The 61,991-nt window shown below is 38.5% G+C and overlaps 2 protein-coding genes and 1 long non-coding RNA gene across 3 annotated transcripts; 1 reads left to right on the forward strand and 2 right to left on the reverse strand.

The window, feature by feature from the left end:
• Positions 1-7,706: 7,706 nt before the first annotated feature.
• On the reverse strand, positions 7,707-21,239 carry LOC139712874 (uncharacterized). Its single transcript, XM_071624654.1, has 8 exons — positions 21,234-21,239; positions 20,510-20,572; positions 16,016-16,180; positions 14,101-14,157; positions 12,348-12,402; positions 11,254-11,408; positions 10,034-10,155; positions 7,707-7,725 (listed from the first exon to the last, which is right to left on the reverse strand). Exons 1-8 carry the CDS (start codon positions 21,237-21,239, stop codon positions 7,707-7,709), a joined length of 642 nt encoding a protein of 213 aa, XP_071480755.1.
• A 1,603-nt stretch (positions 21,240-22,842) lies between these two features.
• LOC139712861 (uncharacterized) lies at positions 22,843-27,711 on the reverse strand. Its single transcript, XR_011709602.1, has 3 exons — positions 27,648-27,711; positions 24,119-24,299; positions 22,843-22,963 (listed from the first exon to the last, which is right to left on the reverse strand). It is a non-coding gene; the product is annotated as an uncharacterized lncRNA (long non-coding RNA).
• A 6,668-nt stretch (positions 27,712-34,379) lies between these two features.
• On the forward strand, positions 34,380-57,608 carry LOC139712880 (cornifelin-like). Its single transcript, XM_071624660.1, has 5 exons — positions 34,380-34,513; positions 50,481-50,541; positions 52,602-52,692; positions 54,741-54,880; positions 56,098-57,608. The coding sequence occupies exons 2-5, from the start codon at positions 50,491-50,493 to the stop codon at positions 56,203-56,205; spliced, it is 390 nt and encodes a 129-aa protein (XP_071480761.1). The 5' UTR covers positions 34,380-34,513; positions 50,481-50,490; the 3' UTR covers positions 56,206-57,608.
• The last annotated feature ends 4,383 nt before the right edge of the window (positions 57,609-61,991 follow it).

The following is a 61,991-nucleotide window of genomic DNA, read 5'->3' on the forward strand; positions in this document are numbered from 1 at the left end:
ATCAAATAAACTTTTGATACCCCTAAGAATTGCATGTTCTTCGACATCTCATAGAGTGGTTTCTGAATATCTCTCAAAACGTTAAAAGCTAAATCCTCACCCCGACCATAACTGTACACACCCTTTAACGTTACAAAAGAATTTGTAATACCATTTTCAGCTGATTCACAGTACATGTATAATGGATGGGACACTGTGGAGCTACTGCATGGGGCTCTGTGCAGGATGAAATAACTAGCCGTGGTGTGTTGAATATCTCTGATAGGTACTTCTTCCAGTGCAAAAGAAATTACCCGTGTTTGGGGCTATACTGTGCGTGGCCCCGTACAGGATAAAATAACTGGCTTTGGTATTTTGGATATCTCTGATGGGTACTACTTCCATTACAAAAGAAATTAGCTGTGACCCTTTTCAGCTTAATGAAACTAATGTGTGTGTGTGTGTGTGTGTGTGTGTGTTGTGTGTGTGTTGTGTGTGTGTATGTGTGTGTATGTGGAGAGGGGGGGGGGCACTTTGGGGCTACTGTCTGGCGCCCCGTACAGGATAAAATAACTGGCTTTGGTGCTTTGGATATCTCTGATGGGTATACTTCCATTGCAAAAGAAATTAGCCGCGACCCATTTTGGCTGAATGAAACTAATGTGTGTGTGTGTGTGTGTTGTGGGGGGGGGGGGGGTGCACTTCGGGGCTACTGTCTGGGATCCCGTACAGGATAAAATAACTGGCTTTAGTGTTTTGGATATCTCTGATGAGTACTACTTCCGATTGCAAAAGAAAGTAGCCATGACCATTTTCAGCCGAATAAAATCAATGTGTGTGTGTGGGGGGGGGGGGGGGGAGGGAGCAATTTGGGGCTACTGACTGGGGCCCCGTGCAGGATAAAATAGCTGGCTTTGGTATTTTGGATATCTCTGATGGGTACTACTTCCATTGCAAAAGAAATTAGCCGTGACTCTTTTCAGCTGAATGAAACTAATGTGTGTGTGTGTGTGTGTGGGGGGGGGGGGGGAGCTCCTTTGGGGCTACTGTCCGGGGCCCCGTACTGGATAACATAGCTGACTTTGGTGTTTTTGATATCTCTGATGGGTACTCCTTCCATTGCAAATGAAATTAGCCGTGACTCTTCTCAGCTGCACGAATGAAATCAATGTTTGTGTGTGTTTGTAGGTATGGCCTATGGGGGGTGGGGCACTTTGGGGCCACTGTCTGGGGCCACTGTCTGGGGCCCGTACAGGATAAAGTAGCTGGTATTGGTGTTTTGGATATCTCTGATGGGAACTACTTCAATTGCAAAAGAAATTAGCCGTGACTCTTTTCAACTGAATAAAATCAATGTTTGTGTGTGTTTGTACGTAGGCCTATGGGGGGTGGGGCCCTTTGGGGCTACTGTCTGGGGCCCCGTACAGGATAAAATAGCTGGCATTGGTGTTTTGGATATCTCTGATGGGAACTACTTCCATTGCAAAAGAAATTAGCCGTGACCCTTTTCAGCTGAATAACACCATATTTGTGGGGCCCTTTGGGGCTACTGTCTGGGGCCCCGTACAGGATAAAATAGCTGGCATTGCTGTTTTCATGATAAGTACACCCAAAGGAACAATATCCACCAACTTTTGTCCGTGACCCCCTTCGGCTGAATAAATCCATTTTTCGGGGTCCCTTTTTGTGGTCCCTAGGCTTACGGTACAGGATGTGACTTGCCAGCAATTCATTTTATTGACACTTGGACACATCCTTATATGATGAGACCATTAAAAAGTGTGACCCTTTTCAGCTGAATAAATCTTCTGGGCCCCCGGTCTAAGTCCGACCTCCATCCCTCGCTCATCCCGGCACGCTTCCAAGCAGCGAGGAAGAAAAATACTTCACGCACAATCAAAACTTCTACAAGATTCATGCCTTTAATCCCATATATCCTGCAGAATCATGTTAAGAATTTCATGCCATTTAGCGAAGGCTAGCATAAATTCCACTACAGTTGCCGTGCAGGGATATCTATGTAGCTACTACCACTGGGAAAGCAACCTCTACTTAAACTCATGTCATATATTAAAAAAAAAAAAAAAGTTCTCCCATATCCGACCAAATCGCTTATCCGGACGGGCGCCGGTTTCGACATGGCTGGATATTGATAGAGGTCGTACTTTAGGCCTATATATGTTACGTTCACACCATGTTTTCGCCAGCCCCCGTTTACCCGAAACGTAGTGGTACAGCTGTAGATGGGATATTCTTCTGTTTTCTCGTCTCTACATATTCTAGTCTTGTCCGTTCCAGTCCTTGCTCTGGGGAACATAATTATGGCTATAGGAATGACGTCGTTCTTATGGCGTCTGACAAACCTAGACTACATGATATTTTCCGTCGCGCCCCACTATGGACCGCCTCTAAGTTCTGTTACGGCCTGGTAAGTCTTGTCACGTTTTGCTGCGTTCACACCGTTTATTACGGACAACAAGGTTTCTCATTAGCAGTGTGATTACCGCGTCAAATTTTTTGACAGTTCAAAAATCAGTCAGGGCATCTACGGCAATCACGGCCTGTCGCGTTTGTACATCACGCCCCATCGCGTGGTCTCGTATCCATCCTGTTTTGCCCAATGTGGTCTGAAACGTGACCGCCGTGGCCACCGGGAAAATGGCGTAAAAGCAGCATATAGATTATGGAGTTACCGGAAGACAATAATGGTAATATTGGCTGTTGAGCAAATTCTACAAAGTCCAAAAGAATGTTAGTAAGGTTTCACCTTTTTCGAGTCTTTTGAAGTCAGATACATTTTCTACAGAAGGATTATAAGTTGAAAATTGTAAATCTCTACTTAGTGAAAGATGCTTTGCCGAAACGTATTACATAATATTGTTGCAGCCAATGCGGATTTCTCAAAGATCATTATCGAAAGCTGTAAAAGTTTGAGGGAAATCGGACTCTTTGTTGAACAGTTTTGATTTCTTCAATTTTTAAAGTAGATTTCATGTGTCTTTGACTTGAATTTTTCATGTGAATCGACTTCTACAACAATATTCAATGTTATAGTTATTATATTATTATGGCAACCTATAAATATGAGCCTGCACGACAGAACTGACTTGAGTTGCGTGATTTTTTTCCCCTTTTTTTTCCCCCAGTAGACGAGGAATTAATACATACATTTCACTGGACAAAATATGCCCAGAATCAGGACTTCTGTAATCACTTAGAATATTTAGACATAAAGAGATATCAACGAGCTTTAGATGTCCGCCACCCGGATGCTCAGAGGAAAAAAAAAAATGTTCTGAGCATGCCTAAAATCACTTATTAAAATCGACATATTAATATCTCGCGTCGACTGAGCTTTCACTTCGCGTCCTGAGCCATTTTTGCGTCCGCTCAATCTACGACGCAAAGCGCTATTTGATGCACTGGTCAATATGGGGGCGCCATTTTATTTTTTTTTTATCTTTTTTTTTTTAATCTTTTTTTTTTTTTTACAGGTTACGTCCTCGCGTAATCTAAAAGCTACAGTACTTTGCAACACGACGCAGGGAGAGAGGAGAACGTCCAACGCAATCAATTGTCGTCTAAACGTCCGCGTCGCAAATATTTAGTTCCCTGTTAAAGTTTTCAGGAAACCTCATGCAGAGTCTGGGAGACCTGACTGCTCTAAAACACAGAACACAGAAGAGTTTAAAGGGATGGGATAGTTTTGGTTGAGATGTAGCGTCAGGTTTCCAACTTCTTGGGGAGATAATGGGGAAACCTCAAAGTTTATTCGATGAAAAATAGTTTTGAAATGACTGAGTGAATCCAGAACAAAACGTTCATAGTAAATGGTGGGACCAGTCTTTCATTAGGACCATTTTGTTTTACTCTGTTTTTGGATATCGGGGCCATTTCAAAACCGATTTTCATCAAGTAAACTTTGAAGTACTCTAAGAACTGTATTGCTCTTTAAAATTTTTAAGTGGTTTCATAATTATCTTGCAAAAATTAAGAGCTGAATCCCCATCTCAACAAAAACTATGCCATTCCTTTAACCCTAACTAGGCCGGGGGGGGGGGGGGGGGGGGGGGGGCCTTAGCAAATGTAAGAGAAAAAAATTGTGCAATCAGAAAAAATTTCTTAAGTATTTTATTTTTTTTAATTTCTTATGTATTTCCTTGTTTTTTTTACTTAATTTTTTTCATTGTTTTTTCGATGAAATTTGTCCGCGACATTGTTCCGAATAAGAAAATATGTTATCAATTGATTTTAATCAATAAAACCCCAAAATAATCATGCTTTTATGAAATTTGCCTGTAAACACAGTTTGCATAGAAATTGTACACAAATTCACGTTTTTGAGCAATTTTTGGTCTGACATGCACTTGCATATTTATGCGCAACTTCGGAACCGCGCACCCGGGCATCGCAAATTTGGTGTCAAAAGATGCGGGAGACTTGAAAGAAAAAAGTTGTGAAATGTCGCGGCGATAGCTTTTAGCGATTGCAATACATCGCGCCGAACGTGGGGGGGGGCTCCTCGAGATTAAAATCAATTGATAACATATTTTCTTGTTCGGAACAATGTCGCGGACAAATTTCATCGAAAAAACAATGAAAAACATAAAGTAAAAAAAACAGAGAAATACATAAGAAATACAAAAAAATAAGATACTTAAGAAATTTTTTCTGATTGCACAATTTTTTTCTCTTACATTTGCTAAGGACACTAAAAAGAATATTTACACAAAAAATGTGCCTGTTTTGAGCTTTATTTAGTGATTCAAACCAAATTGTCTGATTTCATGCATCATTATGCATATATTAGCATAATTTAGTGTAAATGACAATCAAAAAAAAAAATTAACTTCATGGTACTTTAGATTACATCATAGGCAATGTGTGTGCCAATTTAAGTTGCTATCGCGCGGTCGACGGCCGAGATCCGGAGGCCCCCCCCCCCCCGCTCTATCATCTCCCTCAATAGCCCGGCCTAGTTAGGGTTAATGGAAAGATTATGCAAAAACATACAATTCCAAATACAGTGATGGTACCGAGTTTCATGTCTGCTTACATCGTAAACAAATGCGTTTTAAAAGCAGACTTGTATCGATTTATATCAGTGATTTGTCTTAAATTCTGGGGTAGATTAATGAATGTAGCAACATAGAACACATCAGCAAAAATTTGAGAAAATCAGACAATCTGTTCTAAAGTTATACATTTTTTAGTTTCTTTGCAGTTACTGTTGGATGAGAAGACTAAAACAGTTTGTGATGTCACATGCGTAGAACAATTATAAAGAAAATAAAAAGAGAATTCCACAAAAACTTCATTTTCTTCTACAAAAATAGAAGTACTCATTCCTCGATTTGTTATGGATGTACATGTATACATGTATATGTAAATTAAGGGTAAGATTATTTCCCCTACGTCCTGTAAGAGGCAAGTGAAGTGCTCTTCATCAGCAAAAGTCTGAGGAAAATCACATAATCTGTTAAAAAGTAATGAATTGTCAAAGTGAGAATATCTGACCAGGGGCGGATCCAGGAATTCTGTAAAGGGGGGCGTGACTGATATTTCTGGTGCCACTTCCGGGTTTCATTTCATTGTTTTTCTTTTTATTTCTTTTGTTTTTTTACGAAAAATAAAGGGGGGGGGGGCGTGCGCCGGTTGTGCCCCCCTCTGGATCCGCCACTGCTGACAATTTCAGATGAAATCACTGCAGTATAACTGTATATAAAAGAAAATATAAATATAATTCCTCCAAATTTCACTTCTTTTTTTTAAAATAAAATGAACACATTCCATCAACTGTCTACTGACACATGATATTGGGTAAACTTGTTCCCCTGCTTCCTGAGAGAGGCAAGTGCTTTTTCATTTGTCTTTTCTATTCATTTCTCAGTTTTGTTGTAATAGTATCGCTGCATTCGCTCAATCCACACATACACTTGGGCGAACTTGTCCTGCAACAAACGCCAAATGGCCCGAATTCACGAAGGTGGTACAAATGAAGCCATGGTATAAAACATGGACAAAAACCATGGAGCGCCAAGTGTCGCATGGAGTATGTCGTTACGAAATCAGTCATTTTGTTGATGAAATGATTACGCATTTTTTAACAAAATGACAACATTTTGTAACTAAACGAACATTTCGATAACGAAAACGGTCATTTTGTCGACGAAATGACCACTTTTATAATGATATATTCCATGCGACACTTGGCGCTCCATGGTTTTTGTCCATGGTTTCAACCATGGTTTCATTTGTACCACCTTCAAGAATTCAGGCCAATGAGACCGAATGAGACAAAGGGAGACAAAATACGACAAAGACGGAAAAAAAAATATACAGGGTGGCCCAAAAAGAACGGAACACCTAAGATCTTTAATTACAGCAATATTGTTGCAAATATGTCATTACTTTGCATACTATTGGAAAGGCCATTCTTTTTCCAATAGAATGACACCAAATTCTTTAATTTTGGTTAGTGCGTTATGATTTTAGGACCATTTTTGTGAACCCTTGCAATTTTCAAAATGTGATCATTTTGCACTCTCAGAGATACCGAAATCAGCGATAATTCGGCTTGCCATAGATCCAGTAGCGTTCACAATGTGTAGAACGTGGTTGTCATTGTCCGTTACCATTGTGAATTAGACGACCTGACGACAATAACACCGTCCGCCCAACATTCCGCACATTGTGAACGCTACTGGTTCTATGACAAGCCGAATTCTCGCTGGCTTCGGTATCTCTGAGAGTGCAAAATCATCACATTTTGAAAATTGCAAGGGTTGACAAAAATGGTTCTAAAATCGTAACGCATTAACCAAAATTAAAGAACTTGGTGTCATTATATGGGAAAAGGTATGGCCTTTCCAATAGTACGCAAAATAGTGACCTATTAGCAACAGTATAGCTAAAATCAAAGATCTTAGGTGTTCCGTTCTTTTTGGGCCACCCTGTATAATGAAGAAGAGAAAACTCAAGCCATAGAATATAAAACAAAGAAAAAATTGAAGGAAAAATCACAAGTGGAAAAAGAAGGGGGAGGTTTGAAGATTGAAGGCATTACAATGCTTGATGCTTGTCTTTAATGTGTGCTCTATGAAATTTTACAGAGATGGAGACCTCGTGCACCACTCCAACTGAGATGGGTGAGGTGAAACACTCTTGATTTTCCTGACTCACCCGCCTGATGATACTTTGGGGATAGCAGGTTTTCCCCCCGAGGCTGATTTCTTCATCTGAGGTACTCTTCTCCTTCTTCTGTATAGAGAAAAAACAGTTTTGAAAAGAATCCTAGTCACATTTTCTGGGCTACACGCTGTGAGTTTACCCACAAAGTACTGAAAGCCATATTCAAGTCCTTTCTACCGCTTGCTGTTGTTGTTGCTGTTTTATTTACACTGTTAATGTGTCACAATGTTTCATGAGAGCCTTTGGTTGATCATGTGATTATTTTATTGTTTCAGTTGCATTCAAAGAAAAAGCACAAGCAAACTTACCCTATCCTGGCAAAATTGATAATGGAAGATAACGGTTTGCAAATGAGTGCTTTGATATTTAGGAGTCAAAAGGGGCCTGAGCTTTCGATCCTAGCAGAATCTTCGTCAGAGGCAAAATAACAAACAGGCAGGGAAAGCAATCACATAATAGGACTGAATCACACAACAAGAACAGACAGGGACAGGCTGGGTACACAGAACAAAGAAAACAAAGGAGAGGGTGGGAGGTCACTGGCAAGGAGCCCAACTGGTAAGGGGAGGGGGATTAGAGCAGGAGAGCAGACAGACAAAAGGCAGAGGAGAGTGGACAGACAAAAGGCAGAGGAGGGTTAGTAAGGATCATGAGGATCAAGGGGGCAACCAATGAAGGAAAAGGATGAATGGGGAGGCAACATCAAAGAAGATAAGGAACAGCAGAGGGATAAAGAAAGGGAAAGAGTGAAAAAAGCAACAGCAAGGGGAAGGGGGGGGGGGGGGCTGAGCAAACAGTGAACCCTGAAAGGTGTACCAGGAGGAGGCAACAAAATGAAAGTAATCAAACATATCAAGTGTATAATTATGTGACCGTGTACCACAAAACGAACAAAAAGTCGCATCTCTTGATTTCACATGAGGACTCAAGAAAGGTGAAACGGGTCAACCAAGTCAATTTTGAGTTTTCCATATTTTCTGAAAGAGCTATTCTTCTTCTACATTATTCTTGAGTTTGGGATCATAAAATGAATGGGAAAGTGCATTTTCAGTAGTTTTTCTACAACCCTTTTTTGTAGAGTAGTGAGATCAGGTATGTCTTACAGGCCCCTTTTCATTTCTTGATAACCCTTTGCAAACTCTTCACTTTCAAGTCTGATAACTTTTGAAAGGAGAACACTCCTGCTTTGAAACTTGGCATTAATCATGGACATAATGTTTTAATAGAGCGTGCTCAATTTCAATTTAATCTGATAATTCCTTCATTGTTGCTGCTCCAGTGGTGTACATCCTGTTTTTCGTCCCATTCATCGCACAGCTAGCACGGTTTGGTAAAGATAACGCTTGAATAGACAGATAGACACTGTACTTCAGAGCCTCTTTTCTCGGTTCGCACTTTTCCAGAGTGAGCGCTTTCTTTCCAATATTTAGATAGGTTAGGAGTGTCCATTTTAATTGAGTTATACATCATTTTAAAGCTTAGAGTCTGCCCTTTTAGAATCTGTCCTTAACTAAAAATCCATGTCTGGCAACTTTTTGTTTGTTTTGTGGTGCAGGGTCACATATACACACAAACAGTAATGATAATAATGACAATGAAATAAGAGTAATGAAAAAATATTGAAAAAAAAAATATCAAAATAAAGCACATGTGAAAATTGAGGGAAAGAAAATTGTATACATTAAATCGTCTGTTGAGAATGAGAAGGGCGCTAAGTTGTCTCGAACACTATGGGTTTAGTGGCAACTTAACGCCCTTATCATTCTCAATCGACGATATGTAGATAAGCAGGCAAGGCATAATAAGCACAAGTATGTATAAACAGACAAAATCAAGTGTGTGTATGTGTAGGTGGAAAAAGGCTGTATAATATAGACTGGGACTGGAGGAAGGAATCAATTGGGAATAAAAGGGTCTGCAAATGGAAAAAGCGCAAAGAAAGAACAAAATGAAATGAAAAAAATGAAAAAAAGAGAATAAAGATTCTGCTAGGATCGAAAGCTCAGGCCCCTTTTGACTCCATTTGACTCCATTGGCTCGCCTTTATTGGATGAGCAGTTTTCAGCAGCTTTTTTGCTGCTTTGATATTTAAACACACACTTGCTAAACAATCCACCACATACATGTATTATATCTATCATTTTATGACATAGAAATGAAGAGTTGATTGCAAAACGAAATAACTCCACAAATGTAAAATTTAGAGAACTGCGATTAATGCATCCCAGAAAAGTGAAAATAAGTAGGAAATATGGAAAAATTTTAATCATAACTTAGCAAATTCCTTGTTATATAACAATCAAGGTACTGTTGGAAAGATTTCCTTTTGATCTATCTGATGATGGGCTTGCTTCAAAATGTTTTTAAAAATTGTGCATATAATGATAATGATAATAATATGACTTTATATTGCACGAAATCCACTGTGTAAAATGACTGCCGCCAAGCAGCTCATTCCCCCCCCCCCACATTATTACATGTATACATGCATGCTGAAAACTTCCCAATTTCCTAATACGTGTAATAGAAGTCTTTTGTTTACATCACTAGCTTGCAGCTATGCTTATGCAAACCTCTACTAATGTGCAACTTGAACTCCCAAGTTCATTGACCCTATTTGCAAAAAGATAAAAAAATCCCTCAAAAATCCATAACAATTCCAGATCACTACCAAAACTGAATCATCTTTTCTTTGTGTCATTGTCAAGTTTTCCTGCAAGTTTTGTTCAAGTCTGTTCACTAACAACTTTTTGAGCTATTTCGCAAACAGATAAACCAACAGCGACAATCACGCAACCTCCTCCTCCTCCTCTGGCAGAGGTAAAAATAGAAAGTTAGGAGCAGGGGAGAGGAGACAACTTGCCTTGGGTTGTTGGACGATTCTTGATGAGGCTCTTCATCAAAAAGGTCCGATTCTTCTGGCTCCACCCTGCTCGAGGTAGCCTCAGCCTTCTTCTGCCGCTTTCTGCTCACAGCGTCTTTCTGCTGAGAAACACAATTTTTTGTTTTGCCACTTACATAAGATAACACAAAGTGATTGGAGAATTTGTACCCTGTGAAAAACATGCAACTTGACAGAAAGGCGCCAAACAAACAAAACCAGACAGGTAATACAAAAAAAGTGACAAACAATGCTAGAAAAATGGACAAAAATTAACTGCTATGTTTGACCCTCTACTGTCTTGGGTCACGCAATTGTGCTGTCTTTCTCTGAATATCTCTTCATTTGTTTGTTTTACTGTATAAACAATATATTTCTGAAGCATAATCTTTCGCACATTTCACCTTGAGACACAAGTTTTACATTGTTGCATTTGGGATCGGGAACCACAGGCATGATTATGATTAAGAGAAAAAGTAATGTCCCTCTTCCTGAGATAATTTGCCTTGGAGACTATACGTTACATTAACATTATGAGAGATAACATTTCCTAACTTCATTACCTACAAAACTTTGTGATGTCACAGTAGGTCAGTGGTTTAGCTATCTGGAAAGAAATAAGGAGAATTCCACAAAATGTTATCTTTTTATGATAAAATGCAGCCCCTTGACTTGATACTGATGTGTTATGTTAAGGGAAATATGGCTCACCCTTCCTTTTGAAAGAAGCAAGCCACATGCTCTTTCATTATGCTAGAAAGATGAAAATATGTTAAATTCTCTTTAATTTCTTCATATTGTTATGTTACTGTCACATCACTATTTTATCTAATGATGATGGCACACTGATTTATCACAATTTTTAAAAATTCATGTTTTAATCAATTGTCTAATTTTTTTTTCACCTCTCACGGATGTGTTGCGTATTTCGGCAAACACTCAATCCACACATTTGGATTTCATTCCCCTTCAAAACTTCATTAAAGAAAAAAAAAGAAAGAAAACTTTTAAACAGGTGGTCTGATAGTCCTCAACCTTCCCTGATGTTTACCACTCATACACCCGCAATCGTTGATTCCACACTTATATTAGGGGTGAATTCCTGCTTTTCATCTAATTATAAATCTTGCTAAATCGGACAAGGTACATAATAGGGAACCACTTTCCCTATTACGGTTCTGGCCCTACAAATATTAGCTCACCTCTCGTTCTTCATCCGTGTCCGCAGCATCGTCGTCATTGTCCCCGTCCACCTCCATCTCCTCCTCCTCCTCACCTTCCGGAATGACCGTGTCAGGGGACTGATTTGACCTCTGACCTTGGCCGTCATCATCCTCTGCCTCGATCTGTCGGTTACCTGACGGTCAAGACAGGAAATGGATGAAGAAACTGGACAAGAAGTGGTTTATAATCTCCATCGATTATTTCCTTATACATTGACTTTCTCAATGATCTTTTCTGATGAGCAGGTGTGTTCTTAAATCCTAAAACAGACTGGAATGGTTCTGGAAGGCCCCCATCCTACCCTCCCTTTCAAACTTTGTACCCCTGCATTAGAATGGGTCCAGTTTTCATATTCACCTTTTGTGATCTTTTTAACCTTTGATGTTTTCCACCCAGCAGATACTACATGTATAAATGAAAAACAACATGTCATCACTGTGTTTGTAACCTTTTACAGGAGTTTAGATTCTTTGATATATTAAGGTTTTCTTTTTCATCTGAAAAAAGTTCAGCTTTTTAATGGAAGTAAATTTAAGAAAGCTTTTACATTACAGCAATACATCCATTCGGATCAAAAACAAGTGAAATCCAAATGCACTGATTTGAAAAATGACAGTAAAATTGAACAGAGCTTGTATGACGACATGATGCATTGTTCTGCTGAATTACAGTACAGCTGTGCAGAGCATGCATTATGACATACCTTGTGTTTGCCAAATTATGCATATACAGTATGCCAGGTTAGAGTATGCTGGAAAAACAACACATCTCTACAACATATTTGACATATTTAAACAACAAAAAATAGCTTTATTACATTATTTCACCATGTAAAGAAGAAGACTGTTGTCCACTGCTTAAAGACAACATATCTTTGAAATTAATTCAACTGTAGAGAAACAGGGAACACATTAAAACTAATATTTAAAATCTTGGACATCTCGGAAATGCCACAACAGACATACTACATTTTTTTTTTTTTTTTGCCAAATCAATTCTGCATATCTGTTGGGGTCAATCCTTCTGATCAATCCACAGATAAAAGCTCTTGGGCAAAGCCTGATTCTCTTACCTTTTTGTTTCAGCTCTCTGATTTTGGCTTTCTTCCCATTCAAAATGGTTGCAAACTGCAGAAAGAGATCAGAGAGCAGACATATTCACATACCACTTCCTGAAGAGCCCTTCAGCAAGTACCATTGCAAGGAAATGGCTAAAAGCCAATATGATGATTACTTAATTGAAGACCTGAATATAATAACAACCCAAGTCCACTCTTTGGCCAAATTCAGTTTGACAAGGGAAATAACCGGAATCAAATTGTAGCTTATGCATGGACTCATCTTGTGTATAAATGATAAATCATAATTACCCCCGGAAGTGCCTGAAATGAATGAGTGAAATCTTGTATGAATGTAAGAATGACCCAACTCCAATTGTCATAATAATATATATTCTAATTTGTATATACAATGTTGCCTTCCAATCACAGTGAAATAGAATATTATTGGACAAATAAAAAAGATATAAGTTTTTTCAAGTTTACTTGAAATGGCCTTCCATGGACTTGGGTCGTTCTTATATTCAGATACTCACTTGTTTTCCACAGAAAGGGTAGTGTTTTTGTGTTTTTTTTTAACTCACATGTTTCTTTTTTATTATTACTATCACCTATTCTATTTGCATTCTAATTTCACATACCATTTTTCTTTTCTATCCTAAGACGTTTTGCTCTGATGCATTGAAGTCTACTTTGTCCAACTGATGTGATCCATGTTTCAGCTTGTATCCGTGGGAGAGATATTCCACTGACAAATCTGATTCCATGAACCCCCCACAGACACAAGAGAGAGCTTGAGAAGTTAAGACTTGTCAAAAAAAAAAACATCCTTGGAGAAACCGTTTGAAGCTTTTTGCACAAACTCCTGACAACATCTTGAGGGCATAATTATACCTATGGCTTGTGATACTGTACACTTGTTGTATACATCATGTAATTTGCAAGTATAATTTTTCGTAAAACGGGGCTTGGAAGACAATTTCACATAAAAAGGTTGAATTCATGGTCAGGACCACACTGGAGGAATCAGAAAGCAGTAGCATTTCTTCTTATGACGAGAAGCAATTTTAGGCCTTGGGGAAGATATACATCACATTTTGTGCGATAAGAGGCAATGTTTTTGAGATGTGTTAATCACTAAAATATCGGACAACTCTCAAAACTCCCCAAAATAGAATCACTTCAAAATTTACAGGGTACATTTTTAAAGGGTAAATTTTTTGACTGCGCTGCTCCTGACTTTTTACTTTAAAGTCTCACACATCTTTTGACACCATTTCTGCAAAAATTGGGCATACTGTTACGACACTGCACAATCTTTTATACATGCTTGTCTGACCAAAAATGGCTCAAAAACATGATTTTGTGTACAAAGTCTATGCAAGTGGAGTTTTCTCAACTTATTCATAAAGATGATTTTATTCATGCACCTTGGCGAAATCAATTGATTTTAGCATAAATTATGCTTGAAATAGGTTCTGACATACATTTTGCTAAAAAAATGATAAAACAAAAGGTCCAAAAAGAAAAAAAATACCTAAGAAATTCATAAAGCAATAAAATGCATTTATACGAAATTAATTTTTATACCAGATTTTTTTTCCAAGTACATTGTTAGGGTGGGGTTGACTCAACCCTCCCCCAGCCACAGAACAGCCAAAATAGCCTTGCCTGGTTAGGGTTTAAAAAAGGGGGGAAAAGGATTATTCTGGTCCCGTTGAAAATCATGTAGATGATGGTATCACAGTAATCATCCAAGGTTGCCTACCTTAGCATACAGGTCAGCCTCCATGTCTTCCTTCTGAACCACACATCTCTCTAGTCTCTGAAATAATATCCATGTGAAAAAGAACACTGAATACTTGATTGTGAAGCACAAATGATGAAGTACCAGGTATGCAAATGATTTCCTATCAAAACACATCACTACAATTTACCTCCATTAATCAATTTTGTTATATCTTATTTTATTATTATTATTATTATTATTTCTTTTTTTTTGCCTGCAGCACACAGCATTAAGTATGTCTTGAAAGAAAGATGTCATTCAAAGGGGGTGAAGGTTCAGGTGCGAGTTTCTTCAATTCGTCTCCCTCTTGGGTATTTGTTCCATGTTCATCATGTCACTGCCGGCAACCAGGGACAGCCTGGTGGTAGTGTCGCTGCCCGGAAAGCAGTAGATGACAGGATCGAGTCCCACTGGTTCCTTTTTTCTGACATGTTTGTTAATTTGCAGATCAGCAGTTGCAATCTTAACAAATTTAAATGGTAGAGGGAGACAAATTCAAGAAACTCACACCTAGAGTCTGTCTTGTTCAAAGACAACAAGAGCCACTAATGATTGGTAAAGGCATGCGAGCCAAATTTCGCACAAGGAGCATGCTATATTAAACACAAGTTTTCAGCCACACTGTGCTAGAAACATTTGCAGTATGCCACAAGGTTTCAACAAGGTTAATAGATTTTTCCCTACGTGGTATTTCCTTTTGATAGTGGAATAATGTCATAATTATCGTGGAGATAGATAACTGGCAAGGAATGGACAAATATGAATTAGCTCCACCACATAGTCAATATTTGCTGGTATTTAAATTAAAAAAAGGTGAAGAAATTAGGTGATCAAACTCTAGTGGAACCTTACTCAAAATCAGTTACAAAAGACATGAAAACACTTTGTATGATTATTCTGTCTGGTTGTTGGAAGTAAGTATATACATTGTCTGTGGCGGATTCAGAGGGGGGCGCATCGGGCCCGCATCCCCTCTTTATTTTTTGTTGTTAAAACAAAAGAAATAAAAAGAAAAAATGGGAGAGGGGCTCAGGCGCCCCCCTTTAATTTTGTAAAGGTGCCTCCCCTTTACGGAATTCCTGGATCTGCCCCTGATTGTAGCGTTCTATTTCCTATTAACAAGATGCCTGTGACATTTTATCAAATTGATACCATTGTATGGCATAAGAGGCAAACCTGGGGTTGTATTTCCTATTTAATTTCAGTGTGACCATAATTAAACAAGTTTTGTTAGAATTATTGTTAAAACCAAGTGAGAACCTTACACTGCTTCAAACATACCCACACACTCGGCATGAGTATTTCCACACATAAAATGTACTGAATCCATGTCAAACTAGAGAAGCACTCTGAGAGCATGGACCTCCGCCACGCAACTCATTTCCACCACTGATCTTGTTCTTCTGTACAGATCAGTGATTTCGACCTATGCATACACATGCTGAAAATCATCCAATTTCCCAATGATAGAAACCTTTTGTTATGCCATCAATACCAGCTGCGCGGCATGCCTTGCCTTGGACCAGAAACTAGAGCACGCACTCTAATGCGCGTATGAAAACCTAAAAAAATACGCAGCTTGAACTCCCAAGTTCATTGACCCTACCTGCCAAAATATCGAAAATCCTTCATAAAATCCATAAAAATTCCCGGATCACTACCAAAATTTAATCATCTGTTTCTTGTGTCATTCTCAACCTTTCCTGCAAGTTTTATCTGAACACGTTCACAACATTTTGAGGTATTTTGCACACGGACACACCAATAGCAACGAAAACTTAATCTCCTCCCTTGGCGGAGGTAATTACAAGTCGTTGCATAACAGTGCTGACTGAGACTAGATGGTAGCTAAGACAAGTGTCAAAAGGCAACCAAGCCAGAGAATACTGCCTACCTTTAGGGCCTGGGCTCGCTCGCTGGACAAACGCTCATTTTCCGTCTCCAGCCTACAGATGGCGCTCTTCAGGTCTGTGGCTGCCTCAATGGAATACAACAGAATATCTTTCACCGCATCCGGCGATGACGCCACGGGCTCCAAGGGCACAGAACCGAGTTGGAGCTGATGGTATATATGAAAGATGCAATCATGTATTGGTTAGTCATTTGTTCAAAGCTCCATGCTAAAATTCTAATATAAAATAAACAATTAAACAAACAGCTTTAAAGGGATGGTATAGTTTTGGTTGAAATTGAACATTCAGATTTCAACTTAATGCGAGATACATGTAGTTACAAACGGTTTATGACGTATTAAAGAACATTAAATTCCAAGAGGTAGTCAAAATTAATTTGATGAAAATCGGTTTTGAATTGGCCAGGATATCCAAAAACATAGTAAAACAAAGTAGTCCTAAAAAAGTGGGTCCCGACTTTTATTAGGGCCTTTTAGTTTCCGGATATCTTAGCCACTTCAAAACGGAAACCAATTGTTATCAAGTAATAAACTTTGAATTCCTCTTAGGATTGTATGCTCTTTCAAATTCCATAAAAGTTTTCTCATCATCTCACAAAAGAAGGTTGGAAACCTGAAACCAATTCTCAACCAAAACAATACCATCCCTTGAATGCTTCAAAATAGCTTTTAATTCTGAGTTAGGGATGAAAATAACTAACATGAAAATGCTAATCGGTAGAATGTTACGTACAGTTGTATGTAAAAATAACTATATTGTGAACGATAGTTTTATTACAAACCGCTTCTAGAATAAAGCATCTAAAATTATGCTTTATTGAGAAAATTAGTGATATTTCTTTGGAATATATATTTGTGGCTTTGGTGGAAAATTTTGTAGAGTAGTGTATTTTGCGTTACAATTGAACTACACATATTCATCATAGACACCCTTTACATTCTTGGGAATGTTCTCCTCTCTGTTCAACAAATGAAGAGTTTGTTCGCAAAAACCGATAAGTTCATTTTTGAAGATTTTGAAGTACGGTCTCTGTCATAAAGTACAAAATAATACCTTTTAAATGATATATTGGTCACTACATATACAGGTACATTTTTGGAGTTATAGTCAAAAGAAGCAAAAATGTTCTTATTATTCTCTTTATTTTTCTTGACCTTAAAATGGCAAATATCTCCATTTGGCAAATATGGATTTATCAGTTTTTGCAAACAAACTCTTCATTTGTACACACGCTGGAGAGTTTCTTCATCAATTGGCACGGATGTCTAAAAAACTCATTGTCAATGCATAGAGATTACCTAATGCCTCTAATCTCCATTGTATTGCCATGGCCTTTGTTTTGGACTGAGGTACATTGCTACACCTAAGAGAGCCTGCTTATCCAGTATTAAACTTGGTTAAGTTTGGCTGGATTGAAATGCTGATGAAAAAACATGGCAAGTTAAAGGTGCATAGTCCTGGTAGTGTAGAGTTGATGTTACTGCCGATCACCGTTAGCATTGATATGAAGATTACCGAAGTTGAGCTGTCATCAAGAGTAAAATGCGTAAGAGTTGCTATTAAGTAACGTTGCCTTCGTTGTCTTCTCTGCTACGTCTTCTCTCGCGCAGTCTGTAGTGATGCCAGGGTGCGTGCATATGTGCTTGTTATTATGACATCACAAAAGAAGTTTGCTAAAGCTGTCACCCCCCTCAGCCGAATCATGAGCCGAACTGTGATCGGACCACTGACAACAGTGAATCAGACTTCTTCGGACACGGGGAAGTGGGCCAAAGCGTAAGCGCCAAAGAGGAGTCGACAGCAGAAGTCTCTATAGGAAACTTGCGCAGTGCGCCCGCGTATGCATTTGACTAAAACACCGGGACCATGCACCTTTAAAGGCCGTGTCACACTATTCCGGGCAAGCTACGCGGGCTTGTGGCGAGGAGGTAGTTTCCAGCACGTAGAAGATTTTCAGCGGGCGAACAAGAATGTTTGCAATTTTCATTCATGCCTTGTCATACCGTACAAGGGAACTTCTGCGGCTTGACTTGCGGGGAAACAAATTTACTCCCCGGAGCTCTCCGCAGTTGGTCCGCACCTGACAGTATCTAGCGCATAGTTGCCCGGAGGTGCTCACGCAAGTCCGATTTAACCGCAGCCAAGTTTTGAGGATGACCAAAACTCTTTCCGGGTGAGTCGCGGGAATGCCCGTAGAGGTCCACGCAGAACGCCAGTAGAAGACCCTTAGCGGCAGTACTTCCCAGGCAATTCCCACGCAGGTACTTCGCAGTCCCGTATGCAGCCAAGATAATGAAATTCTGTGAGATTTCAGCCATTCCATTAGAGGAATTCCTTCACTGAGTTGTCAGCCCCCACGCGACTGGTACAAAGGTCACACAGTATACTCGCAAGTATAACGCGTCCAGCAAGTAAGACACATGCACTGACTTGCACAAGTCCTTTTCCGCCCTCAGGAATGTCCGGTATGCTAGACAAGAGACCCGCGGGTCTAGCGCTCACCTGAGTATCGCAAGTTCACCTTTCACGCAGTCACTAATCTAAATTATTCACAGCTCTACCAAAATTTGACCAGGCATTCTCAAGTAGAAGATGAAAATGTACAATAAGGGCCCAATTTTTTTAAGATTCCTTAATTTGGGGGGATTGGGGCCCCCTGGGGCCCTCTGGGTGGGGCATGGTGCCCATTTTGATAAATTGAGATCCTGACCCCCTAGGGATGCTACCTGCCAAGTTTGACAAAAATCCATCATGAGGTTTTCAGGAAGAAGATGAAAATGTACAATTCAGGCCCCCATTTGGACCCTTCCAACCACCACCCCCCCCCCCCCCCCCTACCCAAGAGGGGCACCCCTGGATCTCCTATGAACAAACTTGAAACTACAGTCATTAATGTGCTCACTCATAGTATTATCTCAGCTCTATATATAACTTCTGATTCTAGAGAAGATTTATAAAGATTCCTTCATTTGGGGGATTTGGGACCCCTGGGGGCCCCCTGGGTGGGGCATGGTGCCCATTTTAACAAATTGAGATCCTAACCCCCTAGGGATGCTACCTGCCAAGTTTGGTGAAAATAGGTCATGGGGTTCTCAAGAAGAAGATAAAAATGTACAATTTAGGCCCCATTAGGACCCCTCCTCACCCCCTCCCCTGGGTCCCAAGGGGGGCACCCCTGATTCTGCCATGAACAAACTTGAAACTACAGTCATCAATGTACTAACTCATAGTATTAACTTAGCTCTATCACTTCTGGTTCTAGAGAAGAAGATTTTTGCAGATATTCCTTAATTTTGGGGGGTTTGGGCCCCCTGGGGGCCCCCTGGGTGGGGCATGGTGCCCATTTTCACAAATTGATTTCCTAACCCCCTAGGGATGCTACCTACCAAGTTTGGTGAAAATGGGTCATGGGGTTCTCAAGAAGACGATGAAAATGTACAATTTAGGCCCCATTAGAACCCTTCCCCACCCCCCTCCCCTGGGTCCCAAGGGGGGCACCCCTGATTCTGCCATGAACAAACTTGAAACTACAGTCATCAATGTACTAACTCATAGTATTAACTTAGCTCTATCACTTCTGGTTCTAGAGAAGAAGATTTTTACAGATTCCTTAATTTTGGGGGGTTTGGGCCCCCCTGGGGGCCCCCTGGGTGGGGCATGGTGCCCATTTTAACAAATTGAGTTCCTAACCCCCTAGGGATGCTACCTGCCAAGTTTGATGAAAATCGGTCTTGGGGTTTTCAAGAAGAAGATGAAAATGTAAAAAGTTTACGCACGACGCACGACGGACGACGGACGACGGACGACGGACGACGCACGACGGACGCCGGACGAAGGGCGATCGCAATAGCTCACTTGAGCCTTTGGCTCAGGTGAGCTAAAAATCCCTACACGTAACAAGCCCGAGTAGCTTGCCCGGAAAGGTGTGACAGGGCTTAAACACGGTTGCCGGTAAAAAAATATGCGTGCGCACCTCCGGGCGACTACTTTTGAGATACATGCTAGGTACTGTCATGTGCAGATCATCTACGGGGACCTCCGGATAGTCAAAATTGTTCTTTGCAAGTCGCACGCAAGGCTGGTGTGACACGGCCTTAAGCTAAATATATGCCTTGCCCCCCAAAGGGTTGAGCATACAAAAGGACAAATCAGAAATCTGCAAAATAAGCAATGATTAAATACTTGACACAATCAATACAAAAAAGAAGGTACAGCTGCATTATTGCACAAAAACTACGCATCAGGCCATCTACAGTACAGAACACGCACACATACTGCACACAAAAACACAAATATTGTAGTTTGCAGTGCACGCAGTTTGATTGACATGGCAAAAAACAAACAAACAAACAAACAAACAAACAAACAAGCAAACAAAACCTCAGATATGAGACACAAAATTCAGAGATGGATGAATGTGTTTCCACCTGAGAGATGCTACGCTTCAGGGAATATTTAAAATATATTTCACATACCTTGATTGAAGATACAGCTTTCTTCCATGATAACACCTTTCCGTTCCTGCCGGATGAGCTCACCTGTGTTAGTATTGGTGGAGATGAGAATTGGGCTTTTAACTTTTTGCGAGATACCAAGAAAACACATGAAATAGTACAGAGGATACCATTTTAAGAGGAATTCAAAGTTTATTTGATGAAAATCGAGTTTGGAATGACTGAAACCCGAGCTGGGAATGACTGAAACATCCAAAAACAAAGTAAAACAAAGTGATCGTAATAAAAGGTGGGTACCACACTTTATCAGAATCACTCTGTTTTGGATATCTCGGCCATTTCAAAACCAATTTTCATCAAATAAACGTTGAATTCCTCATGGAATTACATGTTCTTTCATATTTTATAAGAGGTTTCTCATTATCTCACAAAAAAAAAAACCTGAAATTAGGTCTCAACCAAAACTATACGATCCCTTTAAGTTAAACAAACATTCTACTTGTCAATACTAAAGAAGATGATTTCCACAGCTCAGGTAGATTCTATGACCCTGCATCACTAAACACATAAGGATGAGGGGGAGGCAGGTGGATTATTTCAGTTATTAGGCCAAAATATGAAAGAGGATACAGTTAAACTCGCATAAGTCGATCTTCTCGGGACTGAACAAAACACATCGACTTAGGCGATTTTCGACTTGTGCGTAAGTCGAAAAAAAATTGACTTAACAACAGTTATACCACACGTACATTATGTATAAATGTACATGTATGTTGTCTACTCTGGAGCCGAGAGCTGGAGAGAAAGTGTGTGCCGCAGCACGGGTCGCCCGGCAGGGCCGCGGCGAACTTTGCATGGACAGTGCATTAGTATTGACACAGGTCCAATTACTTTACACCCTTGTTAAACCTTGAGGAAGTGAATATGAACGATATTTGAGCAGTGATTGATTCCAGTTTACCATACCGTGGCTTGAAATGCGTACCCGTGCCCATAACTTTCCCCCTACTTTCAGCTTTGAAAACTCAGCAGCTTCATCCATCCACTGCACAGCGCAAACTGCAATCATACACAGACTATACACAGCCCAGTAGCTGTACGTATACGTAGCGCTAGCGCGGCAGGGCAGTACCAGCGGACCTCCAAACACGAAGAGAGTTCAACAATCGCATGCGATTGCTTTGAATTTTGATACTTTAGGCTTTAGATCATTTTTTGTCACCTGTCTGGTCGGGCTAGTTCTTATGTAAACAAAAACTGGCGTCTCGTGATTTTGACAGTGATTTATTGCACAATAAAATCTTATTCGACTTAGGCACTGTGAATTTAATGGTTTTTCCGTGAAAGTGTTCTTGGAATTTCATCGACTTAGGCGAGTATTCGACTTACAAAATTTGACTTGTGAGTGAATTAATACACGTAAGTCAATGGGGAAAAATCGGGACTTTTTAAAATCATTGACTTGCGCGATTATTCGACATATGCGATGTCAACTTAGGGGAGTTTAACTGTATATGAAATGGTTTTTCTCCATCGATCTATCTATAGCTATCTATCTACATTAATATCAATCTATCTATCTCTACCTATCTATCTATCCTGACTGTTCTTAGCCCATCTGAAATGAAAGAGCATTTAAGCTTGCAAGAGAGCTAACATAAATTGAGAATAGGGGCTTTGAAGAATGTAATCAGTACCAGAACAGTGAGTCTGCCTTGACCTTATGTGGAATCCCCTCACCCCCCCCCCCCCCCGAAAAAAAAAATAAATAATAGAAAATAATAGAAAAATAATGAATGAAAAAAAAATGAAAAAAACAGTTTAAAATCTTTTGGGGCATTTGTTGTGACAAGTGACTACAGTGACTGACAAATGTCTTCCAGCTTCTAGGAATATTCAACACATTGTAAACACAGCAACAACACCACCAACAACAACAACAACAACAACACAAATCGAGCAATTACAGTGACAAAATGACTTAACAGGGATGGCTAGTAACTGATCAGTAGGAATCAGCAGGAATGCTGGGGGATGATTGTTCCAATCCTTGTGGGATTTATTTCAGAGTACATTATATAGTATTGTTGCATGAAAATTGTTTGCTTCAGAATGGTCTCATATTCAAGTAATGTGCAGTTCAATGTTTCCAAGTTAGCACGTCTGTACAGTGACGGGGCATTAAACTGCACATTACTTGAATATGAGACCGTTCTGAAGCAAATAATTTTCACACAACAATAGATATACAATGAACTCTTGAATGAATCCTACAAGAATTGGAACAATCATCCCCCAGCATTCCTGCTGATTCCTACTGATCAGTTACTAGCCATCCCCTTTAAACTTAGTGTACCTGATATTCAAATTTGAGGTCGCCCATATTTTGTCTCGTCAGTGCTTTGCTTGTTTGGTTGATGTATTCCTCTTGAGACATCCCCACTTCTTCTGCCTGTTTTTTGTGATCACCTCCCACTGGGAATAAACAACAACAACAACAACAACAACAACAACAACACAGAATTAAAATAAAACAGTGAAAACACAAAAATACTAGAATGCCCCGCACTATTGACCCGTTCCATACGGAAACCTGGTGATCTCGGTATTAAGTCTATGGGCATTTCAGAATCTAGTATGGAACGGGTTAAAAGACTAAAGAGCACATGTACAAAAATGCTTTCCAAGGCAGTAATAATTGCTCATCACAAATTCTTGTTATTTGTATAAATTTCTGTGATTGAAATAAAGGCACAGCATGCATGTACAAAGTCTTAATAGTAACTTCTTATATACTGTAAAAGTGGATATTTTTGCAGTGTTGAACTTTTCAGACACAACATGAAGAAAGCACAAAAATGAAAGTGCGCAAATATTTTGTGTGATTTTTAGTAACTTTTCATCTCTTTAATTTAGCAGAATATAGAAACAGGCAAAATTCATGCACTTTCAGGGTAAGAGGCTCCTCTTCTGAAGAATTCTACTGCAGCATTTTCTTTTCTCAACATCATTGACCGGAATTGGAAGACAATACGATCAGATTGTATGTAACGTTGGTGCATTTCTATTCCAGAATGTTTGGAAGCAAAGGATACTAGCCTTGATGTCCACAGATTGTATTGAAGATTAAAATGTATCAAGTGTTGCGCACTGCAGGCTCAGACCCACGGCATGATTTGATATTGACGATGCTCTACTTTCTACATAAGTACTCATGTACTGCACACATACAAGCAAAACCTAACAAAACAACATACACACACTCAGTTTCTACCAAAGAGATTTTTCTCCTCCCCACCACTAGAGGGCGGACTCTACAATGGTGTCAGTGATTTCATGGGGACTGCCATTGACCCACTTAGTTATGGCGGACTTTGTGTACTGAAGTAACATTTTCACAGTGCGTATTTCTATACACGAACTTTTGAACTTTTACGCGAGTACGCACTTGATTTTGGGTGCTCCTCGGTTGCTCGTTTGCAAGCGTGTTAGCACGAGGGGTGAGCCTACTGCCTCATTGTCATTCAGTGCTCCCTGTGCGCTCACAAAACAATAGTACAGGGCGTATGAAGACTCCACACTCTAGCAGTCACAGGGGAATATCTCTTTGGTTTCTACAAATGTACTTACATTCCCCTTCCCAGGCGTGGAGATTTCCAGCATCAATCAGCTTGATGCTGAACCTAGCGTCCTCCTCATCGCGTTCAAGGCGGGTACTCAGGAAGAAAACTTTGCCGTGTGCCTCAAAGCTGCAAAGCCCTCGCTCCACTGACATGTTTGATGGTGGTTTATGGCTGTACGACGAGAGAATCTGACAAGCAATGAGTAATTGATACAATACATTTTATAGGAACTGCTGCACTCTGAGGTTGACTACTAACTACAGTTTGGTCGTTAAGGGCCAGAGATCTAGAGTCTATTTGTGACCCTGCACCTCAAAACAAACAAAAAGTCGCCAGACATGAATTTTTAGTTAAGACCATATTCTCGAAGAACAGACTTTAAGCTTTAAAATGATGTATAACTCAAATCAAATGGACTCTCCTAACCTATCTAAATATTGGAAAGAAAGCACAAACTCAGGAAAAGTGTGAACTGAGAAAAGTGGCTCTGAAGTACAGTGTCCATTCAAGCGCTTAATCTTTACCAAACCGTGCTGGCTGTGCCATGAATGAGACAAAAAAACAGGAAGTAACCACCAGAGTAACAACAATGAAGGGATTATCAGATTAAACTGAAATTAAACAGGCCTCATTAACACATTCTGTCCACAATTAATGCCAACTTTCAAAGCAGTAGCACTATCCTTTCAAAAGTTATTAGAGTTGAAAGTGAAGAGTGTGGACAACGTTTTTCAGAAATAAAAAAGGGTTTCTAAAGACACACCTGATCACACTATTCTACCAAAAATGCTCAAGATAAACTGCTAAAAAACACACTTTCCTGCCCGTTTTATGACACCAAATTTTAGCAGAATGTAAAGGAAGACCCGCTCTTTCAGAAAATATGAAAAAGTCAAGTTCGGCTAGGTTGACCCATTTTACTCATTTTCAGTCCTCACGCAAAATCAGTGTGTGCGACTTTATGTTCGTTTTGAGGTGCACGGTCACATTTTATATGAAGAATGTCATGATATGACCTATGCATAGCGATAAAATTTTACAGAACTTCTAGTAGGCCGATAATACTCTACAAAAGATAGAAAAAGGCGGAATTACATCATCCAAGAATATTGTATGCATGTGTTCACCTTGTCTCGGCTCTCCTCTGCTGGCAAGCTATTAATTAGGGCAAGGTTTATTTCTACCAGGAGTCCACACGTGTTCACATATTGTTTTATTACCTGTTCATAGAACTTCGTCCGTGAAGTGTATTCGCAAACTTGACAAAAAATTGTCTAGCTAAGAAATATAGTGCATACTGGTAGTGTAAAGCATCGAATGTTAACCAGTGGGTCTACAGTTATCCTTGAACCTTGATGAGATAATCCCTTCACCGAAGCAGCTCTTTCTGAACTAAATTGGGATGGGATGTGCTGTGACAGTGGGTGATGGCGCAGTCGTAGTAGATATTTACAATAAAAATAGTGATGTGCACACTAAAAATTCTGTAAGGTTTACAGCAACAAGGAACCCACAGGACTCAGGAGGTTTCAGCCATCTGATGGCAGGAAGGGCAGCCCCCTGGAAGGTAGCTACTGTTGGGGTAGAGTAACTGCCATGGTTGGTAACTGGTTCCAGATGCGAGTGGTTCAGGGATGAAATGAGAATTTATAAGAATCAATTGATGCTACAGGGACGGTGAGCTTGAGCACACAATCTCTTCTGCAGACATAAATGGAGCTTGGGTTATGAAGTGAGGAAGATGGATGTTCATCATCATCATCATCATCATCTGTACGGGAGTTGAGGGTGTCCTGTAGTTCTCCCGGTCGAAACGCCTTCGATGCAGATGTCTAAAAAAAAAACTAAAATTGAATATTGTGTGCAGCGTGCGTGGATGTCAGACATAATTGAAATGCTTATCTGCCCAAAATTTGTCGAGACCATTTTTGAAGATATTCAAAGTTGAAGCAGTAAACAATTGTTCTGGGAAACTATTCCAAACATTGATATTACGTTTGCTGAAAAAACTGCTTCTAAGATTAAGTCTGCAACGAGTGCTGAAGAGTTTCATAGAGTGACCATGGGTATGCTGATACTCTGCTCTCTTGAAAAAAATGTTCAGGATTTAATCTATCCATGCCATGTAGAATCTTATAAACTTGGATCATGTCGCCCCTCTCTTGACGATAGTGGAGGGAAAACAAATGAAGATGTCGTAGTCGCTCTGAATATGGCAAGGAACTCATACCAGGGATCAACTTTGTCGCTCTTCGCTGTATAGCCTCAATCTTGCGGTCATCAGTTACAAATCTGGGACTCCATGACACGTTACAATATCAAGATGGGGGCGCACCAAAGTTTTGTACAATGGTTAATGTATCTGAGTTGACATTAATGAAAGTGCGCTTGATAAGCCCAAGCATCTGGTTTGCTTTGTGTATTGCGGCTGCAATGTGTTTCCGGAAGGAAAGTTCTCCATCAATGATAACTCCTAAATCTTTCTCGTTCATGATATTTTCTAACAGTCCGTCATCCATAGCATATTATATGTCCAAGTTGGGTTATTGTTTCCAAGGTGGGGAGTTTTGCACTTTTGTGTGTTTAATGGTTATTGCCAGGTACTTGACCAATTTGAGATGCAATCTAAATCATATTGGAGTTGCTGGCAAGAAGTTTGGCTCGTTATTGGTGCATAAAGTTTGGCATCATCAGCATATAACTGAGCATGGCAAGTTGAAGTTACATCCGGCAGGTCATTGATAAACATAACAAAGAGAGTAGGATAGGGCAGGGCCTTGACCGAAAGATAAGTCTGTATCTGGCCGTCGGGTAATGTTCTGCGGAGACTGCGTCTGGCTTCACGGATCCCCTCTACAGAGGAGAGCAATAACGTGAAAAATATAAAAGACTCCTCCGGACAGACGGATCTTTCTGTCTAGGCAGGGCCCAGCACACTTCCTTGGGGAATGACGCTTGTCACATTAGTCCACTCGGAGTTGCATCCGTCCACCACGACTCGCTGCACTCTTTGTGACAGGAAGGCTTGCATCCAAGAACGAAGATGACCATTCCATATGATGCTACTTTTTTTGATAATTGGATATGAGGTACAGAGTCAAAGGCTCTTTTGAAATCAAAATAAATTACATCAATGGAATCTCCTCGATCAATATAACTGGTCCAGTCCTCCAGGATCCAGCTGACATAAAAGCTGAGTCGAGCATGATCTGCCGGGGACGAAACAGACTAGACTAGGGTGATGACTGATGTATTCTGTATGCTAGAATCTACTATTTTGTAAGTAGTATTCCTTAGACAAAACGGCATGGCCTAGATCAGGTAGAGAAGTAACTGAAGTAGACTAGACACTAGTGAATGTACATTGAATTTTATATCTAACCGTTAGTTCTAACTGGGTTAGGTTTTCTAGAGGATCCAGATCACAGCATTAGTTCAAACACAGTTTGCTACGCGTGGGACTGATAATAATGGAACATTCGCCGATGACTGTCGCGCGGCTTATTTGATGTATCTATCGAAATCTGTAAACTTACGATTTTATTAGTGCTGTTACCGGTTACTAGCTGGGGAAAATGGAAGTCCAAAAGTTACGATACTCCCTCGATTGCAGTCTGAATCCTACAACATGCAGTTCATTCAGACCATGGCAAGGAGATTCTATTAATTTTGTTACTTCTGCTGCTCAGTTTTTCAAAGCTCTGTACCGCCCTCTCGCGACTGAGTTGGTGACAGGACGCGAGTCAGTTTTGTCTTCGAATCTTCTTCTTCTTCCAAGTTAATAGTGCTGTGCATCCCTCTTGCAGAGTACGGTCGCTCTAAATCTTGTCAACACGTGACTTCAGACGACGGTCGTAGTCTTGTCTTGTACAGACAAAAATCAAACGAAGAATGAAAGAATAAACTAAACCTAAAAGTAATAAGTACAGAATGCATCAACATTACATGACTATTTCACTGTTTTGCATACTTGCCAGTGCATTACATTATCTATTCGCATTTTGGATAATACAGTATGTAAATTTTGAGATTACAATCGGCCCTACGATTGAAGCGAATTTTAATTGATGCATTATCATCTTTCTTGGAGAAAATGTAAATGTCATTGTTCTGTAATCGGTTTTACTGAAACATGGCTTGACCCCTGTGCAATGTTTCTCCTCTCAGTAATGTTTCCGGGTTTGATTTTATTACAAAAAAAAAAAAATAGAAAAGATAAGAAAGGAGGTGGGGTTGCCATTTTCTCAAAAATATTCTTACAAAAGTATTCCTAATTTTAATATGGTACATTATTTAGAATCTCTTTTTGTTGAATTTGTGCCCTATTATAAAAACATTGTAACAAGTGTGATTTATAGACCTCCTCATTCTGCTATCACTGGTTCTTTTTCAAATAATGTACAGGATGTTTTGAGTGACAAAGGGAAAAAAAAAGTTTTATAATGGGCGATTTCAACTACATCAATCATTTGCATTGCGAAAATAATTCTGTTCATGATTTTCTAGATTTGATGTCCTGAATTACCTGAATCACCTGATTTACCTACGGTGACGCCCAGTATTAAGTTAAAAACTTAGGGCCATAAGGATTCTATCCTGAGCCTGGAGATCCATGTGATGTGCTATATCCACAGGATTATCAATTAATGTGATCTAGATTTGATTTGTTATGCTTTTGCTTCCAGTGATCATTGTGGACTAGAAGCTAGTCACTGATGTTGCCTCGACATCATCTGCACAAAGGCTATACCAAGTATTTACTACTCTCTGACTGCAAGAGTTCAACCTTTTTATACAGTTCGACACCTTCCTTTATACAAATTAAACCTATATATGACAGCGTGTATGATCATTGATGACAAAGAGAACAGCTGGATCAAAGTCTTCCATATCATGCAAACTCTAAAACACTTTAATCATATCTGAATGTTCACGTCGATACTCTAGGGATGGAATCCCCAAATACTTGAGTCTCTCACAATATGACAACCATTTAACTCTTTAAATCTGATACCAACTTTGTTGCTTTCCTCTGAACTGATTCAAGCTTTTTCGCATCACTCTTTGACAGTTCATTCCATACCCAAGACAGAGACTCCAACCCTAAGCTGCGACACCTTCTGATCTGGATATTCTCCTGCCTGAAACCCCTAGCAAACGGGAGACTCCAACTTGATGTGCGCGAACATCATGAGCACGAAGTTCCTTGCGGTCTGGGTTCTGGATGCTCTCTCGTGCTATCTAAGGCTTATTTTTCAACATTATACAATGAAATTAAGTAAGAAATCATTTCAAGGGGGAGAAATTAAATCTCAAGCGGGAGAACGGGAGATTCTGCAAAAATGGGCTTTCGGCGGGAGATCTCCCGTCAAAACAGGGAGAGTTGGAGTCTCTGCAAAGAGCAATATTCCAAGAGTTGTCTAACAAGGACCTATTACAGTATATATGGTATAGGACAAACACTTCCCTAGTCAGATGAATCAAAATCCTTTTGATCAGACCAAGAACTTTATTCGGCTTTGCAGCTACTTTGTGTACATGAAAGGGAGTAAAATTGATATTAGGAGAAAAGTACACCCCGAGATCCTTTTCCTCTTTGACTGTCTCAATAACCTCAACATTATCATTGTTGTCATTATTTTGAATGCATCTGATATTGACACCGAGGATTTCTACGACCGTGGTGCATAACATGACATTTCCCGTGATTGAATTTGAGCTGCCATATCCAGGACCAGACCTCACGTTACTTAAATTGTGGATGGTATCCTGCAGTAACTGTGTATCACCAGGATCACTAGTTGACTACCAAAATTTGGTATCGTCTGCAAACAATCTCATATTACAGTCGACATCAGAAGTATCATTCACAAATATTAAGAACAGTATCGGGCCTAGAACACTTCCCTGTGTCCTTTCATTCTTTCCTCCCATTCATTTCAAAACGGACTATAGACATACCACTGATCATTCCCTTCCCTTATTAAAGGGGATGGCTAGTAACTGATCAGTGGGAATCAGTGGGAATGCTGGGGGATACTTGAAGAGTTTGTTCGCAAAAACCGATAAGTCCATTTTTGAAGATTTTGAGTGACGGTCTCTGTCATAAAGTACAAAATAATACCTTTTAAATGATATATTGGTCTTTACATAATATAAAGGAACATTTTTGAAATTATGGTCAAAAGAAGCAAAAATTTTCTTATTATTCTCTGTATTTTTCTCGACTTTTAAACGCAAATATCTCCATTTGGCAAATATGGACTTATCGGTTTTTGCAAAAAAACTCTTCAATTGTTCCCATCCTTGTGGGATTCATTTAAGAGTATACTGTACATTGTATATCTATTGTTCTGTGAAAATTGTTCGCTTCAGAATGGTCTTATATTCAAATAATGTGCAGTTTAATGTTTCCAGGTTAGCGTGCCTGGTCAGTGACGGGGCATTAAACTGCACATTACTTGAAAATGAGACCGTTCTGAAGCAAATAATTTTTAAAGTCTTTTGTGTTTTTAAAAGAGAGAATATTTCATTAAGCAATGTTTTATTTTGATAAATGCTATAAGAATATTGAAGCAACATGGAGAGTGGTTAATAATGTTCCTAATAAGGGAAATTCACAGATTATCAAGGAAATGAAAATAGGTGACGAAACTGAAAAAGATCAATAGCTGAGGAATTTAATAATGAATTATAGGTCCAGATTTGGCGAAAGAAATTGCGCCCCTCCAAACTATAGGGTACCTAAGCCATTTCATACTTAATTTTTATTTATATTCATATTTCGAATAATACATTTCGTATATATTTTCAATTTTTCAATAGATAGTGGTATCGTACCCTTACTGAAAATAGCCAAGGTTACTAGTAAACTTATTTTTTCTCTACGTATAGGCTAATATCTTTACTTACATCATTTTCCAAAATACATGAAAAATTATTTATGAAAAATAGTAGATTTCATCGAAAAACAAAATAAAAAACAAAATATATATTTTAAAACGCAATGTGGTTTTCGTAAAAAACACTCAACTTCAAATGCGATGTATTATTTCATTAAAAAAAATACTTCTGCAATGGATAACATGAACATATCGTGAGCGTGCATGCTTTTGACTTCTCCAAGACCTTCGACACGATTGACGACAAAATAAAATTCTTCTCTAATAATTGTATCATTATACGTGATTGGGAGGGGTGATCTTGTGTAATACAGTGTACATACAGACACCATCAACGTACGTCCTTACGTACGCGGGTACACTGCATACGAATACAGTCCAGGAAGTGGACTAGCCTTGGAGTGGTTCAGAAGTTACCTGTCTGCAGGCAGCAATATGTTGATTTAAATGATAACGAGTCATCGATACTCTAAAATTATTTCATGCAGTGCTCCTCAAGGATGATAATAATGTGTGTAATAATGATGATAATAACAATTGTAATAATGATAATAATAATAATGATAATAATGGCAATAATAATAAGGTCTTATTTACCCAGGACAATTACAGGGTAGCCTCTTCAGTGTTGTCACTTTTCAGAGGGCCCTGCTATTATTATTACCTTAGCGTTGCTACCCATTTACATATTGTATACACCTGGGTCGAGATGGACACAGTGCATGAGTAAAAACATCTTGTCCAAGGACGTAAGAACTGGGCGGGATTCGAACTCGGGAGTCGAGAGTAGGGAGTCTTATCCATGATGCCACATCATCTCCATGATAAAAGATCTTTATTAGGGCCCTTTCTTTTCTTTTATTTATATCAATGATATAACACATTCTTCTACACTTTTGACATTCATTCAATTTGCTGATGATTCGACTGTTTTGTTTTCTCATAAAGACCCAAATAGTACTTTTTGAAACTGTTGATAAAGAATTATTATTTGAAGAGTTTGTTCGCAAAAACGGATAAGTCCATTTTTGAAGATTTTGAAGCAGGGTCTCTATCATAAAGTACAAAATAATACCTTTAAAATGATATATTGGTCACTACATATAAAGGTACATTTTTAAAGTTATGGTCAAAAGAAGCAAAACATTTCTTATTATTCTCTTTATTTTTCTTGACCTTTAATCGCAAATATCTCCATTTGGCAAATATGGACTTATCGGTTTTTGCAAACAAACTCTTCATTTTTTTTTTACAACTGGATTCAAGCAAGTAAATAATCGTTGAATAAACAAAAACTCATTACGCGTTATTCAGTGATTCTTAAGAATCCTTCGTTTTTCTGAACAAATTATTTTAATCAAATACTTAAAAGTCGTGTAGTTTATTATTGACGTTCATTTGAATAGGAACATTCGTCTCGTTTATTTGAATAAACCAATTTTAGAAATGCAGGGGTTATCAATAAATCGAAACATTTTTTTAAATCACAATAGTTTTGATATTATAATTATTCAACTATGATTTTGAAATATTTCAATTATGACACATTAGCATAAGGAAACTCAGCTAATATGAATATTGATAAGTTATTGGTTACTCAAAAGAGTTTTAAGATGTTTTTATGGATGTAATTGATATCACATAGGCCTTCTGATCAACTTTTCTTAGTAAAATTAGAAAATAAGTACAATGTAATTTGTATTCAGTGAAAGTATACGTATTTACATGTATAATTTGAATAGTCTGAAGTTTTGGAGTTTTTATTTAAGAAAAATACAAAAACAAAATAAATAGATGTCCAACACGACAGAGTGATGTTCCATATACACCGAAAACTATATTACGAATACCGCAGAATACGTTTATTTACATCGGCCCCAAATTTTGGCATTCTTTAGATAGTAAAATACGACGAATTCTCAGTTGGTATTCATTCAAACGTAAGATTAAAAATTAACTTCTTTTGCAACGTTACACTCTAGTGATAGTATGAATTAATATGATTTAGCAGATTATTTGAAATTATTAATACTGATAAAGATTATTCAGCATGATTGCAGAACAGGTCCACATTGTACCTTTTTTTTTTAGTCTTTTCTTTGATATTTCTTTCCTCTTGCAGCTACAGGTATACACCGTCATTGATACTCTTGTCCCTAGGACGGTCTTTTTGGTGTTTTCTCCTTTTTTCTTTTTCACTCTTCTCCTTGTTTTGTGTGTGTGCAGTACTGTGTGTGTGTGTGTGTGTGTGTGTGTGTGTGTGTGCACGCACGTACGCTTAATCCAGGTGCGCTTGCGTGCGTGCAGAGTTTGTGTGTGTAAGTGTATAACAGCCTGTGTTTGACTTTCTTTATGGGGACCTAGACTATCACAAGCATTTGTTTCTATGTATAGGTTACCGCCACACACAGTTTTATTTAGGCCTATCCGTCATAATATGTCATGCACTTGAGAATAATTTCAATCGATTGTGTGCCATGTAAATGCTATTTATATAATACTGAACTTAAAACTTGCAATCTATGTGTTACTGTACATTGTCATGGATGGGTGTTGTAAACACAACACTGTATGGTTTGTGTGGAAACTTCAAAATCAAATGAAAATCCCAACTGTATTGTGACTTGTGACAAAATTTTACATTTGAACTGCACATCATCCGGTTCGAACTGCCGCAGTCTAGAGTTAGGTGAGCCCGAATGAATCGGAAGAATGTATCTCATATTATGATGTTAATTGTTTTATTGTTTTTAAACATATCAATGTATATCGGCTGCCAAACTGCGCAGTAGAGCTAATTGTGCTTATTCCCTGATGGCATAGCATAAAACTTACATAGAAATCATTATATGTAACGCAGGTGGTTGTATTACTAGATGTAGTACTGTATCCAACGAAACTGTTAAATTGTTCAAAATAACCACACAGCGGTGCAGTGCCATAATATTTTTGTGTATACAGTATTTGATGAAATAGATGAAAACTGGTGCAATTGTAAAGCCGTGTCATAAAGAAATGAGATGAACTGAAATAAAATGAAATAAAATGAAATGAAAAGAGAAGAAAGAAAAGAAATCTAATCACATCACATCGAATCAACAGATTAGGAAAGTTGGACAGAAAACAATGGTGATCAGTACGCAGCGCTGTGTCTCAATAACATGTCCTTGCCTAGGCCGTGTGCTACAAGAGCATGATAATTATCAGTCAACTCCGGAATATGTGTGAAAGGAGAAAAAACAAAAGAACAACAACATCGTTGTTCCCGCGTTGTTGCAGCTGAGACTGCGTGTGCTGTGCGGACACAAAGTGCGCTGACAGTTTTGAGTAGTGTTGTATACCTCCATGCATCCACACAAACGCGCAGGCGTGCTAGTACGAGTCCAGCAGTTTGTTTTTGGTGATCGTCGAAAGCGCAGCCCCCTGTCGTAAGTTCTTGCCTTCATCAAGGTGTGTATTGCCACTTACTCTCTCCTTTGACGCTCTGCAGCTAAAGAAAGGTAAAGTTCAATACCTCCTCTCAGCTTCACTCGTGACAGTCTTGTTCCGTACTATGTGCTGTATCTGGCCCCACACTAAAAAATCCCTCCCCACCACTCTGCTCTGCATTTTTCTCCTCTTTCATCATGGGTGGGGCCATGACTGTGAGGTCTTCCCAACCCTCTGAGCTCTCCCTCCATGATCCTCCAGCCGCCCAAATTGTGCGGCATGTTCCCCCCATATACACCACCATGTAGCGTAGCTCCGGAGGAGTCTTTTATCATTTTCTTGACTCTTAGTTACTCTCCTCCGTATATAGACACAATGGTAGAGGAGGGGATTCCGTGAGTGAAGCAAGATTATACTAGTCTCTGCGGAATATATTATCCCTGACGACAAGATAAAACCGATCTTTCGGTCAACAAGTAAAGTAAAACCACCTGGGCCTGGGCTCTCAAGTTCCTCAATCTTTGACAGCAAACTTTTCCGTCCGTTTCCATAATGTCATCTTCCAACCATCAAAATGCATGTGTCTGTGAGCTGAGTCTGCTGGGAATATGTTAGTGTGTACCTCTATAACTATTATGTGTAGTTGTGGTTGTATACAAATCTTGATATGATTGCATAAGTGCATAGCATTGCCTTATGTGTGAATAATGTATAATTTGTATATTTTTGTGTGCCTGTTTTTTGTACGTCTCATCTTACATTTTCATCTCCACTATTTTAACTTGAAATTGAAAAGTAATAACTTGTATAGAAACGGTTGGCGGGCAATTTTTGTACCCAGAAAGTGAGAAAGTGACTGCTTGACGGTGACGATGATCAATATTGATCTGGCTGGTCTATCAATGTGGTAGACATGGGATATATTATTGCACGACCATGACTTGCACCAGCTGTGGTTTTTCTCACCTAAACCTAGCAAAGCGGCCTGACACAAGGCCAGTATAAAAGCAACAGACTTGTGTGGAGTATAGGAGGAGGCCTCCATTGCTCCAGTGTGTAACCATGGCGCTATACTGTTGCAGCTCCATGGACAACAGTCGGGTCTATCGCGATATCGTGCATGGGGGATTTGGGCGTGTTGCTCTATCAGAGCTAAAACCGGGAGGTGCAGGAATTTCCACTTTGCTGCGCTGCATCAAACTTGCTTCACTTTATAGTATTGGTGGAGATGAGGATTGGGCGTTGAAAGGAATGGTATAGTATTTGGTGGAGATGAGGATTGGCGTTTAAAGGGATGGTATAGCGTATTGGTGGAGATGAGGATTGGGCTTTTAACTTTTTGCGAGACACCAAGAAACCACTTACTAGTACGACATAGTACAGAGCATACCATTTTAAAATGAAATCAAAGCTTATTAAGTTGATGAATATCGGTTTTGAAATGGTTGAGACATCCAAAAAAAAAAAAAACACACCGAAGTAAAACAAAGCGAGTGCAATAAAAGGTGGGTCCCACCTTTTATTAGGATTGCTCCGTTTTTGGTATCTCAGCCATTTCAAAACCAATTTTCATCGAATGAACATTAAGTTCCACTTGGAATTACATGTTCTTTCATATTTCATGAGAGGTTTCTCACGTTATCTCGTTCAAAAATGTTAGAAATCTAGACTTAGGTCTTGACCAAAACTATATGTTCCCTTTAATACTTAAAACTTGTATAATCAGGCTAACCCCGGGGCGGTCGCAGTTAGGCATAATATATCAGGCATACCAGCTCACCTCCCTGGGCATACACACACGCGCTTTCACGGAAACACAGGCAGCTCCCTCTCGTCTTCTTCTTTTTCTTCTTCTTTTTTCTTTCTCAATTTTGCCCCTCTCTCTTCTGTCTGATGGTGATGGGAAAAGCAATCGACAATCCTCCAAAATATGCAACTCTTCTTCATGTGCTTTGAAGTGCCGATTAGCCTAGAAAACCCTCACAGCAAGTTAAGTGCCTACACCAGGGCTCGACACTAACGGTGGCCCGGTGGTCCGGGGCCACCAAAAATGAAAGTCGGGCCACCAAATTTAAAAAAAAGGGCAAATTTGGTGGCCCGCCTCGGGCCACCCAAATTTTTTGAAAAGTATGTCAATAAATTCGTAACTTTTTGCGCCAGAAATTAGCAGTTCAATTTCTTTAAAGGATGGATGGAAAGGACTAAATGAGTGATAAGGTTTATTTATGAGGGTATAAGTCAAACTTCCTTGACTATGATAAAACTTTAATTTTTGACTCATTAAAAAAAAAAAAAGCACTTTTAATGTTTTTTATTGTTTTTTTTCGGGCCACCAAATTTTTCTCTCGGGCCACCAAAAATTTGAACTTGACGATTTTGGTGGCCCCATCGGGCCACCAAGCAAAAAAGTTAGTGTGGAGCCCTGCCTACACACTGTCCAAAGTCACCGGTACAATAAACAGAACCATTTCAACCGGAAGAGACCACTCGTATGATATATCATGCCCTCCCTGGACTGTGAAGATAATGATCCGCCTTGCGAATTGGAAACCACCTTAGGGACTTGAGCACATCAGTTCAGATCAAGCGGAAACGCGAAAATGAATACTAGTATAAGAGGGTGACGATTGGGAACAATGATTTTAAATTACCACAGACAAGTTTACCCGATTAAATATCTGTGCCATTTTTTTTTTTCGTGCAGAAGGTTATTTTGAAAAAATAAGGAAGGAATGTCTAACAAAAAGACCGGTAACGCCAAATTTGGAGTGAAATATTGGCAGATTTGTTATTGTGGTTTCACGATAAAAGGCGGAGTCCACGGATGGGTTATTCAGGTATGTAGCCTCATCAAAAAGTTTGTTGACTTTATTCAGAACCCCCCCCCCCCCCAAAAAAAAAAAAAAAGAAAAGAAAAGAAAAATGTGATGCTCGTTAAACAAAGCGATAATTCGTATTTCACGCCAAGATTATTAAATCGTATTCCACTGAAAACTTGTGTCTGTCGGGCGTTGGCCATCACAGCTTACGTTTTAATGGTCCACCCATTCGCGATGAAAGTCTCATAAATCCAATATCAGTTTTCCAATATCACAACATGCAATCATAGGCCAATGTTGTCTTCAGCACTGCTGGTAATTAGCGAATGTGACGTGTAGGCTAATGGTGAGGTGAAGTGTGTCAGGGTTTACATGTAGGTGTTCATGCCAATATTGTTGAGTATATCAGTCTCGGACGCGTTTACACAGCGAAACACAAAACAAGCTTATTACAACGAAGCCTATACAACTCCCAAACCATAGCAGGAAATTATTCAAGGACACGGTTATAGATATTATGATAACATACGAAGAGAGAGAGAGAGAGAGAGAGAGAGGTAGATAGTTAGATAGATAGATATGTAGATAGGTAGATAGGTAGATAGATAGGTAGGTATAGGTAGATAGATGGATATAGAAATATAGATAGATAGATAGATAAGGGATGTAGATAGATGGATAGATAGATAGATAGGGGATGTAATTAGATAGATGGATTGATAAATTGATAGATATATAGATAAATAGGGGAATATAGATAGATAGATAGATAGATATAGATAGATAGATATAGATAGATTTTATAGATAGATAAATAGATAGGGGGATATAGATAGATAAATAGATAGATAGATGTACATGTACATATAGGCCTATATAAATAGCAAAGGGGGAAGCTGGGGTATGGGAAACGGAGTGATTTAGAAAGGACAGCTTAGATGGCAACGTGTCGCTGTTTTCCATTGTATGTATTTTGCTAGCCAACTTCGAACTGTCCACTTCACATTCGTGTGTCTTAGCATACACACAGGAATACATCTCGTATTTCTTTAGTCTTGTTTTCCTAACTCACACGCGTATGTTTTGATAGAAAGCGATTTTACATGCGCCACTGCTTACGCCATATAGCCGTCGTGTCGATAGCACGTAGCATTCCTTCCCACGCCCCCACGCCTATGAAACCCATGGAGCTACTATAGGAGCTCTATGTATATTATATATACTTACTGACTTCATGAATCTCTCCACTTTATTACTCCATTACAGTTCGCAAATTGATCCAATCATCCAAGTCTAACATTTTGAAATGTTTGGAAACGAAACTAGCTGCATCATTCGAAAGCCGTATCACAAAATGCGATGTTGTCATTCAGCAATCTGTCTTCGAGGAAAAGCAAATCAGATTTAATTCAATTTGTCGTCGATTTTGATGAATTGTTGAATCATAGTTTGTGTTCTCCTTGTACATAATGCCACAGATTGAAAGCATTAACATCAATGGAAATCCGCTAATATCGTGCAACATAATATTATGGCTGGATTTCCATTGTTTTGGTTGAAGTTTTGGTGGGAATGTTCTATTACTTTTAACGAAAAGTGAGTATCCGCCTTATGTGTCGATGGTAGAGTAAATGCCGTTTAAAGGGAAGGTATAGTATTGGTGGAGACTTTTGATTGGTGGAGAGGATTGAACTTTTATTTGTTTTTTTTTTTGCGTGATAAGGAGAAACCACTGATCAAAATATTACAGAACTTGCCATTCTAACAAGAACTCAAAGTTTATTTGATGAAAAATCGGTTTGAAATGGCTGAGATATCCAAAAACAAAGTCAAATAAAGCGATCTCCTTGAAAGGTGAGTCCCATGTTTTATTTAGATGCTTTATTTTGGATATCTAGGCCATTTCATAACCAATTTTCCTCATATAAACATTGAATTTATCTTAGAATTACGTGCACTTTCAAATTTTATGAGAAGTTTCTCATTATCTCAAAGGAAGAAAAAAGAAAGAAAAAGAAAGTAGGAACCTGAACCCAGGTCTCAAACTCTATCATCTCTTTTAGCAAACCTTTAAATATCCGAAATTGTTTGGCGGGTTGTCCGATTTAGCTCAACTTTCACCGATCAAATGCATGTATTATTCACCTGTTGCTTTGAAATGCTGGCACTGTGCCAAGGGAAGACGTCGCCTGTATCTCCTTCCGGCGTGACCTCGGCTCACATGGACCTAGGTCCATGCAGGGCAGCAGGGAGGTCACCTCCCTGGTCCATGCTGGTATATATAGACCTTGTCCTTAGTAGAGGTCGGTGTCGAAATTGCATGGTTCCCATAGCCTTTAAACAAGGCCGTCTCCCTGTATTGTGGTGAGCGTATGAGAGCAAACGAAGCGAGCTCACGTACTGAGTTTGATTCGATCGCTCGTCAAAGCCATCATACAGAGAGAGGGCCTTGACAAAAGGCTACATGGTTCCTTCAGAGAGGAAACCAAAGTACATTTACACATTACCTGCTTGTTAACTCACGCCAGATTTCATTAGGAAGTAAGTATACAGTATAGGACGCCAAATATGCGTTACATTACAAAACGTGAAGGAGAACTCTTTTGTTTTCTTTTGTTTGTTTGTTTGTTTGTTTGTTTATAAATCACTGCGCATGCAACTGACAAACTACTGATTAGGAATATTAAAAGAATGGTACTGGTATCGGTTGACTTGAGGATTCAGCTGTAAACTTTTTGCAAGCTACTAGAAACCACTTTTTGTAATATACGAGCATTTTGTGATTCTAGAAGAAATTTAAAGTTTATTTGATAAAAAAACAGTGGCGGATCCAGAGGGGGGCGCAACCGGCGCACGCCCCCTTTAATTTTTGTTAAACACAAAAGAAATAAAAAGAAAAAAAAATGAAATGAAACCCGGAAGTGGCACCAGAAATATTAGTTAGCCCCCTCCCCCTTTACAGAATTCCTGGATCCGCCCCTGCAAAAGGGCTTTGAAATGGCTGAGATATCAACAAACAAAACCAGCTTTTATTAGGATTGCTTCGTTTTGGATATCTCAGCCACTCAGAAACTGATTTTAAACAAATACACTTTGAATTCCTCTTAGACCTATAATGCTCTTCCATAGGTCATAAAACGTTTCTTATTATTATGAAAAAAAAAGAATCATCAAAAACGTTGAAGACCTGAAGCCCCATCTCAACCGAAACTGTACCATCATTTTATATTGTCCTCAAACTTTCACTGATGTGTTCCAATAATCTCGCTGCTGTCACTCAAGCCACATTGCTCTTTGGGTATTGGTTTCCTTTAACTCTGCACTAAGTTCACTAACCGCTGTAAGTAGCGGATCAAGGCTTTCTATCTTTGCATGATGAGAAAAGTTTAAACTCACAAACTTGGGTTTATATTTCACGATCATTATACCATAGCTATACAAGCATCTAGCAAGAAACCTCTGAATATAAGTTTTAACTTTGTACTAGCAGCGTAGAAACAACAAATAAGTTTGTGTGTGTGTGCGTGTGTGTGTGTGTGTGTGTGTGTGTGTGTGTGTGTGCTTTTGTTTTGTTTCTTTGTGACGTGGCGCCAAGCTTCTCATCAGTGGCTTTTGATTCTGCACGAGCATTTGTATAGAAAAACCTGATAGGGGTGATCTACTCGGCACGCACTCTTAAAGGGATAGTAGTTTCAGTTGGGATGGTGATTTAGGTTTCAACTTTGTTTACGAGATACAGAAACCAATTATATGGAATATTAAAGGACAAGTCCACCTTCATATACATTGGGATTGAGAGAACACAGCAATATTGGTAGAACACATCAGTGAAAGTTTGAGGAAAATCGGACAATCCGTTCAAAAGTTATGAATATTTTAAGTATCTGCGCAGTCACTGCTGGATGAGAAGACTACTATCGTCAGTGTATGATGTCACATGCGTACAACTATAATAAGGAAAATAAAAAGAGAATTTCACAAAACTTTACTTTTTGAATAAAGTGCACATTTCTTCGACTTGCTACTGACGTATGTTAAGGGTAATATTATTCCCCCTGCCTTCTGAAAGAGAGAAGTCGAGTGTTCTTTTGTTATGCGAGAAAAATGGAAATATGTTGAATTTTCTTTATTCTTTCTTTATATTGTTGTACTCATGTGACATCACAAGCTTACTTAGTCTTTTCATCCAGCCGTGACTGAGCAGAAACTTCAAAAATTCATAACTTTCGAACGGATTGTCCGATTTTCCTCAAACTCTCAGTGATGTCTTCTACTAATATTGCTGCATTCACTCAACGCACATGTCTATGAAGGTGAACTTGTCCTTTAATTAAAGAGCAATTCAATTCGATAAATTTGTTTCATTTTTTTTCCAACAAAACACAATACAGACTAAATCAGGAATTATATCTTAAGCATATTATAGGGCCTAATTCGACTTTGCGAAGGATGAAGGATATACATATACCGGCTAAAATACAAAGTTATGCTTCAGTTGAGAAAAAAAAATGAAAGGGGAACTAATATGCTTGCGTGTGTAATTGAAAACCACTGAATTCGTAGAGGTACTCAATTCAATTCAATTTATTTGTTTTCATTCTTTTTTTTCAACAAAACATATCATGTTTTGTTGAAAAAAAAAGAATGAAAACAGATAAATCAGGAATTATATCATAAACATAATACATGTATCATACATTCGACTTTGCGGAGGATAAATGATACAGATTAAGATATATACATTCATACCGGCAAAAATACAAAGTTATATGCCTCAGCTGAGAAGAAAAAAGAATTTAGAGGTGCAAAAATCATGCTTGTATGATTGTGAACCAGTCAATTCTCAGAGGTATTCACAGCTTATTTGACGAAACGCGTTTTGAAATGGCTGAGATATATAAAAAAAGTAAAACAAATAGGTCCTATAATTATTAAAAGTTGGGTCCCACCTTTAATTCGGACCTTGTTTCTAGATATATCAGGCATTTAAGACCAATTTTCGTCATGTAAACTTTGAATTCGTCTTAGAATTGTATGCTTTTTGATATTTCATATAGGCCTATGAAGTTTTTAATTATCTCGTAAAAACTTAGAACATGAATTGCCAACTCAGCCGAAGCTATATCACTGCAAAAAATATGAAAAATATGAAACACCGAGCTGGTGTTTAATTTCCGGTGCTCATTTATGGTGCTAAATTGACACCTCCGGGTGTCATTTAAAAATTTAAAATTGTTTTTGGAATAGTTTCTTAGTTACTGTTCTTCATGTTGATTTTGAACTTCAACAAGACAATAAAGAATTTTCCGATAAAGTACTTGATTTTAAAAAAAAGAAAGGTGTGAACACTTCTACACCATAGTAACACCAGTTGGTGTGGTCTCATAATTGAAGCTGGACGGGTGTTCCATTGACATTAACACCAGCAGTATCAAATCAACACCATGCGGTGTCATTATAGTATATTACATTATAGTTTTTTTCTGTCGGTGAATTAGCAACCACAAGGAATTAATACAACGGCTATACCGGGTCAGCTGGTACGCAACGTATGGGCAGGGAGGTCACCTCCCTGGTATGGGCAATTACGATCCTTTTATACTTGCAATAATGTGGGTGTAGTATTCACGCATGACTTTGTTTACGTGTGTTTGTTTTTTACTGTAAGGTTAGAGAGCTGGTATGGGATTTGAGGTTTCAAAATGTCTCGAAGACGCAGTGTGTTGTTTCCTTTGATCCGTATAGAATTCCATAATTATATTAATAGGGATGGCATAGTTTTGGTTAAGATGGGGAATTCATATTTCAACTAAGAGGAATTAGTTTCTTTAATGAAAATTGGTTTTGAAATACCTGATATGTAGAAAATAACGAAAATGAAGTACAATGTATTGTCCTAAAGAAAGGTGGGTCCTAACTTTTCTTAGTATACATACAGCTGTAGTACAGGTGACCGGATTTACCATAGTATTATTTCTGTGGATGTTTTTCTAAATAGCTTGGCAGTACGATTAAAATTTTCATAGATAACTGTCATGTTGCTTGACTTAATGGCATAATCTCATATAGTGGTCAAAGTCGTTTCTCTGTTCCGTATAGACTTCACTACAATATGATTTACGTGATAACCCCTCATATCAATCGGTTTTGTGTGTTTGGCCACTTTACCGAGAATAATGATAATCAAAGTGTATTGCTTATAGTGTAGGCCTATCATGATCCTTGTTTTATCAGAGCGAAATTCCATCCTGGTATGGCTTTGTATAAAACAGAAAAATCAAAGAAGCAGATCAGTGAAAATTTTAAAAAGAATAAGACACATCCCTTCTAAGATGTTATTACATAATTATCCTTTTCACTCCTGTGAATAGAAATAATTTCGTGTGATTGGAAAAATTTGTCAACCACCAGGTATTCTTTTTCACATTATTTACTATTCATTCATTTTTATTGTACGGTAAAAATCTGTCTCTCTTGAAAAAAAAAAAAGCATTGGAAACTTTTCATCGCTGATATTACATACTCAGATAATTTCGTGGCGATGTTGCAATCTTTCAACACACGGATATTGCATTGGCTGGTGTTTCGGCGGAAATCCTAAAGTGGGTCGCAAAGAAAAAAAAAAACAAGTGAAATTTCAGACTCGTTAGAGGACCGGTGAATAATGGCAGGTTCAGACAAGCAGAGGGTTGGGAAAGGTAGGCGGGGCCGACTGGGGGGGGGGGGGGGGGGGCGGAACGGATGAAGATAGTGCAGGCTGATTTGGACGGAATGCTTTATGATAAGGTAGACTGATAAGCTTTCTATACCTATCACATCACTCGCCTTTAGTTGTATGATACATTATGTAGTGATGATTACCATTAACACGCATTAACCTGTTGCGTACTTTGGTACAGAAACCCCCATAATTTGATTACTCTCTCCAAAGTCTCTGGCACAGAGGGGATTTCTATACCAAAGTTCGTTTTTTGTGACCATCGCATTGTATATATACTGGAACCCTAACACTTCTCAAGGCAAACGCACTTACGCAGTGTCATAATCCAGCATCACTCCATAGTTCATGAGCAGGTTCAAGTTATTTTCCCCTGCTTATCTATTAGATAATCAATAGCACAAGGGTTATTACAAAGTGAATATAGGGATGAGATGTCAACATACGTTTAAAATCATAAAGCAGAGTACATTGTACGTATGATGAGAATTATTTGACTTTGATTTAAAAAAATGATAGGTCTATAGGCCAAATATATATATATATATATATATATATATATATATATATATATATATATGTATATAAATAAATGACAATCTTTAAGACATATTCAATATTCCGGTATTTCATTTGTTGTTGCTGCTGTTACTGTGTGTTTGTGCGTGTTTGTGTATTTGTTCGATGCGGTAAATTATGTATTTTTCGTTCACGAACTATATATATAACATGATTTTATTGTCTGCGCCCATACATACTACATCCCAATTCCATAGTGTGTAGCGTGCATCCTGTTGTATCAGGGCGGTGAGACCACCCTGGGTTACACATGTACGCTGTGCATCGACAAGATACGTGATAATATTCTCATTTTATCCTCAGTATAATATAGCGAACACCTGTGCATTGAAAACGAAGCAGATTGGGGCAAACGTACACTGCAAGGGCGGTGCCGCCTCCCTTGTGCAAACTTAAATTATACAGATGAACTTGGGCGGAAATAAAAGGACAAAGAAATCACAATAAGCTCTAACCATTATAACCAGGATGCGTGGGTGCATCACAAAGGAAACCGGGGGGGGGGGGGGGGGGGGGGAATGAAAAGCGAAGAATTTGTGTTTGAACATGTGGAAACTATTTGCATATAACTGTTTCCTATAACACAGTTAACATCTCTGGCTTCCCGCATATTTTCATTTGTAAGAGAATTGGCCATGCGGAGCCGTGTCTTTTGTGAAACATAGAGGAAAGAAGGAAGAGAGGGAGAGAAGGAGAAAAAAAGAAAGAAAGAAAAAGAAAGATAGAAAGATGGAATGAGACATAATGGGCCTAATGGAATGCCAAAGTTTCAACATTATTTTCACCGAACAGTGAAATCGATGGTGCATGACCACAGTGATAATTGAATCTATATTCCGGCATACTATACCTGAGCTCCCCCAGAAAATGACATTACAAAGTCACAATTCTCTCACTTATCAAATTAGAACACACACACACACACAAATATGAAAATCATGCCTTTTTTCAGGTATAACTCTTGTATAACTGTTATAAGCAACTAAAAAAAAAATAATGTGATTGGTACTTGTGAATGACGTGCAATGTGAATGGGTTTTCTTGTCATGTCCAAACCCCAAATGGAAGCTGAAATTCAGTGAAGATTTTGAATGATTTGAAGATGGGTATCATGTATACAGGTCAACCCGAAGGGAGACTTGTGGAACCGTTACCATGGTAACATCACTAAGACCAGGGACGTTACGTCACACCTGCTAAGATCCCGGCTTCGCATAGTAACATGTAGACCATTACAGTCCCGAAAGTTTTCTTATGTCGCGTTCGATTTTCATGAAACCTTTATGCCTTGAGTCAGCTTTGACTTTGCTCATTGTGTATGCAGATTCCAAAATGCATAGGGTCTCTATGAGTGATTCGGTGCTCTACACTGAGGAGATAGGCCTACCTCTTTGGGTGCATATTTTGCTATTTTGATTTGACCCCGCAAGTGATAAACCATTCTGTACGATCTGATGGCTTCCGCAGATTTTCATATAGGCCTCGAGGGAACCGGAAATTTAACTGGCACACAAAATGATGCGTTGATCCGTATAACGCACAATAATTGATTGCCATATCAAAACTTGAAACAATGATAGACGAACAGGAAGGAACCACACTGCTCTGTATATCCAAACCTAATTATCATAAGTCGCAGTACACCTACATAGATTGGTACACACGAGAGGTTTATGTGCTTTAGTTTTTGTGTGATTTGACATTGAAAACAGACACTCCCACATATATGTATTGTCAGGTATTTACATTGTCACGTACCACCAAGTGGAACCTCCACAAAACACATTTCTGCACTCACATTGTCATTCAAAAACAAAATGAGAAAGAAACCCAAATGAATATAGGCCTTTGTTTATTGATTAAAGGAAACCCAAACCCAAAGAGCAATGTGGACTGAGTGAAAGCAGCAACATTAAGTAGAACACATCAGTGCAAGTTTTAGGAAAATCGGACAATCGATGCAATACTAAAGTAGTCATGAATTTTTAAAGTTTTGGTGTTGAAGCTGCTAGATGAGGAGACTACTAGAGGTTACGACGTATGTGTGGACGACAATATAAAGAAAAGTCCACAAAATTCAATTTTCTACCATAATGAAAGAGCACTTGACTAACCGCTTTCAGAAAACGGGGGGAATAATTGCTCCCCCTAACTATGTCAGTATCATGTTGATGGAATGTGTAATTTTTATAAAAACTCGATTTTTTTATGGAATTCCCTATATATTTTCTTGCTCACATCCCTCGTACAAAGAAAGAAAGAAAGAAAGAAAAAACAGCAAACCAACCAAGAGTTTTACGTCTCTTAAGAACGTTTCGGTTTCAAGAGACCCTTTGCCAAATGGACTCCACCGCGTTGACTTCGTCGTCGCCGCCTTTGCCGAAGGCAAAAACCACCTTAAACTATACTAGTTTTGGACGTTGAGGGCGTCAATATCCTGAATAGCGAAATACATGTAGTACATGACAGGCAGAGGGTCTGGAAGCCAGACTACCCTCCACCCTTAACAAGAACAACGATTAAACCTTAAAGGGACTGTGCAGTACTGGTTGAAGTGAGGATTCAGGTTTATAACATTCCTAGATGAGATAATGAGAAGCCTCAAATGTGAAAGAGCATTATATTGATAACATTGATTCAACGTTTATTTGATGAAAATTGGTTTGGCTGAGATACAAAAGAAAATAGAGAAGATTATAATAAAAGGCGACAGGCCACGCCTTTTATTAGGATCTCTTTGTTTCACCTTGTTTTTGGCTATATCTCAGCCACTTCAAAACCGATTTTCATCAAACGAACTTTTGATTCCCCTTAGAATTGCATGCTCTTTGACATCTCATAGAGTGGTTTCTGAATAGGCCTATCTCACAACACGTTAAAAGCTAAATCCTCGCCTCAACCAGAACTGTACAGTCCCTTTTACAAGAGAAACCAAACCAAAAATCAAAGGGTTCAGAAAGCTATAAATGAAATTTGCATTTATGTGCTTGTGTACCAGTTTCCTGTCCTGTCATCTGCACTTTTTTCTTCTATCATGAGCTCGTCAACGCTTCCTGCGTGCTAAAATGATCTGCAACTAACCGATTACTGTCCGTGTTGCAATCGACCACAAACTAACTAACCTTGATCATATCCTGTATACTGTATGTAGATCCTTGTCACCCCCGCCCACCCCCGAGACACGAAAGAGAGAGAGGGAGAAAGTGATCGGTAGTCGAGGGGGGGGGGGGGGGGGGTTGAGAGAAGAAAAGAATAACAAGTTGCAACACAATCGTGACAGATTATCGTCCTTCACTCCAGAGCGATACATAGGACTACTTTATTTCCGATTCCTCTATGCCGTAGCATAGGTATAAGACTAAGTCATGTTATGTTATTACACACATACACGCACACACACACGCACACACACACGCACACACACACTCACACACACACACACCCTCACACATACACTCTCACACATACACCCTTAGCTCACCTCCCTGCGCGCGCGCACACACACACACAATAGGCCAGGGTGTGTATTATGCGTGTTTGTGGAAATAAACTATTCTGGGGAAAAAAAAAACATTAAAACTCTAAAAGCTGAGAGCATGTAACTTAAAGGGATGGTACAGTATTGGTGGAGATGAGAAGTGGGCTTTTAACTTTTAGCGAGATACATCATGTACCAAGAAAACACTTACGAAATAGTACAGAGCGTACCATTTTAAGAGGAATTCAAAGTCTATTTGATGAGATTCGGGTTTGAAATAACTGAAACATCTAAAAACAAAGTAAAACAAAGCGATCCTAATAAAGTGTGGGTCTCACACTGTATAAGAATCGCTCTGTTTTGGATATCTCGGCCATGCACTTCAAAATCAATTTTCATCAAATAAACGTTGAATTCCACGTGGAATTCCATGCTCTTTCATGTTTCATCTCTTATTGCAGGTGGTGATGGTTGGGTTTAGAAGCATTTCTCCAGCAACGCCCGGTTCTTGTTTTGTTTTGTTCTGTTTTAGCGTATAACATGCGATAACTTGCGTGTGTGCGTGCGGAGGCGGGGGATTTGTTTTACCAGGGACCTGAAAGAGCGCCCCCCCCCCCACCACTCCCTGCGTGTGTTTTCGGGCAAGTTTACATTACTGATGAGTGGGGATATGGAGGTACATAAGCCCGACCTTTAAGACGGTTGACCCCGGGGAAGCGGAGCTATGTGACCTCTGCCGCGACGCCCCGAAACTATAGACTCTTTCCCAGTCACTAGTGTTTATAAATGCCATCAAGCGTGTACATTATTCCAGGCTACACTGGAAGAAAAGGTTGGAGGGCGTCTGTTGTTTCAGGGCAAGATTTAATCACTGTCCATCAAAGTACTTTGGTTTCAGAGAAGCACTCGATAACACTTACATGGGGGAAACTCTCTCAAACGTGAAGTGCGATTTCCGTGAGTGAAGAGAAAAACCAATCGAAACAAAACTGAAACACGCAGTAAAACCTAGAAAAAAAATCGGACAATAACAATTCTGCCCATAAGATACGCTTTGTTATAGTACAGAGCAGTGGCAGAGAAGTTTTTAGGTTGCCGAGCACAAACAGTGAAAATTTGATCATAATCGTATGAAAACCAAGGAAGTTACGAACTCTATACAAGTTTCGGTAATTTCAACTAATGTTTATCCAATTTTCATCAAATTTTGACTGTTTTGCTCATAGATTCTTACTTCTCCTTTTTTTTTTTTTTGGGGGGGGGGGGGGGGGGGCGGTAGAATTATGTTTACCTGCCCAGAATATTCCTGAAGTTTAACATGTAGTACCTAGAGTTTCTGTAACGTCTTTCTCGCACACTAATTGAAAAAAAAATCCTCTTGTGACGTTTGTACGTGAGCAACAAAATTATTCTCGCACAAATGCAAGGACTTATACTTCCTGGTTAGGATACTATAATGATATATGAATAGCGTCCATTCAAGCTAACGTGACGCAGAGCGCTTTCAAATATAAATCCAAGACCTGCAGATTATAACAATTATAATACTGTTTAGCAAAACCAGGGGCCCGTTGCATAAAAGTTACTATTATTGTAACTTTGCCATCCAGTGGTAACTTCCATGGAATTCTTGATTTTGATTGGCTGTTGAGTATTGTTACCATGGTAGTTACCACTGGATGGCAAAGTTACCACAATAGTAACTTTTATGCAACGGGGCCCAGTTTCTGTATCATCCATTCTGCACTCACACAAATAAGAGAAACTCTTCTTATTAAAGGAGGCGCAGTAGGTTTATCCACGTATTTTATATGATATACCCTTCTTGTCCGTTAATAGAATCACAGATACCAGTTCAACATCTTGTATTCAACAAAAATGTGTAAAAAGTGGAGCGGCTTTTGAATCGTACGGAATATCAATGACGTCTGTTCAAAGGCTGATTAATTGGACTCCTTTTTTGCCACCGTTCCGATGATTCATCCTTGTTTTTTTTTTTTTCATTGGGTATAAATTTATGTAATAGAATATGAATCCATATATATATATATATATATATATATATATATATACATATAATTATATATATATATGTATATATATATATATATATATATATATATATATATATATGTGTGTGTGTGTGTGTGTGTGTGTGTGTGTGTGTTTTACAGGGTTAAGATGAGATGACCAGGGGAAGTGCGGTTTCAAGGTTTTTGAACATTGTTCAATGTAATGAGTATATTTATTGTTTGGAGGGTACAAATGAGATAGGGAAGTGGTAGATTTAAAATGTTTAGCTTCTTTTTTTTTCACAATGCATCCAATAAATTCACATACACGATCATATAGGAGAAATCTGAATCGATGTCAAAAACTTCATCTAAGTTGTTTTTGTTGTTGTTGTTCTCTCCCCCCACCCCCCTCTTCTGTCCATCTCACAGACTTATCACCATGACAACAACCGTTGTGATGCAACAGCCAGTAGCCGGCCAGGTGATTCAGGTAAGTTCAGGTCTGCGGTGTCCCTTGCGATAACCCTTATCGAGGGAATACAACTGCGCTTGCTCCAGGTTCTCCAGCACGTCCAACGCCAGAATCGAGAACGCGTCTTCCACGGATTTCACGTCCCCCTAGATTCGGGACATGAGTGACGTCATCGCGTGGCGCACCAATTATTGCTATATAGCCCGCTGGCGAATATTTTTTGCTGGATGGGAAGTGGCCATGACGTCATAGCAGTACGTCGTGAACGGCGTGCACTAAAAAATCGAAATGGGTGATAACACCGCGGAGATAACAAGTGGACTCGCAGCAATTTGGAACCGCTCCTTTACGAGAAAGGCGTCCACGTCCACACAATCGAAAAGTTCCAGTTGTGAATTTGCAGACATTCGCTATTCTTTAAATTTATTTACTCTGCCGTCCCACCTCCCTGCTCTGCCCAAGTTGGCATGACGCAGCAGCCTATAATGTTCGTAAAACGTGCAGCTGCTTTTTGCACCATGGGTAGATAGATATGTGGATAAAGTGTCTTCCTTAGATATACAGATGCTTTGATAGTTCTTCTTATACTTAAGGGAAAGGCCTATCCAGATATTATGCTGCTTTGCATGAAGACCGAAAAAAAAGATACTAATCATCATAGTAGATCAACGATTTCTTTTGGGGAGAAATCAGACAGTATACCCTGATACACTAAAAGGTTATTTTTGATTTGATTTGATTTTTTTTTTAATTTATTTCTGCATTCAGTCAGATACAATTTAAATACAAATTTCAAAAAGTACAAAGACAAAGAATAGCAAGTTCAGTGAAATAAATCGATAACAGTACACAAATAGATACACATAGGTGATTGCATTGAGGAGTGTATATTATACACAAAAACATAGAATAGAATATACAGTATTTTTCAGTTAATAACAGAGATCATTGAATGCAGGAGACCACTATCGCAAGCGATTAAGCTTGAAATGATTAAGCTAAAAGGTTATGAGGTAACGAAATCTAGGGAGTAAGAAAATTGGCAACTGTGTGACTTGGGAGGTGTGACTTACACCTACGTATTGAGCAGCTCTCCGTAACTTTTCTACACAAAACCATCACTAATTTTTATGTTCATGAAATGAAGAGTTTGTTTGCAAAAACCGATAAGTCCATATTTGTCAAATGGAGATATTTGCGATTAAAGGTCAAGAAAAATAAAGAGAATAATAAGAAAATTTTTGCTTCTTTTGACCATAACTTCAAAAATATACCTTTATAATTAGTGACCAATATATCATTTGAAAGGTTTTTTTTTGTACTTTATGACAGAGATCGTACTTCAAAATCTTCAAAAATGGACTTATCGGTTTTTGCAAACAAATATTTTTATTCTAATTATACATGTACCAAGAACAGATGGGAACAAAATATTTCTCTTGAGAAAAATCAAACTTTGGTATACAGGCAGAATAGATCGCTGCTCAACAGCTACGTTACTCAAAATTGCCATCTTGTCTTGCTTTCTAAACTGTGACAGTCAATTCATAACTTTTTTTGGGTGTGTCCGTTTTCCTGATATTTCACTGGTCTACTTCCGATTTACATCTTTTCATTTATATATCAGGTAACTTCAAGGGATCGTATTGGTTGAGATGAGGATTCAGCTTAGAAACCACCTTATAAAATGTTAAAGAACATGCAATATTCTGACAGGAATTTAAAACTTATTTGTTGAAAATCGGTTTCGAAATGGCTGAGATATCCAAAATAAAGTAACACAATGCAATCCTAATAAAAGGTAGGTCACACCAGTGCTTTTGTTAGGATCGCTTTGTTCTCGATATCTCGGCGATTTCAATACCAATTTTGAAATTCTTTTGGAATTGTATGCTTTTCATAATTTTTTCATAAGAGGTTTGTCTTTATCTCTCACAACGAAGGTTGAAAACCTGGAGACCCATCTCAACCAAAACTATGCCATCCCCTCAATATCAGAATAGCATTCTCCTTTAGTGTGAATTTTGTGTCGTTGTTTTACCTGATTTTCCCCTCCCCCTTTTCTTTCGAACTGGCAGATGACCACGACGTCGAACCCGCTGATGCCCCGTGGTGTCCCGCGTGATTGGAGCACGAGTCTTTTTGACTGCTTCAGTGACATCCCTGTGTGTAAGTACACTACGAGTATACTGCTGCCACCGGAACTATTAAATGTTATTACAGTGATACGTAAAAAGATGGGAAAGGATAAACTTGCATCACCTAATTAAAAAAAAAAACAAAACAAACGTAATATGTGTCCTGGATAAATATATCAATTGTTACAGTTGGATTGACACTAAAACGCTTAGATTTGTATACTGGAGGTACTGAGAATTCAAGATGTACATTGACTAATTAGATTGTTGTTTGATAGTTTTAACAATCACTAAAAATTGTACATAGAATTCTTACTCTTGAATATTAACTTGTTCACTGTTAGTATTTGTGAGTGTTTCACTATTATTCTTCCCATGTGCTAAAAATAGTTAGGACCCAGTACCTAGTATTGTATGATTATCTTAATATGTTCATTGTATGTTTGTTCGTCTGTTTGTTCTTGTGTTGTTTTGTTGTTATTGTTTTTCGCTCACTTCTTTTCCAAATTACTACGGCACAAAGACAGTTGCAGAGGCAAAATTAATGAGTACGACTAAATCTTAGGATCGGTTCACTTTATTTCTCGTAGTTTCAGTTAATCTCGTTTGCAGTCCTGTTTGTGATCTGCTGCGAAGTGGATTGTAACCTACAGTGTTAGTAAAAAAAAGTGTCAAGCACGGACCTGTCACGCGTGATTAAACACTGAACACATTTGTCTGGATATTCCAAGTGATTGTGACGTCATTAATAAGATATTGCGCCATTTCTGTAGGTGAAGCAATTATCAACATTACGGCCATCGCAGCTCTCCACTGTGAACACGCACGTATGATTGTTTATTTGGCGCTTAGCCTGGAATTGTGTAGGGTCTCATACCATTATTGTCCTATCGAGAAATGACGCTTAAAATCTGACATTTTGCCAATAATGATATCATAGTGTGTTTTTGTTTTGACTTTGTGGAAGGACAAAAAAAAAAAATGTGAATGCGTGAGCACAGCCAGCTCATGCAGGCTGGTATCTATGCAGTTTCGATGTGCCGACGCCCCACTGTCTGCAGGGGAAAAAAATATAACAGCAGACTCTAGAACGTAACACGTGGTGTGATTCATTGCGCTTGGACCTGTATCGGGGTTCTAAGAGAGATAGTCATCATTTATTTTGACAGTTTCCTCAGAAGTAGTGATGATTAGAATCTACAACATCAACAACAGCTTGCTGATACCATTGCATCCCAAGTCGCAATTGACAGATTTCCCCGAAACTTACCCGTTTTTTTTTTTACATGAAATCTTAAAACAACCACCACCACCAACAACAACAGCAACAACTTTTTGCACTTTTGCATCATGATGGTTTTGAGAGGTGAAATGGTTGATATCGACCATGAACTCTTAATTAGTTGTTATGATATTTTTGGTCCTAAACCTATTACCAGTGAGGTAGTGAGCATCGTTTCTAGCTAATGTTTGGCAACATGAGTTGCAAAACATTCTGTGAGTAGAAACGATCGGATCTTGTTTCAAAACTCCGGTAGTTTCAATTCTGTAGCGAGGTGTTCTTTATAGTTTTTTCAACACTCATTTAGTGTTAGATATTTGGGCATTTCCTGCAAAAGGAAAGGGGAGACAAAATATTCCAATTTAAAATCTGATTGGCAGGACAGTGTAACCTCGTTAAAAATGTATATTGGGACCATCAAAATCAGCTCTTTGTTGTATCAGGTGTCTTGTAGTATGATGGTAAACCTTCGACCTCCTTACATAGAACGTCCTTCCAATTTATTATTGTTTTTTAATATGTTTATTGATTTCAACTATTGGCATACAAATATAAATCATTTCTATAGTTATGGTATACAAATAACACAAGCAATAAAATAACTTTTGCGAGAAAAAAAGAAAACAAAGAGAAAAACAGTGTGGCTATTTAGACCTTTTCATCCCTCAATTAACGAGTTAATAGGCCTATATCGTAACCTCCTGTAGTACGTGGTTAACAAATTCTATATTTTGCAAAACTCACTTTTACTCTGCTTTAATTTGTTCGTTTTTTGTGTCTATCTCATTTGGTACCAGGTCTTCTGGGCTTTTTCTTCGAGCCGTGCCATCTTTGCTGTGTGGCTACTGATATGAACGAGAACTGTTGCACGGCCGTGTGTCTGCCTGCCCCACTCCTATCGATGAGGGCGCTTCACCGTGGACGACACAACGTGCAGGTACGTCATATTTTGTTTTTCTTGTTGTTGTTCCAAGATAATGTTACGTATTTTCAAAGGCAAATTTCATTTCATTTCATCTTCCCACCATTAATATAGAGGTACCACGACGAATGTGTTTTTATTTTTTTTTTCATTCCTTATGATTTCTATTGGTCAGTTTACATGACGTAATCTGACCATCTGAAGTAGGCATGACGTCTTCGTCACTTTCGATTTGAAATCATCACCTCTTTTTGCATGATTGTAACTTTGAAGTGTTGAGGAATGACTATTTTTCGTCAAGACCAATTACAGACGTAGGTTTGATAGGACATTATTCGTGTCATTATGAATCACTAAATGCATATTATGTTTAAGTATAAAATAAGACACACACACAACATGCGAAAATGATTGATAATATTGACATGACAAAATTCAATCTTTTTTTTCACTTTTTTAGCATACCCACAGTCAGTTCGACTTCATAGTAATTACCTTTACTGTAATTCATGATAGATACAATCTCGTAATCTATTGTGTGCCCTGCATGTGTGCCACGGACCTTCGACAATGAAGTTTAACGTTTACATGTACTACACCTTTCTGTGCAAATCTGGACTCAATGCATACAGCTAGAGAGTTAAACATGACTCCAGCATAGTTATGATGCAAAAGACTCTCGTTTGCCTGTTCTGTTTGTATAATGTGTCTGCTTTTATGTGTTTTTCTTCCTGTTTCTGTAAATATTGATGCAGTGCACTACAAGTATGCGGAAATGTTATGGTCGTATACACAGTCATCACTGAAGCTTGTTTTCCCCAGCATAAGAATTGTCAGTTTCTATTTTCATTAGAAACCCCACTCCCATCACTGTATGATTTTTGCTCGGGAAAGGAAATGGAGTTTTGTCAGCATGAGGCATGCCATAGAACATTATAAACATAATGTTCATGACACGACATTGTGGCCCTAAGAAATTTTTACTGTATCGAAGCTTTGGTTAAAATTATCCGTAGCTTTTCCCCTATTTTCCTAGCCTTTTGCAAAGGCGACTCACAATTGACTCTTTACTTCATTTTAACACCATGAATCTTCCAAACCCCAAACACCCCTCCCCACCCCCTCCCCCTACACCTAGTACTTCCTCCCAATACCCGCCTCCCCGTAAACTACAGAAATAAAACTTGGTTCTAAGTTTGGTCATTATTGTTTCATTCCCCATGTGCGCGTAGGGTACACTGATGAACGACTGCTGCACGTCCACTTTCTGCGGGCCGTGCGCGCAGTGCCAACTCCACCGCGAGGTCAAGGGTATCAAGGACGGACGCGTGCAGGCGTAAGAAGGTCACGACCCTGTGCACCAGGTGGAGGTCAGGACCTGTCGTGTGATGGCAACATGGAACCGGATCTGTCGATAGAGGGGGCTGCAGTCATTTGTCTCAATAGGCTTTGTAGTGTAATTTTGGACGTTCTGCGTCTCTTTCATATTATGCTGTATGTTGTGCCTTACCGTAGTTTTTCCAGGAACCTGAGGTGATGTTGTAACTACTGCGTATTCGTTAACATGGGTTTGTAGAGCAGAATCAGGTTTGTAATATTGGCATAAACGTTTATTCACAAAAAAAAATATGCACATCCGAAACTTGCTTGTATATAAAAACAAACAAAGACTGTAGCTGCATTTTTGTAGATATTAGCCGCCTTTGTAAAGAGCTGAGGCAATTATGACTACTAGTAGGCCATAAAAGTGGAAGTTTACCAGCACCTTCAGCTTTCTTCATTTATTATTTTACCTAATTTCGGGGAGTATAGTTAAACTCTGTAGTCATTTTCAATCATTATCAGGGATGTTCGATTTGCAGACGCTACTTGAAGACAGGCACTATCGTCTTATAAACCATGCTGTTGTGAAAAGTCAGTTCTTTTTATTTGCAAACAGACAAAAAAAAAAACCATTAAAACACTTTTCCCTTTGAAGAAATAGATGTTTTGGAGTGGTGTCTAAAGCTAAAGTACTGGGCGTTAATGGTTTCTTATTACTAGCGTTGTTACAGTGTACAGGGAGAGAACATGTACAGCTAACACTATCATATGATTCTGTAGGTCTAATCTCGTGTGTTCTTTATGTAAACTACTGTTTTAGATCTTCTTCATAATGATAAACTCAAATTTGATAGTCTTTGCATGAGAGATTTTAAGTTTTTTGTTGTTCCTACGTTTGTTTGTTTTTGTTTTGTTCCTACGTTTGTTGTTGTGTTTATTTTTTTTCATTTTGTGAAGGGGGGGGGGTGGCTATTACTTAGCACAAAGTTTAAAGAAGGAATACTGCTAATGTGCTGAAATAAGCTTTAAAAGGAAAGGAAAACTTACAGGTATTTAGAATCATTGGTTTCGTTCGTCCATGTTCTTGCTGCTGAAGTATAATAGGCATAAGAAAGACTGTTGATACATGTTTGGCATGAATCTAAGGTACTTTTGATACCTTGAGCAAAAGTTTGAAAAACCATCATGTCTTAAAGTTTTTACACTTTGCCACGTACTTATTTGATGAAGTACAATTTATGTGTTTTTATTTTTTTTTCACTCTGTCATTCTAAGTATGTGAGTTTATGTCTCATTATATTGTACATAATATGCTTTTAGAAAAGGGTAAAAGTAAAGTCACAGACTGTTTTGTTTTCGTATCCAAACTTAAAGTAACTTTTTTGATAAAATAATACAGAGGCTTTCAATAAAATTAAAACTTGTGTCTGTGTTTCATTTGTCACAATTGATTTTAAGGTCATGGTAGATGTACGACAGTAACTACAATGTATGTATTCAGTGGTTGTGTCTGTAAAAATGAGCAAAACCGTTCCTCGTAGTTGATTTTTTTTTTAGTTTTCTGTCATTCTTTGACCAACCGTAATTATCAACAATAATAACTCATAATAATTTTTAAAGTTTTGGTGTTGGAATTGCTGGATGAAGAGACTACTAGGGGGTATGATGTATGAGAGGACAGCAATATAAAGAAAATATGAATTCCTCCCCCCCCCCCCAAAAAAAAAAGATCATGAAAATTACACATTCCATCAACTTGATACCGACATACTAAGGGCAGCAATTATTCTCCCTGCACTCTGAAAGCGGTTATAGTCAAGTGCTCTTTCATGATACATGAAAAATCAATTTTTGTGGAATTTTCTTTATACGTATTTCATTTATATTATTGTCCACAATACGTCATAACCTCTAGTAGTCTCCTCATCCAGCGGTTCCAACGCCAAAACTTTAAAAATTCATAACTTTTGCATCGATTGTCCGATTTTCTTCAAACTTTAACGGATCTGTTCTACTAATGTTGCTGCTTTCATTCTATCCACATTGCTCTTTGGGTTTGGGTTCCCTTTAAAGTACACTGCTCAGCGGCGTACCTGGAGGCTGCAGCTTCACCGGTCCCGACAAGAGAAACTGTAGGGCGCCATCTATTGGTTCCGCACAGCATATTGAACAAATGCATCACTACTAAAGACAAAGCAAAAGTTAAAAATAAGAGTAATACACTTGTACTATAATGGTAGTGTGAAAAGAAAATTATGAGCCATCAAATCTTGATATGAAAGATTGAATACAAATTTTACAAGAAAACAATACTCATGATTTTCGTTTTACGTTTAAATGTAAATTTTGCTGGTAATGTGACACTGATCAACTTCTAAAGTAAATGTGATCTGCATAGTATTTTATTTCATCTTTTTTGTATTATTATCATCATCGAATCTCAGAACATGCCATTGTGAGTAATTCGTACTCTGTATTTGAAATGCAGTACGTGCATTCATTACTGAAAGGCATGACACTTATTCCCTTCTGCACTAAATTCAAATTCAAGCTCAAACTTTATTTTTCACTTTTTCCAACAGAATGTACAAGAAACAATATGATACATTTGACATGCGAACCGTTGATAATATACATAGTCAGACAGGGATAACAACATGTTCATGTCTACATGTTTAGTCCAAAAAAAAAAAAGAAAAAGAAAGAAGAAGAAACAAACACTCTGTATACACTCTGCGAAAAAAGGTGGAGGTACCCACTCAAAAGACTATGCTTGTATCATGTGGGTATACCTCTGAGGGAAGGGGGGGGGGGAAATAAGGGAGGATGAAAAGCTTACAACTACAAAAAGTACGGGAAACGGAGAAAGTCGGGAATAAAAAAAAATGCACAATTGTGAAAAAGGGAAACAGAAAATAGGGAGAAGAGGAAGAGAGAGAGGGGGAGAGAGAGAAAGAAAAACCTATATTTTTTTTTAATGCATACACCAAGGGTCAAGCCCACAGAGACGAATTAGCCAAGCGTCTTCGAAAGTGATACAGTTATGAAAGTGATGGAAAAGAATGAATGAATGAATAAATAAATGAACGACTGAGTAAATGGAAAAGGTCAATAGTAGAAATGGAAGTATGTGTATGACGTATTGTTTGTGTGTGCCTGTGTGTGTGTGTGTGTGTGTGTGTATGTGTGTTTGTGTGTGTTTAGGTGTGAAGGTGTAGGTGTAGGTGCATTTGCGTGTGTACAGAGTATAGGTGCCCATCCTGAAAATAAGTTCGTGTAAATAGAAGCAGAAATATGAGAGGAACAAGACAGAATAAGTTTGATGATATTCTGATCAAAACGAAGAAAGTTATGATATCTTAAAGATAACTATAATCAATCAGTCACAAATTGTCATCTCTGTAATGTAGCGTGTGAGCTCACCTTCCCCTTTAACTGTTCACATATCTTTATTACTTTATTTCGGGTAACCATTTCAATGGCATGAATTGGCCTTTCGGAGGAGCTGCACTCTACACATGAACACACACACACACACACATAATAGTAAGCGATTGTTCATTGGATATCCAATTGTAATAAGATATCCATGGACCATTAGAATTGAATGGAACCAAACCCCACTGTCGCCCCCATATGCCAATCAAAAGGTTTCCCTGTTCAAGTCCACTGATCCCACCAGTTGCGCCCCAATCTGCCAATTCAAGGCATCTAATCCTCATGGTCGGTCCCCAGACTGCTTCCTTATAGCAGTCATCGCTCCCTTATTGGCGAGGTAAAAAAACAATCATCTCTTGATATAATAATTTTTGATTGAACAAGATTATGAAGACCTCAATTCACCGCAATCCACCGCCGATATCTTTCTTCCATTCTTTGATTATCGTTCTAGAATGTTGCATACTTTTTCAATCTCTTTTAAAACAACGACATGCAACAAAATTATTAAGACATCCGAATGACAAATACACACAAATAAAGAAAATAAAAGAACACAAGGATCACTGTACTGGTTCCAATCGTATGGATTGGCATTACAAACATAGAGTATGAACAATGTACATACAATATACACAAAGCAGCTATTCCGAAACCCTTAAAGGAGACCTCCGGATGATTTTCAGACTTTTACATGTGAACAACTATAAATTGGTTACACTTGGTGCACAGTTTCAGAATTTGTAGTGATTGGGACGAGGAATAGGAGTGTTTTCAAAATTTATAACAAATCACAATGAACAAGGATGATGACATGGCAGCCTCACAACAACAATGTAGGGGTTGGGGCTCAAGGAAGCATAATAACAGAAGAAGGCATGCATAAATAATTCTACACAGGTGAACTTGTTAAGAATGCGGTATTGTAATGAATTACATTGATACATTTCTGAAATATGTGAGGCTCCTATGTCATCATCTTTGTTCAGTGCAATTTGATGTAGGTTTTCAGAGTATTGATTTCTCTGCTCAAGGACAGCAATAAATTCTACAAATGTATACATGGAGCTGTTGATTTATATACTATAACAAGATGTGAAATTATGAAAATCGTCTGGAATGCCCCTTTAGCTGAAGAGGCTGATTTTACGAGAGCTCTAGCTCAGTATGCATGCATGTACTAGCCATATATCACGAGTATCATAAAAAATGATCAACGGACTAAAAAGGGAGAGAATACACAAAAGGCATTGTAGCCCTGGTTCATATTATGAAGACGTGTGCGTGGGTACACAGTACGGTTGGGCAGACTCATTAATACACGCTTTTGAGTCATGCACGTGACACGATAATTATATAGTAGCTGTATAGGTACAATGAATGGTAAGGAGTCGCACCCCTTACTGAGGCAGATCGTCCGTACCCATGCATTGTCTACCAGGCGTCATTGTTATAATCTGCTTCTGCTTTTAAACCCGAGACCCAAGGAGAGTTTCGTTTCTATCTGTTCTCCCTCTCTCTCTCTCTCTCTCTCAACCCATCTCTTTCTGTGTGACTATTCCAGAGTTACACCATTCCTTTTTCTTCTTCTCTCTCTATAATATAGAGAGAGATCATATATTTAGAGAGAGATACATTATATCATAATGTATCTCTCTCTAAATATATGATGTATCTCTCTCTCTATAATGTATTTTTCTCTCAGTAATGTATATCTCTCTCCATAATGTATATCTCTCTCTGTAGTGTATATCTCTGTTGTATATCTCTTTTTATATACCTGTATGATATCCCTCTCTGCATGTCTGTATGTTTATTTCTTTTCTCTTCCTTTCTGTATAATTATGTCTGTCTTTCTGTCTGTGTATACAATATTATGCCAGTACATCTCTCGTTTATTCTTTCTCTCTCTCTATGTATGTATGTATGTATGTATGTATGTATGTATGTATGTATCTTATCTCTATGTATGTATGTATGTATGTATGAATGTATGTATGTTAGTATGTATCAATCAATCAATCTATCTATCTATCTATCTATCTATCTATGTATCTATCTATGTATCTATGTATCTATCACTGTCTATGTATGTATGTATGTATGTATGTATGTATGTATGTATCTATCTATCTATCTGTCTGTCATGGATATTCCATCTATCTTTCTAAATAATATGTTTCCGTCTATCTTACCATTCAGTTCTACACTCGACTTCAACTTATGTTAATTAAGTGAAACATGAAGATTTGCCCGAGATCCACAAAATGACAACTGACATCATAATTACAAGGTGCTTTAATATAACGATTATCATAAAAGAGTTCTTATATCTACAGTAAATAATCATATTTATCAACCAATC

This window comes from Diadema antillarum, unplaced genomic scaffold (genome assembly GCF_040938485.1).
Source record: "Diadema antillarum isolate AM-2024a unplaced genomic scaffold, OU_Dant_1.0 seq00001870_RagTag, whole genome shotgun sequence".
NCBI lineage: Eukaryota > Metazoa > Echinodermata > Echinoidea > Diadematoida > Diadematidae > Diadema > Diadema antillarum.

Coding starts and splice junctions, on each gene's coding strand:
- LOC139712874 (XM_071624654.1), bottom strand. Junction 12,403..14,100: donor AGGCTGACCTGTATGCTAAG/GTAGGCAACCTT, acceptor CTCTTTCTGCAG/TTTGCAACCATTTTGAATGG. Junction 10,156..11,253: donor ACACGGATGAAGAACGAGAG/GTGAGCTAATAT, acceptor TGTGTTTCTCAG/CAGAAAGACGCTGTGAGCAG.
- LOC139712880 (XM_071624660.1), top strand. CDS start 50,491: ATGACAACAACCGTTGTGATGCAACAGCCAGTAGCCGGCCAGGTGATT. Junction 50,542..52,601: donor TAGCCGGCCAGGTGATTCAG/GTAAGTTCAGGT, acceptor TCGAACTGGCAG/ATGACCACGACGTCGAACCC. Junction 54,881..56,097: donor GTGGACGACACAACGTGCAG/GTACGTCATATT, acceptor ATGTGCGCGTAG/GGTACACTGATGAACGACTG.